General features: G+C 42.0%; 5 protein-coding genes and 1 long non-coding RNA gene across 6 annotated transcripts in view; 3 read left to right on the forward strand and 3 right to left on the reverse strand.

Moving 5' to 3' along the window:
• The first annotated feature begins 6,605 nt into the window (after positions 1–6,605).
• Positions 6,606–9,207, forward strand: LOC133010536 (leukocyte elastase inhibitor-like). The gene is made up of 6 exons (XM_061078124.1): positions 6,606–6,782; positions 7,326–7,457; positions 7,558–7,675; positions 7,762–7,904; positions 8,025–8,192; positions 8,743–9,207. The coding sequence occupies exons 1-6, from the start codon at positions 6,606–6,608 to the stop codon at positions 9,157–9,159; spliced, it is 1,155 nt and encodes a 384-aa protein (XP_060934107.1). The 3' UTR covers positions 9,160–9,207.
• Positions 9,208–22,556: 13,349 nt separating this feature from the next.
• LOC133010539 (leukocyte elastase inhibitor-like) lies at positions 22,557–25,253 on the forward strand. Its single transcript, XM_061078126.1, has 6 exons — positions 22,557–22,781; positions 23,362–23,499; positions 23,603–23,720; positions 23,807–23,949; positions 24,124–24,291; positions 24,840–25,253. Exons 1-6 carry the CDS (start codon positions 22,557–22,559, stop codon positions 25,236–25,238), a joined length of 1,191 nt encoding a protein of 396 aa, XP_060934109.1. The 3' UTR covers positions 25,239–25,253.
• Positions 25,254–34,763: 9,510 nt separating this feature from the next.
• On the reverse strand, positions 34,764–55,465 carry LOC133010541 (protein MIX23-like; the record flags this gene model as incomplete). The annotated part of the gene is made up of 3 exons (XM_061078129.1): positions 55,325–55,465; positions 55,174–55,231; positions 34,764–34,855 (listed from the first exon to the last, which is right to left on the reverse strand). Coding segments are annotated over exons 1-3 (291 nt in total), but the record flags the coding sequence as incomplete, so codon positions are not given.
• LOC133011128 (uncharacterized) lies at positions 44,804–45,561 on the reverse strand. Its single transcript, XR_009680719.1, has 3 exons — positions 45,334–45,561; positions 45,011–45,108; positions 44,804–44,891 (listed from the first exon to the last, which is right to left on the reverse strand). It is a non-coding gene; the product is annotated as an uncharacterized LOC133011128 (long non-coding RNA).
• A 6,871-nt stretch (positions 55,466–62,336) lies between the features above and the next one.
• LOC133010543 (protein MIX23-like) lies at positions 62,337–65,737 on the reverse strand. Its single transcript, XM_061078132.1, has 5 exons — positions 65,731–65,737; positions 65,047–65,159; positions 64,830–64,955; positions 62,707–62,853; positions 62,337–62,357 (listed from the first exon to the last, which is right to left on the reverse strand). Exons 1-5 carry the CDS (start codon positions 65,735–65,737, stop codon positions 62,337–62,339), a joined length of 414 nt encoding a protein of 137 aa, XP_060934115.1.
• Positions 65,738–69,143: 3,406 nt separating this feature from the next.
• Positions 69,144–71,369, forward strand: part of LOC133010544 (leukocyte elastase inhibitor-like) — a 2,602-nt gene continuing 376 nt past the window's right edge. Inside the window, exons 1-6 of the mRNA XM_061078133.1 lie at positions 69,144–69,320; positions 69,864–69,995; positions 70,096–70,213; positions 70,300–70,442; positions 70,563–70,730; positions 71,281–71,369. The exon at positions 71,281–71,369 is cut by the window's right edge and continues 376 nt beyond it. Of these exons, the coding sequence (XP_060934116.1) occupies positions 69,144–69,320; positions 69,864–69,995; positions 70,096–70,213; positions 70,300–70,442; positions 70,563–70,730; positions 71,281–71,369 (827 nt within the window). The remainder of the gene's footprint in view (positions 69,321–69,863; positions 69,996–70,095; positions 70,214–70,299; positions 70,443–70,562; positions 70,731–71,280) is intronic.

Consider the following 71,369-nt stretch of genomic DNA (forward strand, 5'->3'; position numbering starts at 1 on the left):
TTCACTTCCTGATTGGTTCTTATCAGTCCTGACTCAACTACCGGCAGTGAAGGCAAAGCGCTGTAAACACTTAATTTCAGAATATAGTTCCACCTTGTCGTCGTTCTGAAAAAACACATCTTACAGCTTTGAGGTTTTTTTTTTTTTTTTATATAAAAGACAGGACGTACTTTGGTCTGCTCCTTCCTGAGTTGTTTGATGACTGTCAGGTCCTCGCAGTCTTTTCCTCTTTCCTCACCCAGCTGTCCCATCACCTCAGATGTTTTGGCTATACAGGCCTTGATAGCTTGGTCTCTGCTCAGATGGGCCTCCATCACCTGTGTGACGCAAGAGGACAAAAGATGCCTTGTGGAGAAAACTCTAGAAGAGACACTTTGGAGGTTTATATTTCAGTCTCGGTCGTCACTCACACATTCATACAGTTGTTTGCATGTTTGTGAGGCATCAACTTTGCCTGAGAAAGAAAACTGTGGGAACGGTGGTGTTCAGTCCGTGGACGATGTGGTCATCCATGGTGCGCATCACCTTCAGCACCTCCTGAGAAACCCACAGTGGGACACAGAGACAGCCAGCAGCTTCAGGTCAACTCCAAACCATCCAAAACAAATATATATATGTTTATCATTCAAACAGTATTTGTGTGTGGCTCTGTTCTGGTGCACACGTGCAGAACTAGAGGCAGGGAGAGCACACTTTCACCTCCACCTCAACCTTCACCTCCACACCCTTCCGTGACAGAACATCTGAGGACACTGGGAGGATTTTGTCATGGTTGAAAACCGTTTTTCAAAGGAACACATGTGGGTGTGTCAGAGGTGTTGCTTCATCTTGATTTACATGGAACTGTTAAGAAATTATTTACTTATCAAATATAATGATGTAGTATCTCCAAATAATGACTTGTTACAAACTAATAATGAGTTAATCTCTTAAATAAATAATTGCTCGTTCAAAACCATTACTCAAAACAATGACTTTGTATATTAAAATAATGACAAAGTTATGAAATCATTATATTTGATGTACAATGTGTAATAAGAAGATATCATCACGTAAAAGCCATAACAACAAATACAAATAAGACGAATCAATGAAAAAGGAAACAACATTGCACAAGTGCAAAAAATAATAATTAGCAATATGTAAGAATAAAGAGATGTGATTTAAAAGTAGTTTCTGAATCTGAGAGTAAAGAAAAACAAGTGATTAGTCTTCAAATTTAACAGACATGATTCTGTTCCAATCATTAATATTTTAAAAAGGGTTAATCAAAAAATAAATAGAAACTATTTTACTGGTCATTTGTGGTATTTGGAAGAGCAGTTGCAGGTCAGATAGTTTCTTTAAATTCTCCTGAATAAATGTTTCTCAGTTTCTTAGATTTCTGTTGCTGATACAGAGGAGAACTTAATCGAAACCAAACAAAACCACCAAAGACTGAATGGAAATAAACAGAATAGAAGTCGAAGCAACTGAGGCTGAAATATTATGACTTTTAGTCTCTAGTATGGGACAAACCGTTAAAACACAAGATCTTACATTTCCCATAATGCTCAATAGTGTGTTCCATTAGACTCTCCTTTTCATCCCTTTGTTTAAAAGTCCATACCTTCAGTTTGTCAAACAGACTTTATCACTGTTTTTGTTGCAACTACTTTAAACCACTACTAATAAACAATGTCACAAGGTGGACGTCTCAGGCTACATCCACACGACAGTTATACACAATGCATCACTGCGACTACTTTACACTACACCCAAGTTTTTGTTCACCTAAATGGTGAAGTTTGGAAATGGCCCGGCCCCCATTTTAGTTTGAAAAATGTTGTAGTTTAGATGACAAAAACGCAGACATTTGAAGACAATGACCCAGTCATCAACATTCACTTCCTGATTGGTTCTTATCAGTCCTGACTCAACTACCGGCAGTGAAGGCAAAGCGCTGTAAACACTTAATTTCAGAATATAGTGCCACCTTGTCGTCGTTCTGAAAAAACACAACCTACAGCTTGGAGGGTTGTTTTTTTTTTATATAAAAGACAGGACGTACTTTGGTCTGCTCCTTCCTGAGTTGTTTGATGACTGTCAGGTCCTCTCAGTCTTTTCCTCTTTCCTCACCCAGCTGTCCCATCACCGCAGATGGTTTGGCTATAAAAGGCCTTGATAGCTTGGTCTCTGCTCAGATGGGCCTCCATCACCTGTGTGACGCAAAAGGACAAAAGATGCCTTGTGGAGAAAACTCTAGAAGAGACACTTTGGAGGTTTATATTTCAGTCTCGGTCGTCACTCACACATTCATACAGTTGTTTGCATGTTTGTGTGGCATCAACTTTGCCTGAGAAGGAAACTGTGGGCACGGTAGTGTTCAGTCCCTGGACGATGTGGTCATCCATGGTGCGCATCACCTTCAGCACCTCCTGAGAAACCCACAGTGGGACACAGAGACAGCCAGCAGCTTCAGGTCAACTCCAAACCATCCAAAACTGTTTACATGTTTATCATTCAAACTGTATTTGTGGTGTGGCTCTGTTCTGGTGCACACATGCAGAGCCGGAGGCAGGGAGAGCACACCTCCATCTCCACCTCCATCTCCACCTCCACACCCTTCTGTGACAGAACACCTGAGGACAATTGGAGGATTTTCTCATGGTTGAAAACCGCTTTTCAAAGGAAAACATGTGGGTGTGTCAGAGGTGTTGCTTATCTTGATTGCCATGGAACTGATAAGAAATGATTTAGTAATCAAATATAATGATGGAGTATCTACAAATATGACTTGTTACAAACAGATAATGAGTTAATTTCTTAAATAAATAATTGCTTGTTCAAAACTATTTCTCAAAACAATGACTTTGTATATTAAATTAATGACAAAGTTATGAAATCATTATATTTGATACACAATGTGCAATAAGAAGATATCATCACGTAAAAGCCATAAAAACAAATACAAATAAGACAAATCAATAAAAAAGGGGCAACATTGCACAAGAGCAAAAAATAATAATTAGCAATCTGTAAGAATAAAAAGATAACATCACATGTCAAAATGTGATTTAAAAGAAGTTACTGAATCTGGGGGTAAAGAAAAACATGTGATTAGTCTTTAAATTTAACAGACATAATTCTGTTCCAATCATTAATATTTTAATAAAAAAGGGTTAATCAAAAAATGAATAGAAACTATTTTACTGGTCATTTCTGGTATTTGGAAGAGCAGATGCAGGTCAGATAGTTTCATTAAATTCTCCTGAATAAATGTTTCTCAGTTTCTTAGATTTCTGTTGCTGATACAGAGGAGAACTTAATCAAAACCAAACAAAACCACCAAAGAGTGAAAGTAAATAAATAGAATAGAAGTCGAAGCAACTGAGGCTGAAATATTATGACTTTTAGTCTCTAGTATGGGACAAACCGTTAAAACACAAGATCTTACATTTCCCATAATGCTCAATAGTGTGTTCCATTAGACTCTCCTTTTCATCCCTTTGTTTAAAAGTCCAAACCTTCAGTTTGTAAAACAGACTTTATCACTGTTTTTGTTGCAACTACTTTAAACCACTACTAATGAACAATGTCACAAGGTGGACGTCTCAGGCTACATCCACACGACAGTTATACACAATGCATCACTGCGACTACTTTACACTACACCCAAGTTTTTGTTCACCTAAATGGTGAAGTTTGGAAATGGCCCGGCCCCCATTTTAGTTTGAAAAATGTTGTAGTTTAGATGACAAAAACGCAGACATTTGAAGACAATGACCCAGTCATCAACATTCACTTCCTGATTGGTTCTTATCAGTCCTGACTCAACTACCGGCAGTGAAGGCAAAGCGCTGTAAACACTTATTGTCAGAATATAGTTCCACCTTGTCGTCGTTCTGAAAAAACACAACCTACAGCTTTGAGGTGTTTTTCTTTTTATATAAAAGACATGACGTACTTTGGTCTGCTCCTTCCTGAGTTGTTTGATGACTGCCAGGTCCTCGCAGTCTTTAGCTCTTTCCTCACCCAGCTGTCCCATCACCGCAGATGTTTTGGCTATACAGGCCTTGATAGCTTGGTCTCTGCTCAGATGGGCCTCCATCACCTGTGTGACGCAAGAGGACAAAAGATGCATTGTGGAGAAAACTCTAGAAGAGACACTTTGGAGGTTTATATTTCAGTCTCGGTCGTCACTCACACATTCATACAGTTGTTTGCATGTTTGTGAGGCATCAACTTTGCCTGAGAAAGAAAACTGTGGGCACGGTGGTGTTCAGTCCCTGGACGATGTGGTCATCCATGGTGCGCATCACCTTCAGCACCTCCTGAGAAACCCACAGTGGGACACAGAGACAGCCAGCAGCTTCAGGTCAACTCCAAACCATCCAAAACTGTTTACATGTTTATCATTCAAACTGTATTTGTGGTGTGGCTCTGTTCTGGTGCACACATGCAGAGCCGGAGGCAGGGAGAGCACACCTCCATCTCCACCTCCATCTCCACCTCCACACCCTTCTGTGACAGAACACCTGAGGACAATTGGAGGATTTTCTCATGGTTGAAAACCGTTTTTCCAACGAAAACATGTGGGTGTGTCAGAGTTGTTGCTTCATCTTGATTTCCATGGAACTGATAAGAAATTATTTACTAATCAAATATAATGAGGGAGTATCTACAAATAATGACTTGTTACAAACAAATAATGAGTTAATTTCTTAAATAAATAATTGCTTGTTCAAAACTATTTCTCAAAACAATGACTTTGTATATTAAATTAATGACAAAGTTATGAAATCATTATATTTGATACACAATGTGCAATAAGAAGATATCATCACGTAAAAGCCATAACAACAAATACAAATAAGACGAATCAATAAAAAAGGGGCAACATTGCTTAAGAACAAAAAACAATAATTAGCAATCTGTAAGAGTAAAGAGATAACATCACATGTCAAAATGTGATTTAAAAGAAGTTACTGAATCTGGGGGTAAAGAAAAACATGTGATTAGTCTTTAAATTTAACAGACATGATTCTGTTCCAATCATTAATATTTTAATAAAAAAGGGTTAATAAAAAGATGAATAGAAACTATTTTACTGGTCATTTGTGGTATTTGTCAAACAGACTTTATCACTGTTTTTGTTGCAACTACTTTAAACCACTACTAATGAACAATGTCACAAGGTGGACGTCTCAGGCTACATCCACACGACAATTATACACAATGCATCACTGTGACTACTTTAAACTACACCCAAGTTTTTGCTGACCTAAATGGTGAAGTTTCGAAATGGCCCCGGCCCCCGTTTTAGTTTAAAAACTGTTGTAGTGTGGACGACAGAAACGCAGACATTTGAAGACAATGACCCAGTCATCAACATTCACTTCCTGATTGGTTCTTATCAGTCCTGACTCAACTACCGGCAGTGAAGGCAAAGCGCTGTAAACACTTATTGTCAGAATATAGTTCCACCTTGTCGTTCTGAAAAAACACATCTTACAGCTTTGAGGTGTTTTTCTTTTTATATAAAAGACAGGACGTACTTTGGTCTGCTCCTTCCTGAGTTGTTTGATGACTGTCAGGTCCTCGCAGTCTTTAGCTCTTTCCTCACCCAGCTGTCCCATCACCGCAGATGGTTTGGCTATAAAGGCCTTGATAGCTTGGTCTCTGCTCAGATGGGCCTCCATCACCTGTGTGACTCACAAGGAAAAAAGATGCCTTGTGGAGAAAACTCTAGAAGAGACACTTTGGAGGTTTATATTTCAGTCTCGGTCGTCACTCACAGATTCACACAGTTGTTTGCATGTTTGTGTGGCAAATCAAAGCATTCTGTACTTCTGTTTCGGCAAGAATCCAGCTCCATACAAGAATGTCCTTCTTCGTTGTTCACATTTGAAAGACGCACGATGAATAGTAATATTAATAATATTAATAATCTGTACTCATAGAGCACTTTTCATAACATATGTTGCAAAGTGCTTCACAAGGGCAGCATAAAAACAGGTTGTACAAAATCAACAAGGTATATAAATACAAGTTCTGTCTGAGATTCTAAATAAAAGTGATAAAGATAAATGAATACACTTCATCATCGCTTCATTAGCCATCGCACAAAGACGTTGTGCAAACCATTCCTCAGAATTGTGTCGGTTGCATTTTTTTCCACTGGTGCCAGTTGGCCTATAACGTTGTTTTGTTTCCAGCAGTCAGTGATTTATTGTCCAGTCACACCCACCCACACACACATATAAACTGGTGTACGTGTTCCTCTCCTGACGGCTCAACCTCCAGGTTCACATTCTCTGCTTCCACATCTTTTCATCTCTCAGGTATTTTGCGTAGATAATTCTATCTGATTTGACGTTTTGGGGATTTTTCTCTCGCTGCGAGAGAATGTTTGTTATGATTTGGCGACACAGACAACTAAAATTGAGTTTGGTTCAATCCCAACTCATCTGGTCGTCTCAGGGGTCTTGGCACATTTTGTTCCCCAAAAAATTGTTATAGAATCAAGTGGCAATCAGGTGCATTTCTGTGCATTTCGGATTTAAAAATATATATGTCTAAAAAGTAGTTTTTTTTCATTACAGGACAACTGTTCATCCTCAGCCATGGGCAACATCAGCGTCGTCGAATCAATCGATTGCCTTTCCTTGGATCTGCTCCGGACTCTGAGCCGTGAAAAGTACCCATCTGGGAATATGTTGGTGTCTCCTCTGAGCATCACTTCAGCTCTGGCTATGGTCTACCTGGGAGCCAGAGGAGACACAGCTGCTCAAATGGAAAAGGTACATCACACCATGTCTCTGTTACCTGTCATTCAGAGAGTCAGAGCTGTGGGACTAGTTGGTTACGATGGAGCAGACTGAACAGTGTTTCTAAACCATCTGTTCTTCTGACTCTAGATAAATCCCCTGACACAAGGTCCAGTATGTGCTGCTCTCTGACAGCAGGACATTGAACTGACAGTTGAGTTCAGTTAATTAAACCAGTTTGCTTTCGGAACAGAAGAACAAATCTTACAGTTTCTTATTTGTCTCATCTCAGTGTTAAAAATGTGCAGATTTTAATCTGCAGTGTTTCTACAGAAGAAATATCTATAAACAGATTCTGCGTGTGAATATGTAGAATTTGCAGGTGAGAGATGAGATTTTGTCGCCTTCTGATTTCTACATTTTACAGACATTTTACAAGTGGGCTGGCAGGAAAACTTCCAGAAAATGTTCTGAGCAACTGACTGGAGATTAGCTTCCTCACCTACAGACCCTGGACTCTTAGGTGCACATCTGAAAGCATTTAAATGTCTTGTGTCAATCCCAACTTCCACACAGGCCCTGTCATACACCAGGGTTATAGACGTCCACGCCGAACTCAAGAAGTTAATCGAAGACATCAACTCACCATCATACAATCTGAAAACAGCCAATCGTCTGTATGGGGACAAAACCGAAAAGTTCCTATCTGTGAGTTAAAAATTTTCGCTTATCACAGCAGAAATTTAAACTTAAATAGATCTTTTTTTTTTCTTCCTTGAAAGTATAACATGATATCTGGTCTCTCCAGGCATACCACGAAGACGTGCGTAAGTACTACAAGGCCGACCTGAAGATTGTGGATTTCATCGGGGCCACGGAGGCGAGCAGAGTGGAGATCAACACCTGGGTCGAGCAGCAGACAGGAAGTACGACTTTACACATGAATATAATGAAAAAGGGAATAAATCTTTCTACATTGTTCTGAATTGTCAGGTTTTCTGTTACATTTCAGATAAAATAAAAGATATCCTGAAGCCGGGGACAGTCTCTGCAGAGATGAAACTGGTTCTGGTCAATGCCATCTACTTGAAGGCAGACTGGATGAACCGCTTTTATAAAGTAGACACCAAAGACATGTATTTTAAAGTCAGCCAGGTAAAAAAACACTTATTTATGTCCCTTAGCACCTCAAACTAGAGTAGATAGTCACTTAATCACAGTGGAATTATTAGCTAGATCGACATTTTAATAGTTGTTTGTGTTTCTGTGTGTCAGACTGAGAGCAAACCAGTCCAGATGATGTTCCAGAAGAAGAATCTGCCCTACAACTACATCCCTGACCACGCTCTGCAGATCCTGGAGCTGCCGTATGAGAAGGAGGTGCTCAGCATGTTCATCCTGTTGCCTGAAGAGTCCACAGACGGTTCCGACCCTCTGCTGAAGGTACACAGAGTAAAATCAAAAGATTTATTCATGTTGAGAAGCTCAGATAAAACCTGCAGCTCACTCCCCGTCGAGCACCTAACAGCAGACAGACAAAGATGGAGACCAGCTGGTGAAGGAAGTTCAACATCTATGCACTAAAAAGCCAGATATTTTCCTCAGGAGTTGGTAGAGACCAAAATGGTAAAACTATTACATGTGTATAAAATTCATCTTACACTCTACCAGCTTGTGCAATGTTATTTGTCTTTAACAGAAACGGTGTTGTTTACTAAAACAGGGAAGTTTAGCTTAAACGTGGCAAAAGCAGCTCAATAAAGTGTTTTTTAAGGGGGTGGAATATACAACAATATGGAGAATATCCCTTGTACTGCACTTATCAATGGCTTCCACCAGTTGATGTTAGCGGATGTAAGCGACCACCAGCAGATGTTAGGGACATAACTTCTGTTGTGTACTTAAGCAACATCAGATGTTTCAGTCTTTTAATCAGAAAAGAGCCTCTTCTTAGTTTTTAGAGACGTGATCAAATGTGTTTGCTCTGTTCCAGCTTGAGAAGGAGCTGACTAAGAAGAGGCTGGAGGAATGGACCGACAAGAGAAACATGTCAGTCAACGCAGATGTCCACGTTCACCTGCCAAAGTTCAAGCTGGAGGAGAACTACGAGCTGAAGGAGCTTCTGTCTGACCTGGGCATGACGAAAGTGTTCCGCAAGTCAGAGGCCGACCTGTCTGGCATGAGCAATGGAAAAATCTTCCTGTCTGAGGTGGCCCATAAGGCCTTCGTGGAGGTGAACGAGGAGGGCACGGAGGCGGCTGCGGTCACAGCAAATGTCATGGTAGGTTGCCGTGGGCCGAGCGAGCGCAAGGATCTGTTGTTCACAGCAGACCACCCCTTCCTCTTCTTCATCAGGCACAATAAAACCAAGACCATCCTCTTCCTCGGCAGAATCTCGTCTCCTCAGTAGACAGAACCAGGAGAGGAAGATATTCAAATAAAAGCTTAATCCTTTAAAGGTGGGCTTTATTTTCGGGGGGATTTATGCTAATTAGCTTGTTTTTTTTCTTCTGTTTTTGCACAGAAATTATAGAGGAAGATATTAATTAATGAAGAGGGCTTAATCCTTTAAATGTGGGATTTATTTTCTGGGATTTATGCTAATTAGCTTGTTTTTTTCTTCTGTTTTTGCACAGAAATTATAGAGGAAGATATTAATTAATGAAAAGGGCTTAATCCTTTAAAGGTGGGCTTTATTTTCTGGGGTTTATGCTAATTAGCTGGGTTTTTTCTTCTGTTTTTGCACAGAAATTAAAGAGGAAGATATTAATAAATGAAAGGGCTTAATCCTTTAAATGTGGGCTTTATTTTCTGGGATTTATGCCAATTAGCTTGTTTTTTTCTGTTTTTGCACTGAATTATGGATGAAGATATTAATTAATAAAGAATATTTTTGATCCAACAATGATTTGTGTGTTGATTTTGGAAAGACAATTTCTGGAGTTTGTGTTTCACATGTGAAGAAGCAGCAGGATATCGTCCGGGTCAGATTCGTTCACAGCAATAGAAGCTGTGCAATATTGAACATGTTTAAAATGGTTCTCATAAGTAAGGTATAAATGTGCAGTTTATTTCCTGCTGTAATATAATTACGTAACATGTAAACCAAAGAAAGAATAATGATGATGAAGAAGTGAACCAGCATTTTTTGTACTCAGAATGTATTCATGCAGTTTATAGCAGACAGGCGGATCCCTCTCAGGCCGACCTATCCCAGGATTCATTGCTGCTTTTCACAGAGATAATGGCGGCAGATAAAGACCAAAACATCTGATGCTGATACTTGAAAATTAAAATGTTTGTATCATGCTTTCAACTCACCAAGGGACCTGATCTGGGCCAGATTGTTACTGAGCCCGGGACATTCTGCTCTGAGTGTCGTACACAATGCACACGGAGAAAGACCATCAGACGAGGGCCGGACCTGTTTTTCATGAAAGACACAAGCTCTGCAAACCCAGCACACGACGGCTCACATGCAAACACACATGTTGTGCAGTGTGCACAGAGGTACACACTCACTGATGCCCCGACATATTGGGAACCCCCCCGGCCCCTCCAATCCTTCACACTGACAACAACTCAGCAACCTCGACAGACGAGTGTAACTGTAGAACTTTGATCCGATGCACTTTTCCATTTGGCCCAGAACAAAGCAAGACTCTTATTTTAGTTTGTCGCAGATTGAGTTGCATTTAGTTTTGCATCAAAATTCTACTTGAATCAGCATTGGACTCGGTCGAATTTACGTTTATCTCTCACTGGTGTCAGGAACTCAATCCCGACACCAGAACTCAATCTCCCAGGGAGATCCCAGGGAGACACAGAGGTGTGAACACTGAGCGGGGACACAAGTTTCAACCACTTTTAGTCACACTGGGCCCCATGACCCACGAGGTCACCAGACCAATATTAGCCAAGTCCCCTCTCTCGTCTCACTCTTTTGACTCATTCTCTTCCACTCAACTCTCCAGGAGGAGAAGTGTGGCTTCTCCAGCTCACCTCCCTTTCTGCTCAACTTCCATGGAGGAGAGCTGCAGCTTTCCACCAGCCCAGCGAAGGAATCTTCCTCGCCGCATAATCTACCAACCTTCAAGCAGGCCTGCCTGGAGCAGACTGCGAAAACCTTCCAAAAGGAAGCGACGCGAGAGCCTGCCTAAGAACTTCAGCACAAGAGCTGCATCGCACAGCAGAACCACAAACACAGGAGCCTCAAACCAGCAAGACGCATCACTGGACTTCAAACAGCACATCAACCTTTTTCCCCTTTTCATGTATAAAACAGAACTGGGCTTAATAATCATACTAGGCTAAGCAAAGACTGTTTATTGGATTAGTTATGTTGTGCTATTCAGTCTTTCATTGAATGCAACTAGCTATTTTCCCTAACCTACATGCATACTCACATACACATATTTATATAGTAAGTACACTTTTAGTCGTTTGTGTTTTTATACTCTATTATCTTCATAATAAATGCTTTTCTGTCACAAATGTTGTTTTCGTTAATGATGCATAGGTGTGAATTTCGACAACCTCAAACTGTCAAGAACTCTATATCCTTCAACTTTGCTAACTATCTAAATCAGGGTTTTCCAAACTTTTTTTCCCGAGGGCCACATACAGAAAAATATACGAAGGATTGGGCCACTCACTAGCTGGAGGTTTATTGCCTCACTTCTAATGCACTAATATTGACAAAATGCAGGTAAATTACGTTTAATAATTGAACATGTTCGAAGAAAAAAAGCCTCCATCATAGCTCTCCATTAATAGATTTTAATTTTTTTTTTTTTTACAACTTTATTTATCATTTTTCCATATTGAAAACATTTACATCATTAGTTATGCATTTCTTACAAAAGTTGCGCACCCGCCCCCCTCCCCCCACCCCAACCAGGTGGCATCCCCACAAATAAATCCACAAAAACACTCACGTATCACACTGACAGACAGAACACCAAAAGAAGAAAGCAAATATAGACAAATACAAAAAAGAGACAGGCCAAAGGAAAAAAATAAATAAAAATAATAATAATAATAAATAAATAAATTTAAAAAAAATACTCAAACCAATCTATGTTGATCATTATGTTCATAACACCAACATCCAGGACCTTTAACATAAGAAAAAAGTCCCAACAGTCAGAATATAAGCATTGAGAAGACTAGGAAGGCAATCAGAGAAGGAAAGAGGGAAAGATAAATACATATTAAATAAGAACAAGGATTCAGGCAAAAGGCAAGCTCTTGATATGTGTCATGAACTGTGACCAGGTTCTGTCGTATTTAACCTCCGACCCGTGTACTGTATATCTAATTTTTTCCAGAGCCAATCCCAACATCACCTCTCTAATCCAATGAACATAGGCAGGAGGATTCTTCCCCTTCCAATTCAGCAGAATCAGACGTCGGGCATGCAATGATGCAAAGGCAATTGCATTTTTATGGAGACGGGACAGCTTTAGCTCCTCCCTTACTACACCAAAGATAGCTATCAAAGGGTCAGGCTGCAGTGTTTTGCCAGATATTGCTGAGAGTGATTGGAAGACTGAGGACCAGAAGCCATACAAAGATGGACATGACCAAAACATGTGTCCTAAAGAAACAGGAGAATATTGACATCTAGGACAGTTAGGTGTAACATTAGGGTATAATTTAGACAGTCTATCGTTAGAATAATGCAACCTGTGGACAACCTTAAATTGAATCAAGCCATGTCTGATACAGAAAGATGACGTGTGTATACGCTGTATGGTATTTTTCCAGGTGTCTTCTGGTATTACTTCTCCAACCTCTCCCTCCCATGCTGCCTTAATTTTGTCCCACGAATGAGGGCAGCCATCCAGAATTAAAGCATATATTTTTGATATTGCTCCTTTATTGAGTGGATTAACATTAAGAACTGAATACAGTTAGTCTTTAGAGGGTGGGGATGGGTACCCTGGGAAAAATTTAGAGGCAAAACTTCGAACCTGAAGAAATCTGAAGTAATGAGACTTTGGTAAATTATGATCTTCACATAAAAATTTAAATGATGCAAAGCCATCATCGGTAAAGAGATCTTGAAAGTAGACCAAGCCCCTTCTGTGCCAAACTGCAAATGCCTGATCCATTTGAGATGGTGCAAAAAGAAAATTAAACATTATTGGGGAGAAGCTACATATATTTGTCAAATTAAAATGTTTTCTGAACTGACGCCAGATCTTAATCGAATTTTGGACCACCAAATTTGAGTTCAAATCAGGCGCTTTGATATTTAGTGTGAGGGGGGCAGTTAGGATCGAAATCGGGGAAACTGGGAGTGTTGCACTCAGCTCCATATCCGTCCAGACTGGACCCTCCTTATCTGCGAACATGGTGATCCAATATGTCAGCTTGACAATATTAGCTGCCCAATAGTAGAATAAAAAATTAGGTAAACCCAAGCCACCGTCAGATTTAACTCTCTCCAGGCTTGCCTTCTTTATACGTGCAGGTTTTTTATTCCATATGAACACAGAAATAAAGCGATCCAGTCGAGCAAAATAGGATTTTGGGAGAAAAATGGGAATCATTTGGAATAAATAAAGAAACCTGGGCATTACAGTCATCTTCACTACATTTATCCGCCCTGCCAATGAGAGTGGAAGATTCGACCACCTATCCAAATCAGTTTTAGTACGGTCTAAAATCGACCTATAATTATACTGAAAAATAGCTTTAATTGAACCTGCTATTTCTATTCCCAGATAGGTAAATTTGTCATTTTCAATTTTAAAAGGCAAATTTTCATAAGTGATCTGTTTTGCCAGATTATTCAGTGGAAATAATAAAGATTTTGACAAATTAACTTTATACCCTGATATGCTACTGAACTTTTGCAACCAGTGGAGAAGGTAGGGCATGCTCTCAGTTGGATCTGATATTTGCAAAAGCAGATCATCAGCATAAAGCAAAGTTTTATGGTTTGTTTAACCCCTGGATATACTTTTTATCCTGTCATCTGATCTAATAGCAATCGCCAGTGGTTCAATTGCAATGTCAAACAGGAAAGGCGACAGACAACAACCCTGTCTTGTACCTCTGTGGAGTGAAAAATATTCCGAAATCAGGCCATTTGTCCTGACTGCCGCCATGGGTGTTGAATATAGGACTTTGATCCACTTACAAAAAGTGGGCCCCATTCCAAATTTTTCTAGAGCTGCGAAAAGATAGGTCCATTCAATTCTATCAAACGCCTTTTCAGCGTCAAGGCTTAGAATAACTTCAGGTTGTACTGTTGAATGGGGGGAAAATAACACATTAAATAATCTTCTCACATTAAAAAATGATTGCCGCCCAGGAATGAAGCCTGTTTGGTCCTCATTAATAATGGTAGGAATAACAGGGTCTAATCGTTGTGCAAGGGTTTTAGTTAAAATTTTATAGTCACAGCACAGAAGACTTATTGGCCTATATGAGCTACACTGTACAGGATCCTTATCTTTTTTTAGTAAAACTGAAATTGTGGCCTGGGTAAGCGTTTGCGGCAATCTTCCATTGGCCAAAGATTCGTCATAGACTGATTTAAGGATAGGTGCGAGTTTTGAAGAAAATTCCTTGTAAAACTCTGTGGGGAATCCATCCGGACCTGGCGCCCTTCCTGTTCGAGACAATCTGATGGCACTCGCTATTTCCTCAAGCGACAATGGCTGCTCTAAAGATGACTGATCATCTGGAGAAAGCCTTGGGGTATCCAGAGAATCAAGAAACGAGTAAATCTCAGATGAGCTACTATCTACCTCTGACTGATATAGAGTAGAATAATATTGCTTAAACTGGTCATTAATGACTCTGGGACTGCGAGATATCGAGTCAGCGCCTGTATTAATTCCTGGGATCATTTGTTCAGTTGACTGCTGTTTAAGTTGAAGTGCAAGGATTCTCCCCGCTTTATCTCCATGCTCATAATATGCCTGTCTGGATTTAAAAATATTTTTCTCGGCTTTCCATGTCATAAGCTTATTGAATTCAGTTTGCAACAGTAATTTCTCCTTAAAAAGATCTGGTGTGGGCGAAAGAGCATAACGCCTATCAATATCTGCAATTTTGTCAGCAAGTTCTTTAAGTTGTTTGGAACGCTCCTTATTCCTATGTGCCACATAAGAGATAACTTGGCCCCTAATGTAGGCTTTCATAGACTCCCACAAAATTCCCCTTGAAACATCCTGAGTATCATTAATTTCCAAAAAGAAGTCAATCTGATTGTTGAGAAATGTTCTAAAATGTTTACATAAAAGAAGCTGGGGATCTAACCGCCAAGTTCGTTGGGGCGCTACATTGGCTGGAAAAACTAGATCCATCTGCACTGGGCTGTGGTCTGATAGCACTATACTGTGATATTTGCTGCTGGAAATTAAGGGGAGTAGCTGGTTATCGACAATAAAATAATCAATCCTGGAATAACTATGATGAACGGCGGAAAAGAAGGAGAATTGCTTCGTAGATGGATTTTTTGTCCGCCAGGGGTCTGATAAGCCATAAGAGCGGAGAAGGGAATTAATAACCACTGCGGCTGATGAGAGAGAATTATTTGCCCTTACACTCGACCTGTCTATCTGGGTATGAAGGACGCAGTTGAAGTCTCCACCTAAAATTAACTTGTAGGAATTAAGGTCCGGATGAGTTGAAAAAAAATTAAGAAAGAATTGTGCATTGTCCCAGTTTGGTCCATAAATGTTAGCCAATATTAATGGTGTATTAAATAGCTTGCCCACTACAGCAATATATCTGCCATTAGCATCTGATATTACTTCAGAGTGTTCAAATGGTATCCCCTTTCTAATCAGGATTGCTGTTCCCCTGGCTTTGTAATTAAAACGTGAATGATATATTTGTCCAATCCACTTACACCTTAGTCTTTTTTGGGAATTAATATTTAAATGTGTCTCCTGTAGCAATATGACATCAGGTTTTAATGATTTCAGATGACTAAATATTTTGCTCCGTTTAACCATGTTATTCAGGCCTTTGACGTTCCAGCTAATGAACGAAATTGCTCCTTGTTGATTATTTGCATTATTCAGAATCATAGAGCAACAATTTGTAGTGAACCGGTCCTGCATGTTGGCTATATCTGAGTACTTTAGTGCATGTTTGAGTCAAACCATAAACCACAAATGAAACCAAAAGAAAACGGACAAAAACAAACAAATAGACATATATAAACCCCTTACCATCCTGGACTCCCGGGCTGGTCTTCCTTAAACCTGAGACTGCCCTGAAAACTCTCCTCTCTCTTCTAAGCATATAACACGTCTACACTAACTTAAACTCTTGCATGAACTCTGCAAAGGCAGAACAAAATGTAAAAGGGCTTTCCTCTCGATACTATTCTTGCTGCGTGTGTGCTGGCACCATTTGTTCACAGGCTGATAAGGTTCTTAACACTTACAGTTGGAAGATTACCCCACAAGAAAAAAAAAAAAGAGTAAAATCAACTAGAATTAGTACTACTTGTGGTGGGTGAATTAAACAAATTTTTTATATTTTCATTTATATTCCTCAGATGACTGAAAAATGTCACTTAAACTTGTCCATAGTCCAAACATAAAATGCATCCAACTGCAGTGTGGTGATGTCCATCAGTCAACAACAAAAAAAACCAACTCAGCATGTGCAGACTAGTGCAATGTTAACACGCAGCATATGATACCTGTATGGCCCCGTGAATTAACTGTCACTCTCCCTCCATCTCCCGTGGGTGCAGGTTGGTCTCGATGTAGTGCTTTGCCTTGACCGGGTCATCGAAAGATCCCCGCTCACCAGCTGAGCTCGTGATCTTCAGTGTGGCTGGAAAAAGGAGACCGTATTTCACGCCCGCACACCGGCGAAGCAATCCCCTCACCTCGGTGAAAGCGGCCCTCTTTTTTCTGACGGCGGCTGAGTAATCTGGGTAGATGTAGAAACGCTTGCCTTTGTGGGTGATGGGACCTGCACCCATGGCCTTTCGAAGAATATCCACTTTCTCCTGATAGTAGTGGAACTTGATGATTATTGGCCTCGGGGCATCCCCATCCTTTGGTCGCGGCTGCAGGCCCCGGTGCGCACGGTCAAGCGTCGGCGTGTAGTCGAGGGCCAGCGCTTCCTTCAGCAATTCGGCAACGGCACTCTCCGGTCGGATGTTTCCGAGTCCCTCTTCCACTCCAATCAGTCTGCAGTTATCTCGCCGCTGCCGGGACTCCAAATCATCGGTCTTATCTGTCAGCCGGGCGACTTGTGTAGACAGCGTATTAACTTTAGCTTCAAGTGCTATAACTCGGTTAGCCTGACCATTAGCTTCCTCCTCGAGATCACCAATGCGAGTTGAGAATGTGGCGTTTTCTTTCCGAATTTCTTCCGTCACCCTCGTAAACTCTGCGCGCACCTTCAGGATCTCTTTCTTTAAGTCACTTGCCAAGCTGTCTATTTCCTTGTGCAGTTTATCTGCAGCCGCCGTCACAGACGATTCGATCTTGGTTAGCACACTCCGCTCCGACTGCTTAATGGCAGCCATGATTGCCTCGAGACCCGGCCCTGAACTTGCTTCCATCGGATCAACATCAGGCGAGTCCGTGGCGTCCGGCCCTGGCTTCGGCTTTTGATATTTAGGCATTCTGAGCAGCTTAGAAATAAATAAAAAACGACTAATTCGAGGGACCTGGCACTTTAGAGACACTTTCGCACCGGAAAGGATGAGAAGGAGAGGAGGAATATTAAGTAAATGTTCAATCTAAGCAGAGCTCACCAAGACACGTCTTCACATGTCGCTGCTCCGCCGTCCCTCTTTAATTTTATTTTTTACAGAAAGGTTGGTAGGTAATTCTCTCAGTGAGAGCCTCAGATTGGTTCTTCGGGTGCTGATCCCCCTTCATTGTCCTGTATGAGGGGAGACACAAGAAGAGAAAAAGGGTTGTGGATATTTCAAACTTATTACACAAATAAATTATTGGGCTTGTTAACAAATTGTCATTAACTTTAATTGACTGAATTTATTAAGTAATTGGGCTTATTAACAACTGAAAACTGTGTATATTTTCAACTCACCTGTAATGGGAGGAATGTGGCGCTCAGTGGGAGCAGTGATGCTTCGCTTTGGTCTGATGGACAGCTGGCAGGTCAGCAGTAAGTTGGCGCCACCTAGTGTTTAAATTAAGAAGTGCAATACAGTTGGCCATAGTGCATTATATTTTAGACTTTGATACGGGCCAATTAAAAATGGATGGCGGGCCGCAGTTTGGACACCCCTGATCTAATGGGGATTTTGGTTATAGTTATAAATTTAATTGTTAATCAGAGTTCCAAATTTGTTGTTAGTACTTTCATGAGACTTAATCACTAAATTGGCTATCTTTTCCCTTCCTTTGAAGGGTGGTGCCCCGAGGAAACTTTAATCAATTCAAGTTACTATTAATATTGATATGTTTAATATGAATATTCAATATATTTTTTCTGATAACCAAATTTATTGAAAGCTGAAAGGCACACCATTTAATGTATCAATTGATCAACACTGTCCATGCAGACAGTCAGATCTCGTAGTTTCAGCTGCAGCTGTGCAGATAACCTCAAGCGGTACCGCCCTCTGTCTCATGCCAGAACTTTTCCTTCACTCTGTATTCTGTGTACCTGTCTCTCTGAATCTGATGCTCGTTAAAGCGACATTTGTTTGCGATCATGTGCACCCCCGCTACTGCCATAGATTGAAAAGAAGCTGAAACAAAATTCACAAATCCACCCATTTATTTGGAGAGGCACCAAGAGACGCTTACTAAGAGACAGACAGACAAACAAAGTAAAACAAAATCTCCTACGTGGAGTTAAAAAACATTTTTTAATTAGGCAAATAAATGCAATTAAAGTAAAATTATATTTTTCTTAAGCAATACGTAGGCCTGTTTGAAAAATGTAAAAAAAAAAAAATTGTAGCCACCAAAATATTTGCGTGTCATTGATTATTGATGAGGTGTTTTTGTCTGATTTGGTCCTTACATGAAATCAGGGAACTTCTAACTTATATATCAGAAGTGTTTTAATTATTAACATTTAATGAAATTTCTCATGAACTCATATTGTGACTCAGGTGTGAGGGACACAGGAAAAGGGAGGGAGGGCTTCTGTGGAAGGGGAGTCTGGTGGCAGTTATGTAACCCCAGGTCCAAAGGTTGATCATGGATAAGAAATGTTTCTTCATGGTTGCCAGCGGTGACTGTGACCTTCCTTGATGGGTGAGGACGAGACTTTATATCAGTAAATCCCACAGACACACATTTCTACGTTGGCCCTGAGAACTCAACGCACTGGAAGTGTTACCAGGGGACACCTAAAAGTGATGGACACTGCTGCCACATCAAACAAACATCCAACAAATTCAGTTCCACAATATGGACGACACATTGCCTGGAGAAAAGGAAGAATGTGAATACTAAGTGCTGTAAATTACTCACAAAACAGGGGCTTGCTTGTTAGAACTGTTTATTCAGTTTAACAGGAAAAACGACAGCTCAAACCATCGAAGAGTCGTGACGCTCTAAAGACAACATGATATTTGATATTTGAGGCCCAGTGGCTCTCAGAGGGTTAACAGTAGACATGTGCAGTAATAAAGTTGATTATTTATTAATATAAACCAAAAATGTTAGAGTTAGTTTGTGGCACCCAGAGAACAGAACATTCTGCATGTTCCTCACTGTGTTTGTCTTCTCCTAATCTGATTCCATTATAAACTTTGAAAGCATGACAGATTTAATATTTTCAACATAACTCCTGCACACAGTCAGTGCTGAATTCATTTTGAATGCAACGTACAATTAGTTTTCTTTTGCATGATTGCATATAATCGTATGCGCCATTAAACATCACTTTTATCATGATTTAATTTACTTAGGGATAAAAACTATTTTCTAACTGGTTTGCTGTAAGTGCGTCTGTATTGCTCACAGAGGCTTGGTCCTTTATATCATTACTCTGGAAATTTGAAGAGATTAGAGGCATAAAGAGAGCAAGTTGCTTTACAATTGCAGCATAAAAACAGTTTGTAAAAAAGGTCGTAAAACATCAACAATGTGCATGAATACAACTTCTGTGTAAGATTCTCACTAATAGTGATAAAGATTAATAAATAAACTTGAACGGACGACCTGCAATCAAACTCAACACTGCAGATTATTTTGAATGCACCTCTAGATCCTTGTTATTCAAAACAAAATCATTTCACTTGAGGGCAATAGAACAATGAGCTGAAGTCACATTATGTCCCAGCTCCAGAGACATGAAGACGTCTGTATCAAACTCTGCTAAAGACATCACCTCTCTCTTGTGAGCATTGTCTGGCAACAGGGAGATTATAGTGTGTAATTGTTCTCAGTAGTAAATACGTTGCAGAAAGGAACCAGGAAATAAAAGAATAAAGTAACTGGAGTGGTGTGCAAGTAAAATGAGCAGTTCACCGACATTTTTCAAGAAACAGGGCTGATGTAACAAAGAACCAAAATATTCAAAACAATTTAAAATGAATTGAAAAGAGTAAAATTCAAAGATCTGCTCGACTTCAAACTGCAAAAACAAATCAACGACTACTGAACTGTATCCAACACAAAACAATTGTCTAATTTTCGATTTCTTTCACCGGAGTTTTGAGATTCTCTTGTTTTTCTCATTTATATCAATCCATCATGTCTGAAACAAATATTTATTTTCTTTCAGTCTCAGTTGTCATGTTCCTGATTCTGTTGTTATTCTGCATCCAATCAAAGAAGATGAAGTTGTCACTGCATATTGTTCTGAATCCGATTTTTTTTTATTCCTGAACCCACGGGGGGGAATCAATTTGAAGTTCACCCTGTTCACACAAACAACATTCCAATATTATACGTGTCAAAAAACACGGGTCAACAAACAAACAGAGATAAGTGAATGACATAAATATAAAGAGTAAGGAGGTCAAATAAATAGCAATAAAAAGTCAATTATAAGATAATAAATAGATGTTTGTCAATCATGTAAAAAGCATAAAAGATGGGTTTTTTTTTAGATAAACTTCATGTTACAAAATGTCCTGTACATTAGTGGTGGAAAAAGTATAGTGTTAAAGTATAAAAACATATGAAATCAGCGATAAATAAATAAGGTCCTGATGAAGTGACGAAGTGAAGAACATCTGTTTATCAACACACGGACATTCACCTCCTTCTCCACCGCTGTGTGGATCAGTCCCGCCATTTGCTCTATTGCGCTATCAAGTGGACAATAAATGACAGGCAGAGCTCTATATACAGTCTATGAGGCAGAGTGATAATGACACCATGGCTTTGGTGTGTGACGCTTTGAATTGATTAAATTAATGAACGATGTTTGTAACGCCAAGACATAAATTATGAACTTGTTAATATGGTGTCAGTCTTAAAACATCTTCATCAATCTGACAACACAACACCACACATTACAGAAATGCACTGCAATTAAAGAAAAGGACAACAGAAGTGTTTTCAGGGCACACCTTAAAGTGATGGACACTGCTGCCACATCCAACAAACGTCCAACAAATTCAGTTCCACAATATGGACGACACATTGCCTGGAGAAAAGGAAGAATGTGAATGCTAAGTGCTGTAAATTAATCACATAACAGGGGCTTGCTTGTTAGAGCTGTTTATTCAGTTTAACAGGAAAACGGCAGCTCAAACCATTGAAGAGTCGTGTCGCTCTAAAGACAACATGATATTTGATATTTGAGGCCCAGTGGCTCTCAGAGGGTTAACAGTAGACATGTGCAGTAATAAAGTTGATTATTTATTAATATAAACCAAAAACGTTAGGGTTAGTTTGTGGCACCCAGAGAACATAACATTCTGAATGCTCTTCACTGTGTTTGTCTTCTGCTAATCTGATTCCATTATAAACTTTGAAAGCATGAGAGATTTAATATTTTCACCATAACTCCTGCACACGGTCAGTGCTGAATTCATTTTGAATGCAACATTTAATTAGTTTTCTTTTGCATGATTTGATTTAATCGTATATACGGCATTGAACCCCACTTTTAGAATGATTTAGGGATAAAAGAACATTTTCTAACTGGTTTGCTGTAACTGCGTCTGTATTGCTCACAGAGGCTTGGTCCTTTATGTCATTACTCTGGAAATTTGTAGAGATTAAAAGCATGAAGAGAGCAAGTTGCTTTACAATTGCAGCATAAAAACAGGTCGTAAAAAAGGTCGTAAAACATCAACAATGTGTTTGAATACAACTTCCGTGTAAGATTCTCAGTAAAACCGATAAAGATTAATGAATAAACTTTATCAGAGTCATCGCACAAAGACGTTGTGCAAACATTTCCTCGGAATTGGGCCCGATTAGTTTTTTTCCACTGATGCCAGTTGGCCTTTAGCTGTGTTTTGTCCTCAGCAGTCAGTGACTTATTGCCCAGTCACACCCACACATATACTGTATATATACTGTGTAGTGTTCCTCTACTGACCACTCAACCTGCAGGTTCACATTCTCTGCTTCCACATCTTCTCATTTCTCAGGTATTTTGCGTATGTAATTCCATCTGATTTGACTTGTTGGGGATTTTTCTAGCGCTGTGAGAGAATGTTTGTTATGATTTGGCTCCATATACAAAGAAAATTAAGTTGGTTCAATCCCAACTCATCTGGTGGTCTCGGGGGTCTTGACACCTTTTGTTCGGCACAAAATTGAAATACAATCAAATAGCAATCAGGTGCATTTCTGTTCAGATTCGAAAATATATATATGTATAAAAAGCATTTTTTGTTCATTACAGTACAACTGTTCATCCTCAGCTATGGGCAACCACACCAGCATCGACGTCCCCGGCGACCACAACGACATACACGTCAATCGGTCAGCCCGAAGCTCAATCGTCATCTCAGGCGATGTGCAGCTGTTCCAGACTCTGAGCCGTGCAAACCCATCAGGGAATATGTTGGTGTCTCCTCTGAGCATCAGTTCAGCTCTGGCTATGGTCTACCTGGGAGCCAGAGGAGACACAGCTGTTCAAATGGAAGAGGTACATCACACCATGTCTCTGTTACCTGTCATTCAGAGAGTCAGAGCTGTGGGACCAGTTGGTTATGATGGAGCAGACTGAACAGTGTTTCTAAACCATCTGTTCTTCTGACTCTAGATAAATCCCCTGACACAAGGTCCAGTATGTGCTGCTCTCTGACAGCAGGACATTGAACTGACAGTTCAGTTCAGTTCATTAAACCAGTTTGCTTTCAGAACAGAAGAACAAATCTTACAGTTTATTTTTTGTGTCTTATTTCCGTGTCATCTATTAATGATTTCAGTGTCAAAAATGTGCAGATTTTAATCTGAAGTGTTTCACTCGGGTTTCTACAGAAGAAATCTCTATACACAGATTCTGCGTGTGAATATGTAGAATTTGCAGGTGAGAGATGAGATTTTGGAACCGTCTGATTTCTACATTTTACAGACATTTTACAAGTGGGCTGGCAGGAAAACTTCCAGAAAAATGTTCTGAGCAACTGACTCTGAGATTAGCTTCCTCACCTACAGACCCTGGACTCTTAGGTGCACGTCTGAAAGCATTTAAATGTCATGTGTCGATCCAAACTTCCACACAGGCCCTGTCATTCCAACCTGGGGAAGACTTCCACGCCGAATTCAAGAAGTTTATCGAAGACATCAACTCACCATCGAAATTATACATTCTGCAAACAGCCAATCGTCTGTATGGGGAGAAAACTGCAAAGTTCCTCCCTGTGAGTTTTAATTTTCCACTTATTGCAGTAGAAATTGATATTTCAGTAGATTTCTTTTTTTTTTACTTCCTTGAAAGTATAAGATGAAATCTGCTCTCTGCAGCGTTTCCTGGACGACACGCGTAAGTACTACCAGGCCGACCTGAAGACTGTGGATTTCATCGGAGCCGCAGAGGCGAGCAGAGTGGAGATCAACACCTGGGTCGAGCAGCAGACAGAAAGTACGACTTTACACATGAATATAATGAAAAAGGGAATAAATCATTCTACATTATTCTGAATTGTCAGGTTTTCTGTTACATTTCAGATAAAATAAAAGATCTTGTGAAGCCGGGAATAGTCTCTGATGGTACGAAGCTGGTTCTGGTCAATGCAATCTACTTTAAGGCAAACTGGAAGAACCGCTTTGATGAAGCAAACACCAAAGAGACGCCCTTTAAAGTCAGCCAGGTAAAAAAATTGCTTATCACAATTTAGCATGTTGTTTATTGTGTGTACTTTCATTTATGGTTATTACATTTTATGTCCCCAAGCTCCTCAAACTAGAGTAGATAGTCACTTAATCACAGTGGAATTATTAGCTAGATCGACATTTTAATAGTTGTTTGTGTTTCTGTGTGTCAGACTGAGAGCAAACCAGTCCAGATGATGTTCCAGAAGAAGAATCTGCCCTACAAATACATCACTGACCACGCTCTGAAGATCCTGGAGCTGCCGTATGTGGAGGAGGAGCTCAGCATGTTGATCCTGTTGCCTAAACAGTCCACAGACGGATCTGACCCTCTGCTGAAGGTACACAGAGTAAAATCAACAGATTTATTCATGTTGAGAAGCTCAGATAAAAGCTGCTGCTCACTCCCCGTCGAGCACCTAACAGCAGACAGACAAAGATGGAGACCAGCTGGTGAAGGAAGTTGAACATCTATGCACTAAAAAGACAGATATTGGTTGGGGTTGGTAGAGACCAAAATGGTAAAACTGCTACATGTGTATATTATGCATCTAACCAACTTACCAGCCTGTGCAATGTTATTTGTCTGTAACAGACACTGTGTTTACTAAACAACTGAAGTTTAGCTAAAAGGAGGCAACAGCAACTCAATCGATGACTGTTTTTTTAGGGGGTGGAATATACAACAACATGGAGAATATCCCTTGTACTGTCCTTATTAATACCTACCACAAGTTGGTGTTATCGGATGTTAGCGACCACCAGCAGATGTTAGGGACATAACTTCTGTTGTGTACCTTAACGTCGTCAGATGTTTCAGTCTTTTAATGACAAGACACCCTCTTCTTAGGCTTTAGAGATGTGATCAAATGTATTTGCTCTGTTCCAGCTGGAGAAGGAGCTGACGCTGCAGAGGCTGAATGAATGGACCAACAAGGGAAACATGTTAGTGCACTCAGATGTCCATGTTCACCTGCCAAAGTTCAAGCTGGAGGAGGACTACAAGCTGAACGAGCCTCTGTCCAAGCTGGGCATGATGGACGTGTTAAACCCGTCAAAGGCCGACCTGTCTGGCATGAACAGTGAAGGAGGACTCTTTCTGTCTGAGGTGGTACACAAGGCCTTCGTGGAGGTGAACGAGGAGGGCACGGAGGCGGCTGCAGCCACAGCAGCCGTGGTCACTAATGGTCCCTGTAGCTTCACAGCAGACCACCCCTTCCTCTTCTTCATCAGGCACAATAAAACCAAGTCTATCCTCTTCCTCGGCAGGTTCTCATCTCCTCAGTAGACAGAACCAGGAGAAGAAGATATTCAAATAAAAGTTTAATCCTTGGGGGCTTTATTTTCTGGGATTTTTGCTAATTAGCATATTGATTTTTCTTCTGTTTTTGCTCTGAAATTAAAGAGGAAGATATTAATAAAAGAATATTTTTGATCCAACAATGATATGTGTGTTGATTTTGGAAAGACAATTTCTGGAGTTTGTGTTTCACATGTGAAGAAGCAGCAGGAGATCGCCCGGGTCAGACTTGTTCACAACGATAGAAGCTGTGCAATATTGAATACGTTTAAAATGGTAATTACGTAACATATAAACCAAAGAAATACCAAAGAAAAACTAATTATGATGAAGAAGTGAACCAGCATAGTTTGTAATCAGAAAGTATTCATGCAGTTTATAGCAGAATTAACAACTGAAAAATAGCATAAATTGCGCTAGAGCCCACTTCAGAAAAATGTGGCCCAAATGTTTCTGTGCTGTTTGTTTTTCACAACTGTGTCACTCTCCATTGTTTTGTGACCTGAAAAATACATATTAAAACAAAGAAGAAGATGAAAAAACTGCCTTAACAAGCTCTTATCAAATAGAAAAAATGGCGACAGACAATGGGGTCAGCACCAGGTCACAAAATGTAGATATTAAAACACAGTTTGTATTTCTTATACAGTTGAATAGTTTGTCATTTAATGGCCCTAGAGTGGTGACTCTATATCTACACTCACTGTTTCCTAAGTATGTTAAATAAAAGTGGAAGCACAGGTTCAGGTGATGAGCTCATTTAAAGAAGCTGTGAACAGACGACGCTGCAATTAAACTCAACACTGCAGATTATTTTGAATGCACCTCCAGATCCTTGTTATTCAAAACAAAATCATTTCACTTGAGAAAGACATCACCTCTCTCTTGTGAGCATTGTCTGGCACCAGAGAGATTATAGTGTGTAATTGTTCTCAGTAGTAAATACGTTGCAGAAAGGATCCAGGAAATAAAAGAATAAAGTAACTGGAGTGGTGTGCAAGTAAAATGAGTAGTTCACCGACATTTTTCAAGAAACAGGGCTGATGTAACAAAGAACCAAAATACTCAAAACAATTTAAAATGAATTGAAAAGAGTAAAATTCAAAGATCTGCTCGACTTCAAACTGCAAAAACAAATCAACAACGACTGAACTGTATCCAACACAAAGCTCAAGAGTTTTTAATCTCTTCTTACAGCCTCTCGAGCATGACTTGTCTAAGTTCGATTTCTTTCACCACAGTTCTGAGATCCTCTAGTTTTTCTCATTTATATCAATCCATCATGTCTGAAACAAATATTTATTTCCCTTCAGTCTCAGTTGTCATGTTCCTGATTCGGTTGTAATTCTGCATCCAATCAAAGAAGATGAAGTTGTCACTGCATATTGTTCCGAATCCGATTTTTTTAATTCCTGAACCAACGGGGGGGAATCAATTTGAAGCTTACCCTGTTCATACAAACAACATTCCAATATGATACGTGTCAAAAAGCACAGGTCAACAAACAAACAGAGATAAGTGAATAACATGAATATAAAGAGTAAGGAGGTCAAATAAATAGCAATAAAAAGACAATTATAAGAGAATAAATAGACATCTGTCAATCATGTAAAAAGCATAAAAGATGTTTTCATAATTCAAAGGTTAGAATTTCATGTCATTGCAAACTGGAATCCACTCTTAAACATGAAGTTTTTTTATAGATATAGATATATATATACTGTATATTGTATGCTGTTTTCTGCACCTGTAAAACCAGGTTTGGTGGACATGTGGGATATATCTGCCATAAGGGTTTTTAACAGACTTGCATGTTGATATTATGAATGCATTTTGAATCGAAGTGGCATCGGGTCAAATGGAGACAAACTAAAAAGTGTTAATGGAAAGACAAAGTGTCAGTGGGCAGAAAAACTGTTCCTGATTGAGCTTGATTTCTTATCATTACTTCAGTGAACTTCACTCGGTTATTGTACAACTCATAGGACAAGTTTTAACCCTAACCCATGAGCGAAATACCCTTAGTTTTAACATGTTCGGTTTCTTTCACCCATAGACGTCAGTGTAACATTGTCCTTCTACCATGAAAGACTTGATACGTGAGCTCCCCTGTGCATTTAGCACCACCGCTGCATCATCTTGGTTTAAAGGAAAGGAAAAGCTGCCGGCTCCCAACACCTCATTAAAACTGTGGACATGAAAGATTTTTTGTGTTCACAGCCTTCGATTTGCCACAGTGTCATACTTGATACTTCCACTAGATGGCATTAAAGGAAGAAATATTCAAAATCATTGGCATATTGGCTTTGATTTACTGCATTTTAAATACTTTCTGCACCAATGACTCACAGTGCTCAGAGGCATTATGTAACTTGGGATATCTGTCCGTCCCAATCTTGTGAACACGATATATCAAGACCTCTTTCAGGGAATTAAGTTTGTTACAAAGGTCAATTGGCACAAGATGGATGTGACCTTACAAATGCATTTGTTCCTTGTGACCACACCCACTTGTGATCCAATGGGCAGTGGGGTATAAATAACCACTAGATGGTAGTGCAAGCATGATTATCACTTATGAATAAATTCCAACTTTTCAGTAGCCTACCCAAGTATCTGATGTCAAATAGTTGGATAACCTGGTTGTAGAGAAATGTTTTGAACATTAAACTTTTTTTTTTAAATCTGTATTTATCCAAGAAAAAGACTGAACACATGGTTGTGTGACGTTTTGACCTATATCTCCTGGTTGCATTTAGCTTTTGTGTATTAGGATTTAATAAGTGTGTATAAGTTCACAGAAGTTTTGGAATTCACATGTTAAGTAAGGTTGTACTATTTAGTGGCATCCTCTTCCTCCTTCTTTGAAGTAACACAAGTTCTGGCAAAGCTCTCGTAGCATCGATGTGTCACCAACTGTTCTTTAGCTCTGCCAGTTTTAAATTCTCTGAGGTTTTCGTTAGATAAACCTGTCACCATGTGCTTGTGTTACTAGGGATAACATTTATCACTGTCAGTTCTGAGCCAACGCCTTGTGGGCCTGCCGCCAGGAGGAAATATTTATGGAGCATATGCCCATCCTTCATAGTGATGAAGTAGGTGAACCATCCTCTGTGTAATAAGTAAACCATCTTGTACCCCCACTCTGTTTGAAAGGAAAAGTATGACTCCAGTCCCCAATTCCACTGCCTGTGATGGGTATTTATTTCACCGCAGCCTCATACAATGCATCATTCTCTGTCTGCCTGCTGGTTTTATTTCTGGCTTCACTGAGCTCTTAGTTCTTTGTTGTCAAATTACAGGGAAACGGGAGGTGAAACTTAGCAGGCATGGAAAGTCCCTAAAATCGAACCCACTTATCAACAACCGATCAGTGGAAAGTACCATCGGGTGTAATCAATCAATCAATCAATCAAATTTGATTTGTATAGCCCATACTCACAAATCACAACTTGTCTCATAGGGCTTTAACATGGTGTGACATCCTCTGTCCTTAACCCTCAACAAGAGTAAGAGTAAAAGCTACTAAAAACCATTTTAACAGGGTAAAAAGAACGTGGAAATCTCAGAGAGACACATGTGAGGATCCGTCTCCCAGGACGGACAGAAGTGCAATAGATGTAAGTATACTATATATCAATCAGTCCTGCTGTCTTGCAATCATAGTCTATGGTCAGCAGCCAGCAAGATCATGATCCACCATCAAGATCAGCGCCAGTGTAGCGATGCTAATACTGGAGCAATGTGGTTTCTTTGCTTGGTTCTTGTCAGGACACGTACTGCGGGATTTTGGACAAAATGCAGAGTCTTTTACGAATGATTTACAGTAATCCAGTCTGGATGTAACAAAGGGGTGGACTAGTTTTTCTGCATCTTTCTGGAGAAGGACACACCGACTCCACATTAACTTTAGTGACCTCCGACATGTGAAGCTGGGAGTCGTTGCTGCCGACTAGAATTATGATTTTACTGTATTTACGTTTAGTTTTAGCCAGCAGCTTCAGTTTGGATTCAATGTCGCCGGCTCTGGCACCTGGGATACAGCTGACTATGGTCGCTGGGGTCGCTAACCTCACGTTTCTCAGAACCGAGTCGCCAATTCCCAGAGTTTGTTTCTCAACGGGTGCGTCGCTGAGTGGAGAGAATCTATTTGAAACGTGTGCTGGTGGCTCTTTAATCGTGGGCTTTTTAACAAGTCGAGGGACTGCTAGCTGAGGCTAAGCTACGTGCTAAGCTATGGGGCTCCGCGGGGGCTAGCGGGGGCTGGCAAACTACAGCTAACGGAGGTTCTATGCTGGAGAGCCGAGGTTCTAAGTCGCTGAGCCTCTCGACTCCATCGCTACCAACACACTACATTCATTACATGTACCACTACTGTTAAGGGAGGCAGAGGTGTAAGTAATGACCATTACATGAAAATAACCTACTGGGTTTATATAAGGGAACTACTGAATTTATACAAGCTGCAAGAAATGAAACAGAATCAGATTTAGGCGATGAGACAAGTCTTTCACACAGACTGTGGTTTGACTAATTATAGAAAAACCCTGTGAGAATCATAAAGGTGCTTTCTGGTGTGTTTGAATGGGCGTCATGTGTCTACAGTTTTATTTCTTCTGTAAATATCTCGGTGCTGGGCAAGTAAGTCAGTTTTTGTTTAGTAAATGAGATCCATATCTTGAAATTCTGTGTACAGGATGTTTAATTTTGGGGTCTGTTGTCCTCATCCTATGTGGTTTGGTGACCTAGATGAGTACTGACACAGGAAACATTAAAAAGGTGTGATGGCAGGAAATGTTTGCATATATGATTATTTGAATTTTTGCACGTTTTGCTGAGGTGGCTCGGACTAGCCTTGCTCTCCAATGAACCATTCTCTCATTTCGAAAGATGTGCTTGTTTTCTATATGACTCTGGGCTCAAAGTGCAATGTAGTTCTACCACAGATTTCATGGAACGATCACAACAGTCTGTGACACATCAACACTTATGTATAATTATTTGTTGGATGCGGTCTCATGCGTTTTCGTCTTGAAAGATCCGCGCTGTCAATGGCTAGCCAACCACACCCATAACGAAGTGTTATGAAGCTGAATGTAGTGCAAAGGTGGCGAAGCAGAGACAGGGATCCAACTGATCAGCTGTTAAAGATTATCACACTTACTTTGGACATTTAGTTCAAGGTTTTTTCAGTGTAGCATGTCAGATAGTGAGCAGGCAAAGCGAAAATAGGTTAACCTACCTGTGGCTGCGAGGCGATATTACATTATTGCCCCTTATTTATTGCTGGACTTCTTTTTAAATACTGTCTTTTTTGATTTTCACATCTTCTAGTAACTTTTTGGTTTTGTTTTCATTTGTTTTTAGGTAAGATGTTTGAAGTAATATATTTATAGCTCATTTCTTAAGTATATAATTTTTTTCTACAACATATATTAAAATACTAAGTCCTTGATAATAACAATCATAAAAATGCTTGTGTTACTAGGGATAACATTTAAAAAGTAAAATATGGACATTTATTCATTTCGATTTACAAAGTACAACTTTCCCACAGTGCTGGTTTTCAGGCAGTTTCTTTATTTTGCAAACAAACGCGCAATAAAGTCCCAAGTCAACAAAATGTGAGGGGGCGGGGGGGGGGGGGGGTTCATTGCATTTTGCTGCCCTTTATATTTTGATTCGCACACCAAACCCGCGGATCATTTCCTGACTCAGTCACATGGTACGGCCGGCTCGCAAGGCTTCGAACTTCATCAACACAATCATCGATACACGCTTCACATAATCTTCCTGGATGACTCGACACACGCTTTGAAGCCTCGACCTGGAAGGACACATCACTAGGTTTTCTCTCACAGTCCAAAGACATGCAGATTGGTGTAAGGTTGATAAGAGACTAAATATAGAAGACTTTCCTACGGGATTAATAAAGTCTTATCTTAAATTGACCATATGTGTGAATCCGAGTGTTGATGGTTGAATGTCTCTGTATTATCGACCCTGCGATATGCTGGCGACCTATCAGGGTTGGCTTCAGCCCCGCGGACCTCAAATGATAACCAGTATTGATAATGGATGGATGGATTTGTAGACATTCACACCACAGCGAAACAGCTCATCTGACATTTCTATCTATGAAAAGTCTAACAGCAAGAAGTGCCCGGGTCATGTGCACTACTGTTTCACATGTGATAAACTTGATCCTTGCAGTGAAGTAGATGTTTCTAAAGTAAGCTGTTACACTTAGATTTTTGAGATAATGAATATTTCACATGGTTTCATTGATTTCCCACGTTTCTGTTTCCTGCCTCCTGTCACTTCTGTTGTCACGCACACCAGTTCCAGTTGTTCCAGTTCTGGATCAGCAGGAAACAAACTGTTTTTACTGTCAAGTCACAAACATGTTTTTTTGTCTGTTCTGAGCCAACGCCTTGTGGGCCTGCCGCCAGGAGGAAATATTTATGGAGCATATGCCCATCCTTCATAGTGATGAAGTAAGTGAACCATCCTCTGTGTAATCAGTAAACCATCTTGAACCCCCACTCTGTTTGAAAGGAAAAGTATGACTCCAGTCCCCAATTCCACTGCCTGTGATGGGCATTTATTTCACCGCAGCCTCATACAATGCATCATTCTCTGTCTGCCTGCTGGTTTTATTTCTGGCTTCACTGAGCTCTTAGTTCTTTGTTTTCAAATTACAGGGAAACAGGAAGTGAAACTTAGCAGGCATGGAAAGTCCCTAAAATCGAATCCACTTATCAACAACAGATCAGCTGAAAGTACCATCGGGTGTAATCAATCAATCAATCAAATTTGATTTGTATAGCCCATACTCACAAATCACAACTTGTCTCATAGGGCTTTAACATGGTGTGACATCCTCTGTCCTTAACCCTCAACAAGAGTAAGAGTAAAAGCTACTAAAAACCATTTTAACAGGGTAAAAAGAACGTGGAAATCTCAGAGAGACACATGTGAGGATCCGTCTCCCAGGACGGACAGAAGTGCAATACATGTAAGTATACTATATATCAATCAGTCCTGCTGTCTTGCAATCATAGTATATGGTCAGCAGCCAGCAAGATCATGATCCACCATCAAGATCGGATGCACTATAGTCTATTCTAGATTTAACCGGAAGCCAGTGTAGCGATGCTAATACTGGAGAAATGTGCTCTCTTTTCTTGGTTCTTGTCAGGACTCGTGCTGTGACATTTTGGACAAAATGCAGAGTCTTTTACGAATGATTTACAGTAATCCAGTCTAGGTGTAACGAAGGGGTGGACTAGTTTTTCTGCATCTTTCTGTGAAAAGGACACACCGACTCCACATTAACTTTAGTGACCTCCGACATGTGAAGCTGGGAGTCGTTGCTGCCAACGTGAATTACGATTTTACTGTATTTACGTTTAGTTTTAGCCAGCAGCTTCAGTTTGGATTCAATGTCGCCGGCTCTGGCACCTGGAATACAGCTGACTATGGTCGCTGGGGTCGCTAACCTCACGTTTCTCAGAACCGAGTTGCCAATTCCCAGAGTTTGTTTCTCAACGGGTACGTCGCTGAGTGGAGAGAATCTATTTGAAACGTGTGCTGGTGGCTCTTTAATCGTGGGCTTTTTAACAAGTGGAGGGACTGCTAGCTGAGGCTAAGCTACGTGCTAAGCTATGGGGCTCCGCGGCGGCTAGCGGGGGCTGGCAAACTACAGCTAACGGAGGTTCTATGCTGGAGAGCCGAGGTTCTAAGTCGCTGAGCCTCTGGACTCCATCGCTTCCAACACACTACATTCATTACATGTACCACTACTGTTAAGGGAGGCGTAAGTGTAAGTAATGACCATTACATGAAAACAAACTACTGGGTTTATATAAGGGAACTACTGAATTTATACAGGCTGCAAGAAATGAAACAGAATCAGATTTAGGCGATGAGACAAGTCTTTCACACAGACTGTGGTTTGACTAATTATAGAAAAACCCTGTGAGAATGATAAATCTGCTTTCTGGTGTTGGTGTGTTTGAATGGGCGTCGTGTGTCTACAGTTTTATTTCTTCTGTAAATATCTCGGTGCTGGGCAAGTAAGTCCGTTTTTGTTTAGTAAATGAGATCCATATCTTGAAATTCTGTGTACAGGATGTTTTATTTTGGGGTCTGTTGTCGTCATCCTAAGTGGTTCGGTGACCTAGATGAGAACTGACACAGGAAACATTAAAAAGGTGTGATGGCAGGAAATGTTTGCATATGAGATTATTTAAATTTTTGCACGTTTTGCTGAGCCGGCTCTGACTAGCCTCGCTCTCCAACAAACCATTCTCTCATTTCGAAAGATGTGCTTGTTTTCTATATAACTCTGGGCTCAAAGTGCAATGTAGTTTTACCACAGATTTCATGGAACGATCACAACAGTCTGTGACACATCAACACTTATTTAAAAAAAACTGTGTCTGAGGTGAATATTAGTTTCCTCATTTGCAGGTGATTTGATGTTTTGGTTTCAATGCGTGTGTGGAAATCACATGTTTTATGAAAATCATGATCCATTCTCCCCAAGGTTGTTTCCATTGCACCTTGTTGCATTTTGTTATTGATACACAAGTCTAAAAAAAAGCTAGGTCTAAAACCTACTGTGATATTTTAACTTTTTTAGGTTTCCACGCAAAATATTGTTTGATGCACAAATTGAAAACACATAAGACCAGATGGAAGGAAACATACTTTCTGACTCATAAACATGATGCCAGCATTATATTATACAAAGTTATGAAATCATTATATTTGATATACAATGTGCAAGAAGAAAATATCATCACTTAAAAGCCATAACAACAAATACAAATAATAAGAATCAATTAAAAGATGAAAGCATTGCACCAGAACAAAAAATAATAATTAGCAATATGTAAGTATAAAAAGATGACATCACATCTCAAAATGTAATTTAAAAGAAGTAACTGAATCTGGGGATAAAGAAAAACAAGTGATTAGTCTTTAAATTTAACAGACATGATTCTGTTCCAATCATTAATATTTTAATAAAAAAGGGTTAATAAAAAAAATAGAAACCATTTTACTGGTCATTTGTGGTATTTGGAAGAGCAGTTGCAGGTCAGATAGTTTCATTCAATTCTCTTGAATAAATGTTTCTCAGTGTCTTAGATTTCTGTTGCTGATACAGAGGAGAACTTAATCAAAACCAAACAAAACCACCAAAGAGTGAATGTAAATAAACAGAATAGAAGTCGAAGCAACTGAGGCTGAAAATGCCCCGGCCCCCATTTTATTTTGAAAAATGTTGTAGTTTGGACGACAAAAACGCAGACATTTGAAGACAATGACCCAGTCATCAACATTCACTTCCTGATTGGTTCTTATCAGTCCTGACTCAACTACCGGCAGTGAAGGCAAAGCGCTGCAAACACTTAATTTCAGAATATAGTTCCGACTTGTTGTCGTTCTGAAAAAACACATCTTACAGCTTTGAGGTGTTTTTCTTTTTATACAAAAGACAGGACGTACTTTGGTCTGCTCCTTCCTGAGTTGTTTGATGACTGTCAGGTCCTCGCAGTCTTTTGCTCTTTCCTCACCCAGCTGTCCCATCACAGAGCCACACACAAATACTGTTTGAATGATAAATATATGTTTGTTTTGGATGGTTTGGAGTTGACCTGAAGCTGCTGGCTGTCTCTGTGTCCCACTGTGGGTTTCTCAGGAGGTGCTGAAGGTGATGCGCACCATGTATGACCACATCGTCCAGGGACTGAACACCACCGTTCCCACAGTTTCCTTCTCAGGCAAAGTTGATGCCACACAAATATGCAAACAACTGTATGAATGTGTGAGTGACGACCGAGACTGAAATATAAACCTTGTGGCTCACACAGGTGATGGAGGCCCATCTGAGCAGAGACCAAGCTATCAAGGCCTTTATAGGCAAACCATCTGCGGTGATGGGACAGCTGGGTGAGGAAAGAGCAAAAGACTGCGAGGACCTGACAGTCATCAAACAACTCAGGAAGGAGCAGACCAAAGTACGTCCTGTCTTTTGTATAAAAAGAAAAACACCTCAAAGCTGTAAGATGTGTTTTTTCAGAACGACAACAAGTCGGAACATGGTTATTATTTACCTCACCCTAAATCTAAATTTAACTTAACCTTAAAACAATTCAATGATTTATTGCGAGGACTTGTTTCTTGTCCTCATGAGAAAGACAAGTCTAGATAATGTGAAAGGACCACACACACAAACAAGCACACACAAACACATGAATTATACTTAACCCACAAATGAGCAGATATGAGATGAAGTTATTGTTGTGCAATAGGAGTAGACTTGACGTTGGCTAATTATTAATAATCATGAAATATGATTATAAAAATAATAAAAGATTATTTATTAAAAATAATTTAAAAAATGATAAGGCCATGACTTATCGTAGAGGGGCACCACCCTGGTAACAGGGACCAACGATATCAAGCTATAAATATCAGTCTCATAATGATAAATGTCAAATTAATAATGTCAATATTTTAATATTAACGATTACTTAATAAACAGTGAAGGCTTCTAAGTTCGAGCACAGGCCTGGTGGGAACGTCAGCATCGGAGGAAAAAGAGAATGATTTCTGGGAGGTCAGCAGTCTTGTACCCCTGAGAGGAGGCCGGCCTCCTTGGAGGGGGGGTCAGGGGTCAGTGTGGCCTTCGGCCAATTGAAAGGTCAGAAGTCAAGTCTCAGGGAGCGGCTTACAGTATTGGAGCCAGGAAGTGATTTTCTCTCACATGGAGATAAGATCTCCATGCTGGAATTTTGTTGTGAGGGGTTTCCCGAGGCAAGTCTCACGCTTTATGACTCATTGTTGTAAGTCAGATCACTGGGCCTTCCCCAACAGTATTGATTCCTCGTTTCTTCATAGGGCAGATAGTTCTGCAGAAGTCATTGGTTCAGCAGAAGTAGCCGCACTGAGTGGAGTTGCAGCAGGGACAGCTTGAGACAACTTGTGATTATTAGGGCCCGAGCACTGATCAAAGGTCAGATGAGGTTCTATGGAAATTGGGCACTAACGGGCCCGAGCACACGCGCGTTTCAAGTCTGTTGCGGTCGGGGAAGAGACAGCGTTCGATGACCAAGCGCTCGTCTCCGCGTTGCATGCGTTTGCGCACTGCGGCAAGGATAAACGCTTCACTTCCTGTAGCCAGCAGGTGGCGCTGTGATTTGAAGTCATGCTGTCTTTGTAGATGTCTTCAGGTTGCGACTCTTGTCTTACATGCCTAGTTTGGAGTTGATTGAACCAAATATGCCTGAGATACAGAAGCTCGTGTTTCGATGGCGTGTAATCAAACTTTGACGCCAGGCCATGGTCACATGGTATGACTAAATGTTAAAATTCAAATAACTTTAGATCTCCATCTTGTTGTGAAGATACTCATCTAAATTGTAAGTTGATCTGATGAAAGCCCTACGACAAGTATATCAAAGTAAATATGCGGAATATGGCCAAAATGGCCACTAAATCCAAAATGGCGGCCTTCCTGTTGACTCTAGCATATGTATCCAAGAGACTTATTTCTTTGTCATGAAAAGACACATGTCCCTGTTGATTTTTGTAGAAGTAGGCCAATCGTAGTGCCGGGGCTGGCCTTTAGGGGGCGCTAGTCAGTTATTTTGCCACGCCCATTCCTTAAAACCACCTGAATGTCTTCAACGGGGGGCTGTTGCTACACACATGTAGTTTGAGGGAGATTGAACCTTGAACACCGAAGTTATAGCAATTTCGTGTGTCATGGCGAGTTGATGAACTTTGATCCCCCCCATTAATATGGCGTTTGACGAAAAGTCACAGTAATCTCATATCTTCATTATCAATGTCTTGAGACCCATTTGACATAGTTTGACATGGTTGCGCAAAGTGGATGAGGAGGAATACTTACAAGTGTAAGACTTACCAAAAACAAGACATTTCCTGCTGCCACCAGGGGGCGCTGTGCTTCTCTGTCACGATTTCTGTGTTGATGTCATCAAGTCGCGACTTTTGTCTTATGTGTCTAGTTTGGACTCGATTGGACTAAATATGTCCGAGATACAGACGCCCGTGTTTTGATGGCGTTTAATCAAACTTTGACGCAACGCCGAGGTCACACACTCTGACGAAAAATTGATTTTTTTGATAACTTTAGTACTCCATATTGTTGTGATGACACTCGTCTAAATGACGTCTAAAAAAACGTGGCATATGGCCAAAATGGCCACTAAATCCAAAATGGCGGACTTCCTGTTGCGTTTTTCATAATGCACTGAGAGACTTTTTTGTGCGTCTGGTCATGATACACAACCATTTTTATCGTGAGGATCGGTTAATGCTAAATGAGGGGCTTATCCGTAGGTGGCGCTGGTGAGCTTTTTTGCCACGCCTATTTCCAAATACTCCAGAATACGTACATTTTCACCACTGCCTAGCTCCCTGCAAAGTTTAAAACTTTTTTGAGCATGGTAAAGCCCTCAAAAAGACAATTCATTTGTACGAAGAAATGTTAATAATAAGAATCATTTCAATTTCAAAAGGGCCTCCCACCGATTTCGGGGCTCGGGCCCTAATTACAATTTCGATAGAACCTCACCTGACCTTTGATCAGTGCTCGGGCCCTAATAATCACAAGTTGTCTCAAGCTGTCCCTGCTGCAACTCCACTCAGTGCGGCTTCTTCTGCTGAACCAATGACTTCTGCAGCCCTATCTGCCCTATGAAGAAACGAGGAATCAATAACTTCATCTCATATCTGCTCATTTGTGGGTTAAGTATAATTCATGTGTTTGTGTGTGCTTGTTTGTGTGTGTGGTCCTTTCACATTATCTAGACTTGTCTTTCTCATGAGGACAAAAAACAAGTCCTCGCAATAAATCATTGAATGGTTTTAAGGTTAAGTTAAATTTAGATTTAGGGTGAGGTAAATAATAACCATGGTTGAAGTTCGAGAATGTCTCCAGTAAATTCATGCCAGTAAAAGGTATGTCCTTTGATGTCACAATAACTGTGTGTGTGTGTGTGCGTACGTGTGTGCAGAGGTGTGACAAAACCAACACTTTTGTCTTAGTTATGTTGTGATTATTTGCAGAAGGCTACATTTGTCTATTTGTGAAATTGATTATGTATTTTCTTTCTTCTTCTTCTTCTTCTTATAATTTTTATTAATAATAATGATAAAAATAATAATAATATTAATAACCAGAGATACAGAAGCTCGTGTTTGGATGGCGTGTAATCAAACTTTGACGCCAGGCCATGGTCACATGGTATGACTAAATGTTAAAATTCAAATAACTTTAGATCTCCATTTTGTTGTGATGACACTCATCTAAATTTTAAGTTGATCTGATAAAAGCCCTACGACAAGTCCATCAAAGTAAAAATATGCAATATGGCGAAAATGGCCACTAAATCCAAAATGGCGGGCTTCCTGTTGCGTTTTTCATAACGCACTGACAGAATTTTTTGTGCCTCTGGTCATGATACACAACTGTCTTTTTTTTCGTGAGGATCGGTGAATGCTTAATGAGGGGCTTATCCGTAGGTGGCGCTGTTGAGCTATTTTGCCACGCCTATTTCCAAATACTCCAGAATACGTAAATTTTCACACATTTCTGCCTTACTGCAAAGTTTAAAACATATTTGAGCATGGGAAAGCCCTCAAAAAGCCCTTTCACTACACTCAGAATAATCCTTTCAATTTCAATAGGGCCTCCCACCGGAGATGCTCGGGCCCTAATTAAAAGGAGACAGCATTGCACCAGAGCAAAAAATAATAATTAGCAATATATAAGTATAAAAGATGACATCACATGTCAAAATGTGATTTAAAAGAAGTTACTGAATATGGGGATAAAGAAAAACAAGTGATTAGTCTTTAAATTTAACAGACATGATTCTGTTCCAATCATTAATATTTTAATAAAATAGGGTTAATAAAAAAAAATAGAAACCATTTTACTGGTCATTTGTGGTAATTGGAAGAGCAGTTGCAGGTCAGATAGTTTCATTAAATTCTCCTGAATAAATGTTTCTCAGTGTCTTAGATTTCTGTTGCTGATACAGAGGAGAACTTAATCAAAACCAAACAAAACCACCAAAGAGTGAATGTAAATAAACAGAAAAGAAGTCGAAGCAACTGAGGCTGAAATATTGTGACTTTTAGTCTCTAGTATGGGACAAGCCGTTAAAACACAAGATCTTACATCTTACTCTCCTTTTCATCACTTTGTTTAAAAGTCCATACCTTCAGTTTGTAAAATAGACTTTATCACTGTTTTTGTTGCAACTACTTTAAACCACTACTAATAAACAATGTCACAAGGTGGACGTCTCAGGCTACATCCACACGACAGTTATACACAATGCATCACTGCGACTACTTTACACTACACCCAAGTTGTTGCTCACCTAAATGGTGAACTTTGGAAATGGCCCGGCCCCTGTTTTATTTTGAAAAATGTTGTAGTGTGGACGACAGAAACGCAGACATTTGAAGACAATGACCCAGTCATCAACATTCACTTCCTGATTGGTTCTTATCAGTCCTGACTCAACTAACGGCAGTGAAGGCAAAGCGCTGTAAACACTTAATTTCAGAATAAATTTCCAACTTGTCGTTCTGAAAAAACACATCTTACAGCTTTGAGGTGTTTTTCTTTTTATATAAAAGACAGGTCATACTTTGGTCTGCTCCTTCCTGAGTTGTTTGATGACTGTCAGGTCCTCGCAGTCTTTTGCTCTTTCAGAATCAGAATCAGAATCAGAATTCTTTTATTTGCCAGGTATGTTTGCACATATAGGAATTTGCCTTGGTGTCATTGGTGCATTACTTTTGAACATAAAACAACAATATAAAAAACAACAATATATAAGAAATAGAATAAATCAAATAGAATAAAATAAAATAAAGTATATATACATATATACAGTAACAGAGTAAAAGAGTTATGGGCACGTGCTGTGCGAAGGTGCAGAGATTGGTGATAGTGCCAGTAGTATATAAGTTACAGGGTTTCCCCCAGAAAACTTGCTAAGCCTGGTGGTAGGGCTGCTAGAAGGCACCCGCGGGGGGGCAGGGGGGGGGTTGTTGAGTCGGATTTTGAGCTGGACACCATTGTTTCTTATACTCTAAACATGTTGCACTTTGTTTAATATGCACACCTAACTTTTTTATTTTGATAAGGGGTTAAATAGATACTTTGATATCTTTTTGAGTTGCACTGCTGACTTAACTTATAAGCCCTCTTTTTTATTTATTTTTATCACGTTGGAGTTGCTAGTTTAAACCTACAGTTTTGCACTTTAATATTTGAGCTTTTATTTACATTTTGTTTTGTGCTGCATTATATGGTGACATACAGTTTGTTGTTATCAAAATAAAATTAACTGAATTGAAATGGTCAATTTGATTTTTTTGGAGGAAAATTAATCGTTTAGATTAATCGACTAATCGATAAAATAGTCGTCAGATTAATCGATAGAAAAATAGTCGTTAGTGGCAGCCCTACTTAATATTAAAAAAAATTCAAGTTTGCTGTGAACATAGCAGTCAGTCCTCTTATTTCAGAAACAATGAACCATAACAGTTAGGTTACCAATAACAGGTAAGCCTACTACTTCTTTGCTTTCAGCCAGCTACTCAAACAGACAAGCAACAAAATAACAAACAAACAAAATACACAGGCAAGTGTCGGCCTACTTTGAAATAAATTAAACACAGAACTTTGTAGGGCTATTTGAGTCCTCCTCACATTTGTGGAAAATGTATGAAATAAGAAGTACCCTATTTTTAAATAAATAATACCCAATAGCTGCAACCTAATCGTGTAACGGACTAGGTTTATGTTTATGTTTGGTTTTGACTTATGTTCAGTAAAACACTGTGTTGAAGGAGCGTTCTGATGTCTGAGGGTCAGTGAAGGGGACGTATGTTCAGTAAAACACTGTGTTAAAGGAGCGTTCTGATGTCCGAGGGTCAGTGAAGGCGTCTGGGTGGGACATGTGAATGTTCGGACCAATAGGATGGTTGCTTGGGGATCGGGGCTCAATGAGGAAGTGAAGTGTTGTTGATGTGCGCGAGTGACGGATTTTTATTTATTTTTTAAATAAAAAAAACAAGCGACACTTAGCCTGGCGGGGGGGGGAGAAAAGCCTGGCGGTCCGCCAGGCCTATACAGCACTGGGGGAAACCCTGAGTTATGAATTATAAATTATGTGCAGAGGGTGGGGTGTGGTGGGGTAGAGTCAGTGCGGTGCATAGTCAGTGTGATGCAGGGGGCTTGTTTGTGAGCCCCACTGCCACGGGGAAAAAACTGTTCAGATGGCGTGAGGTCGTAGTCCTAATGGCCCGGAACCTTTTTCCGGAGGGAAGTCTCTGGAACAGGTGGTGACCGGGATGGGAAGTATCAGCAATGATCTTGCCTGCCCTCTTACTGGTCCTGGAGTGGAACAGGTCTAGGAGAGCCGGCAGGTCACAGCCGATGACCTTCTCCGCTGACCTTATGATCCGCTGCAGTCTGCCCTTGTCCTTGGCAGTGGGGGCAGCGAAGCAGACGGTGATAGATGAGGTGAGGATGGACTCAATGATGGCAGTGTAGAACTCAACCATCACTTTCGGGACAAGCTTGCCCAGCCTCATGGCTGCTTCCTGTCAGTCAGGAAGTTAGAGATCCACCTGCAGGTGGGCTCAGGCACGCTCAGCTGTGTCAGCTTGTCCCGGAGAAGAGCTGGGGCGATAGTGTTGAATGCGGAGCTGAAGTCCACAAACAGGATCCTGGCGTAGGTGCTGGGGGAGTCGAGGTGCTGGAGGATGAAGTGGAGTCCCATGTTGACTGCATCGTCTACGGACCTGTTGGCTCTGTAGGCGAACTGCAGTGGGTCGAGGAGGTGGTTGGTTATGGTCTTGAGGTGGGTCAGCACGAGGCGCTCAAAGGTCTTCATTACTACAGAGGTCAGGGCGACAGGTCTGTAGTCATTAAGGCCTGTGATCCTCTGCTTCTTGGGAACGGGGATGACGGTGGATGTTTTGAGGCAGGCGGGTACAACACATTCAGCCAGTGAGGTGTTAAAGATGTCCGTGAACACTGGAGAGAGCTGGTCTGCACAGTGCCTCAGTGTGTGGGGGGGAGACAGTGTCGGGTCCAGCTGCCTTGCGGGGGTTCAGTTTCTTCAGCAGCTTGTTTACATCTCTCTCCTGAATTGAGAGAGGTGTGATGGGGGGAGGGGGCAGTCAGGGGCCATTTTGTGGGGGGAGGGGTAGAGTCTTTTTCCAGGCTGGGGTGAAGAGTTGTGATAGCTATGGGGCTGGGAGTGTGGGTTAAGGCCGATTTATACTCGGCTTTTTACGCACGCACGCACGCACGCAAGAGATGCAACATGCTCCTCGCGTACTTGCGGGGCCCCTCCTGCGGCTTGCGTGCGTCAGCCAATTTTTCTAACTATACGACAAAGCGACGCGAGCCTCTCGCAGCCCGCAAGGCTTGTGATTGGTCTGCCTGCTACATCCCGTCCGGTGTCGCATTTCCGGTTTCATGCCCGGAAACTGCGGAAACCACGGGAGATTTAGAAGAACGAATATGGACCAAAATAGAAGAGCACTTGGCAGAAAAGATCCGAAACTATGACCACTAGTATAACCCGTCACTGACCGGCGGATTTGTCCGCCAGAAAAAGTCTCTGAGGAGCCGCCGTGGCGATGTAAATAAACGTGTACTACACACGAAGAAGAGCCGACTTCAACAAAAAACATTACTCCGGCTAGTGCGTTGCAACACGCGCAACTGTGGGGGAACTATAAACCAAAATGAGTCCGTAGAAGCTGCGTGCGTGCGTGCGTGCGTAAAAAACGACTATAAGTCGGCCTTTAGACCTGGTCCATTGTTCGTCGAATCTGCAGTAGAAGTCATTCAGTTCGTTTGCCAGTTTCAGGTCCTCCACAGAGTGGGGGGATATGGTTCTGCAGCCGGTGATCACCCGCAGCCCCTTCCAGACTGACGAGGAGTCGTTGGCTGCAAATTGTTGTTCCAGCTTCTTTGAATACTGGCGTTTGGCCTTCTTAATCTCCTTGCCAAACAAGTATTTAGCCAGTCTGAAACTATCCATGTCCCCACTCTTGAAGGCCGCCTCCTTCTCCAAACGAAGCTGTTTGAGTTTTGCTGTGAACCAGGGCTTGTTGTTGTTATAGCTCACCCTGGTGCGTGTTGGAATACATCGGTCTTCACAGAAGCTGATGTATGACGTCACAGCATCTGTGTATTCGTCCAGGCTGGTTGAAGCAGTTTTAAAAATGTCCCAGTCAGTGTTGTCCAGGCAGTCACGCAGCTCCTCCACAGCTTCTCTGTTGCTCCAGTTCTTTGATCTCAGCACAGCAGGTTTACAAAGTTTGAGTTTCTGCCTGTAAGCCGGGATCAGGTGAATGAGAGCGTGGTCGGACAGGCCCAGAGCAGCGCGGGAAACGGCATGATACGCCTTGCTGATGGTGCTGTAGCAGTGATCCAGAGTGTTCTCCCCCCTGGTCGGGCATTTTACTAACTGTTTGTATTTCGGAAGTTCCTGAGATAGGTTCCCCTTATTAAAGTCCCAGAGGACAATAACAGGGGAATAAGTGTTCTCTCTCCTCCTCTCCACCCCCAGTACCTGCTCGGCGAGTTGTCGTTGTGCCTCGCGCACGTCAGCTTGCGGGGGGATGTAAACTCCAGCCAGGATGAAAGACGTGAATTCACGGGGAGAGTAGAACGGTCTGCAGGTTATGAAAAAAGTTTCCAGGTCAGGAGAACAGGACTGTAAAATGACTTTCACGTCGCTGCACCAGCCCTGGTTTATATAAAAACAAATCCCTCCGCCTTTTGCCTTGTGTGAGAGGATCGGGTCACGGTCCGCGCGTAACAGCTGGAAGCCGGTCAGCTGTGCGGCGGAGTCCGCTGTGGCTTCTGTCAGCCACGATTCCGTGAAACACAAGACAGAAGAAAGGGAAAAGTCTCTATTTGTCCGGGTGAGGAGGCGCAGTTCGTCCATCTTATTACACAGCGAGCGGACATTGGAGAGGAGGATGCTCGGGAGAGGTGAGCGTAATCCCCGCTCCCTGAAGCGCACCAGGGCCCCAGCACGCTTCCCTCGTCGTCTCCGCCAGAGTCTCGCTGCGTGTCCGAGGACCACCGCACCTTTGATGATTAAGTCCACTAAATCCACGGAAGAAGCGAGAAAGTTGGGACATAAATCGGATGGTGTTGTGTCCCTGATGGTTAGAAGCTCGTCCATCGTAAAAGTAATCTGAGTAGGTTCGCAGTAAACAGAATTAAATACTAAAAACAAACACAAAAGTGCGCACCAACACACCGAGGCAGCCGTTCGTGGCGCCATCTTGTAAAATAATGCCACGCCTTTTTCCAAATACTCCAAAATACGTAAATTTTCACCACTACCTAGCTCCCTGCAAAGTTTAAAACATTTTTGAGCATGTTAAAGCCCTCAATGACAACATACACCTTTACATGTAACTGGAAAATTATTTAATGAATATAACCTTACCCTCTTTCTTCTCCGACTACTCCTCAATGCTGATGTAAGGTCTGGTCGGATCATACTGGCTCATAGTGTGTCTTTGTACGTCATGGACAGGCAGCTGGAAAACAACACATGTAACATGACTTTATTATTAATAAACGGAAATAGCCGCGCTGCATCACCGTTGGAAGATCCACAGCAAAAAAACACCAAAACAATTCATAAACAGTTACTTACATTCAATGGCTTAATTTTCTGCACTTTAAATCCGGACTTTCAGCGTCTCAGCCTAACGCCTCTTTGTTTGTGTGTGTGTGTGGGGGGGGGGGCTGAGGCTGTAAAAACATACAGAAAAGTCACGTTGATGAAAAAACTTAACGAGAACAAACTGTTACATCTAAGTAATTCATACATATTTACACATGCACTAGATCTGCTCCAGCACTCGATGCTGTATTCGTATTTTAGCAACTTTCTCGCTATCCCAAAGAGTGGCGGACATGCTTTCAGATGTAGGGTTAGCTTAGTAGTTAGCATGGCGTCTCTAGCTTAGCTCTCACCGTAACTCAGGGACTGTGCGCCCGTCTTCTCCGGCTCGACTCGTCCACACCGGGCCCGCGGCTCTGCTTCCCACGCACTCATCTTCTCCTCCAGGGAACAGCGTCGTGTCGACTTCAGCAAGTTATTTACCCCGAAAACAGAGTCACTCGTACGGGACAAGCTAAACACGACCCGCTTCCTGTCTGCGGGACACTCGACGCTGCTGCACTGTGTTTACGAGGCTGTGATTGGACGAGTCCATCAGCTGATGACGCGAGCGGGTGACGTGAGCAGCGGTTACTTCATATGGGATGAGTATTTGACCGAGGCCAGGTTTATTTTTTGTGGTGTTTAGTACATTTACACACATGATTCACGCTGTTCTGTGTTCGTAACCTTATAGTTGAATGCACTTATTGTAAGTCGCTTTGGATAAAAGTGTTGACTGTTTTAATGGAATACTGAGAAAGTTTAATAACAACAATTAGACAATTGAAGTTCAAATTATGAAGGAATTTAAGCTCTATATTGTGTCTCCTTTATATTTAAAATAATAATCAAACTGAGTGGATATGTATGTTGTATCCAAACAGCCGGCTGCTGTGTTTTGTCACTGTGCAGTCCATGGGGGATTAAATATTACACTGACAAAATAAATCATTAAATCAATGAATGTTTCATAGCAATTTTGAAAGTAGTGGTGAAAAGGTACCATTTAATATTCATGGAACAGCTTAGTTTGCCATTGACATGTGAATTTGATGCCAGTATTTTGGGAGGACAGATATTTTTATGGAAAGCCAGTAGAAGTTTGGAGCTTACAGGACACAGATGATCATACCCAGCATCATTTATTTGCTGGTAGAGGTGTGGTTAACACTTCCTCTGTGCATTTAACCAGCACAATTGAAAAAGTGACTGTAATCATGCCACTCTGTACAGTTGTTGAGATTTAGGATTGTTTTGGATGACAATAAAAATTTGAAATAAAGTGCATTGTTTCATTTCTTTTGACTGCATTGACCTTTGTTCGTGGTATACAATATAATTCATTATAGCACACTTACTTACTTAAGAACAATTTAAAATTTCAGGTTTAATATTTATTTTAAGCCTGGTTTACTCAGCCAGATAGTTTGTTGGTGCCTCTTACACATTGGTGTTATCTGCTCTCAGGGAAACTGATTTGCATTTGTGAAGCTCAGAGCATTGTCATTTGCATGTGAAAGCGTCCTCTAGGCGTTGGAGCAGGGGGGTCAAATCTCAACAGCTCACAGGCTTGACAACTGCAGGAACCCTGAGCGTTTCCTTTGCTGCCTGCAGATACGTGTGAAAGTCGTTAACCGAAGGATGTGCCAACACTTCTCTGCGACACAGATTGACACAAACGCTTCTTTTCATGCAGTGGGCCGCCTTCCTGTTTACTCTAGCATATGTATCCAAGAGACTTATTTCTTTGTCATGAAAAGACACATGTCCCTGTCGATTTTTGTAGAAGTAGGCCAATCGTAGTGCCGGGGCTGGCCTTTAGGGGGCGCTAGTCAGTTATTTTGCCACGCCCATTCCTTAAAACCACCTGAATGTCTTCAGGGGGGGGCTGTTGCTACACACATGTAGTTTGAGGGAGATTGAACCTTGAACACCGAAGTTATAGCAATTTCGTGTGTCATGGCGAGTTGATGAACTTTGATGCCCCCCCATTAATATGGCGTATGACAAAAAGTCACAGTAATCTTATATCTTCATTATCAATGTCTTGAGACCCATTTGACACAGTTTGACATGGTTGCGCAAAGTGGATGAGGAGGAATACTTACAAGTGTAAGACTTACCAAAAACAAGACATTTCCTGCTGCCACCAGGGGGCGCTGTGCTTCTAAGTCACGATTTCTGCGTCGATGTCTTCAGGTCGTGACTCTTGTCTTATGTGTCCAGTTTGGTCTTGATCGGACCAAATATGTCCGAGATACAGACGCCCGTGTTTTGATGGCCTTTAATACACTTTGACGCAACGCCACGGTCACACGCTCTGACAAAAAGTTGATTTTTTTTGATAACTTTAGATCTCCATATTGTTGTGATGAAACTCGTCTAAATTTTAAGTTGATCCGATGAAAGCCCTACGACAAGTACATCAAAGTAAAAACGTGGAATATTTACATGTTTATCATTCAAACTGTATTTGTGTTGTGGCTTTGTTCTTGTGCACACATGCAGAGCCAGAGGCAGGGAGAGCACACCTCCACCTCCACCTCCACCTCCACACCCTTCTGTGACAGAACATCTGAGGACAATGGGAGGATCTTCTCATGGTTGAACACCGTTTTTCCAAGGAACACATGTGGGTGTGTCAGAGGTGATGCTTATCTTGATTTCCATGGAACTGATAAAAAATGATCTACCGATAAGATATAATGATGTAGTATCTCCAAATAATGACTTGTTGCAAACTAATAATGAGTTAATCTCTTAAATAAATAATTGCTAATTCAAAACCTTAAATCAATACAATGACTTTGTATATTAAAATAATGACAAAGTTATGAAATCATTATATTTGATGTACAATGTGTAATAAGAAGATATCATCACGTAAAAGCCATAACAACAAATACAAATAAGAAGAATCAATAAAAAAGGGGCAACATTGCACAAGTGCAAAAAATAATAATTAGCAATCTGTAAGAATAAAAAGATAACATCACATGTCAAAATGTGATTTAAAAGAAGTTACTGAATCTGGGGGTAAAGAAAAACATGTGATTAGTCTTTAAATTTAACAGACATAATTCTGTTCCAATCATTAATATTTTAATAAAAAAGGGTTAATCAAAAAATGAATAGAAACTATTTTACTGGTCATTTGTGGTATTTGGAAGAGCAGATTTCCCATAATGCTCAATAGTGTGTTCCATTAGACTCTCCCTTTCATCCCTTTGTTTAAAAGTCCATACCTTCAGTTTGTCAAACAGACTTTATCACTGTTTTTGTTGCAACTACTTTAAACCACTACTAATAAACAATGTCACAAGGTGGACGTCTCAGGCTACATCCACACGACAGTTATACACAATGCATCACTGTGACTACTTTACACTACACCATAGTTTTTGCTCACCTAAATGGTGAAGTTTGGAAATGGCCCGGCCCCTGTTTTATTTTGAAAACTGTTGATGTGTGGACGACAGAAACGCAGACATTTGAAGACAATGACCCAGTCATCAACATTCACTTCCTGATTGGTTCTTATCAGTCCTGACTCAACTACCGGCAGTGAAGGCAAAGCGCTGTAAACACTTAATTTCAGAATATAGTGCCACCTTGTCGTCGTTCTGAAAAAACACAACTTACAGCTTTGAGGGTCTTTTTTTTTTATATAAAAGACAGGACGTACTTTGGTCTGCTCCTTCCTGAGTTGTTTGATGACTGTTGTAGTAGAAAATTAACTAAGCAAGGTTAAAAAAGTATTTTGTATTTGGACAGTAAGTGTTTGAAGCTTCTCAAGAGACTTTTATGACTTGTATTTACATACAACAGATGTTTGATGACTTGAGCTGTTTTCTGGTGGGAACTGTTTATGACGTCAATACAGTGAGACCTTTTGCGACTTAATTACCCATCAAAGGAAGGAGTGTATCTCTTATAATCACCTTAGGAAACACATGTGAATCAGCTGTTATGTTTAGTTTCCTGTCCTTCCCCCACCTATGGGAACCTGTCTGGATTGGCTCAGAGAGACAGCCCTATCCCCTGGTATATAAGATCTGTGTATCTGACTGTTCTGCATCTTCACTCTGAGACCCTTGCGGTTTCCCTGTGTTGATCCTTTCTGCAGAAAGCCCCTTATTAAATACACGTAGATAACTTTGTTGTTTCCAGCCTCTTGTATCTCCAGAATTCTACCACAATTTGGTGTCAGAAGTGGGATCGCACGTCTGGACGCATCTGGACTCGGTGTCTACGGTTGACTGATCATCTTGGAAAAAAGTTTCCAAACTTAACCTCCCCACGGGTGAGATGCAGGGACCTAGACCCGAGCCGGATTGTCTCAGCGCTGCGATCTATCTGGTGAGAATCTGAGATTTCAAGTGTAATATATACCAAGCAGAACATAGTGTTACAGAGAAGTTGGTCTAAGAGGGAATCGGGATCCTCCAGACAGCCCTGCCTGGAGAAAGCCCTGTAAATTTTTAACCAAGGTTTAGAAGAAACCTGGAAGGTAGACTGACGAGGTACCTTAAAAACGAGTTTGTTAAATAACACAACCACAGAGAGGACATAATACTGAGTTGTATTTGCATTGTGTGAAACAAGTCTCGAAGACGCGCGCATGTAGAGAACTTCTTTAAGGCACTATGATTTGTGTTGGTGAGGCAGAATATTTGAAGGTGTATTTTTAAAAAAAAGATATAAAAAAAAAGAAAAAAAAAAAAAGAGATGAATTGAGAAACTAACAGCAACCAAGTTATTACAAGAGAAAATTACTGTTGGTTATATAATATTGGAGGTATTACATTATTTAGATGATGTTTATATTAACAAGTTTCCTATTTGCTCCTTACGATAGCGTTTTGGAGATTGATTGAAGACTTAAGGTAACTACTTAAAATAAAATTTAAAAAAAATTCTTTACATAGGTAAATGAAAAATATAAGATTTGGATTATGGAACTGAACTGAGTAATCCTTATGTGAACTTCATGTGAAAGAACTATGGTGACAAAGCACTAAGTTTGTTTCAAGTGTGAATGAGGAATGAGAGACTGTGGGTTTCCAGAGAGAGAGAGAGTTTTTTAAGACAGCTGAAACAGCTGAGACTAAATCTAGAGGAGAACGAAATAGTAAGTTAGGCCAGAAAAGTAAATTTAAAATTTCAGGCAGATAGGAATGTATGTTGAATGTGGTTAGAAGAATTGCATCATAGGGACAGAAAACATACACTGGCAGGGACAGTTAACACCTCACAAATGTCTCAGTGTCTCAAAATGCAGGTTCCCGACCTCGACTCTTCCCCGCCGACAAGACGACAACCAGAACAACACCAAGCTCCACCAGAAGCGGATGTTCCACAGGCAGGAGCCCAGGTTCCACAACAACCTTTTCCAGCTAATGACGTTCCAGACCCATAACTCCTCTCTTCACCTCGCACCAGACAAGTGGGCTATATGGACTGGGACAGGATCCAGCCCGAATCGCGAATTCTTGAAGTGACCTGAAGTTGCCAGCCTGTTAAAACGTACAGGCATCAAGTGGGACTCAGGAAGAGCTTAATAAAAGCACATACAGTTCATGCGAATAAGAAGAAGAAAGAGAGACTGATCTGCATAAAGCCTCACTGAAGATGTTCATAGGTACATCGCGATGCAGAAGAAGAGGATTTCAAGGAAGGAGGGGGGACGCATGTGGAAACGATGATTGGGACATTTGTTTTCTCTGTGGAGAGAAGGGACATTGGGCAAAACAAAAATTGATTGATGAATTACAAGGCTGAATGAACCGAGGCGGGGATGGAGGAGAGGGAGGAACCAGCATCTTTGAGCAGAGAACGAGACCATGAGGAACACCTCACACATCAAGAGGGTGAATGCACCACACAAACACTAAAAACACTTATCATAGAAGTAAATGATTTTTTTTTGTTTTTTAGAAGAAAATTCAACACTAAGTTGCATGTTCTGGAAAGAACATAGATGTGCTGTTACTGTAGTCACCCTCTCAGTTCCTTCAAAGATGTTCAGAGGATGCTTTCCTTTTTTGATGTTCCTGGTTCACACTCACATGACTTGCAGTCAAAAACAAAAATGATGAATGGCAAGACTTGCGACCGTGGATACAAAAATGTGTCAATGCTGACATTTGGGAAAAGATATCAGATCCCGTGGTTAAGAAAAATCAATTTTTTAAAGTGTTTAGAAAATGATTTACATCTGTTATTTACACTTTCAAGGTTGTTTAAATGGTACCAGACACAAATACAGAAGCCCAATATGCACATGCATATTTAGTTTATACAAACAACATTTTAAGGGCTCAGAGGTAATCATGATGTGGGTTTAATTAACACATGGAACCTGTGGTTATTACACCATGATCTGACAATATCTACTGTTACAGAAAGCCATCGATGGTATTACACCAGTTTTCAACTCTCTATTGAGAGCAGGTGTAATTGTTCCTTGCAAGGATTTACTAGTGCACACTCTGATTTTTTCCGGTGGAAAGTATTTTTGATAAAACACAAACTGATGATTTGCGATTCATCCAAAATTTGTATGTTGTCAACGCCGCAGTACAACAATGCGCTTCGTCGGTTCCAAATTCTTAAAACAATCCTTTAGCAAGTTCTGAAGGATTATAAATGATTCTCTGTTGTTGATCGGGCAAATGCATTCTTCAGTTTTTAAATTGATAAAGACATATAATACTGGTTTACATTTGAGTTCAACAGAGAAAGTTATACATTCACATGCCTCGTCAAGGCTATTGTGAATCACTGACCATTTACAACCAGGCACTAAAAAGCTTAAGATCATTAAAGATAACACCAGGAAGTGCACATTTACGATATGTTGACAATATAAGGATTAGTGATTTGTGCTCCAACTGAAGAATATTGTGAAAATTATTCTGTAGCTCTACTAAAACATCTAAATGCAGAAGGACATAAGGCAAGCCTGAAAAACTGCAGTTTGTTAAAGTATAAGTTTGTTAAAGCAAAGGTTCGTAAAAGTATAAGTTTGTAAAAGTATAGGTTTGTAAATGTACAAGTTAAAATTTTAGGGCATGTGATCACAGCAGAGGGAAATTCCCTCTCCCCTAATAGTGTAACAGTAATTCAAAGATTCCTAAAACTGTTACAAAGAAATAAGTGATGTCATTCCTATGAATGTATTTTAACTATGCTGTCCTCGAGGAGCCCCTCAGCGCAATCGCACACGGGCTTAAAAGCATATAGCAAAGTGACATGGACTGATGACGCGGAGAAAGCTTTCATTGACTTGAAACTGACGCTACAGATGACCTCGACTTTATGACTACACGACCATGACCGACCTTTCACACAACCAGATGACAAGAAAGGGGGAGTAGATGACATCAGTGCTACTCAGATCAAGGGGGGTAAACAGAGACGTGTAGCATTTTTCTGAGCAAAACTTGATCCCAAATGCTATGTGTATGATGCTATCGATAACATGCTATTCTGTTGGAAATGCCTAACATCACTGTGAAAAGATGTAATGTTCTTAACCCAGCTACTCTTCTTCCAACAGAAGGAGATGGTGAACAACATAATTGTGTAGTAACAATAACCTAAGTTTGTTCCCCCAGACCACACTTACAGGAAACAACGTTGCAGAATCAAGATTTACACTGTTTGTGGATGGATCAGCGTCCCGCAATTCAGACACAGGAGCAAATCAAGTTGGTTTCACTGTGGTAGCAGCACATGATACATTGATTGCACGACCTCTCCCTGCTTCCCTGTCGGCACAGGCAGCAGAGCTCACTGCTCTCATTGAAGCATGCAGATTGGCTAAGGGGAAAAGGGTTAACATCTACACTGACAGTAGATATGCATTTGTAAAGTACATGATTTTGGCACGATTTGGAAACACAGAGAATTCCTTACACCATCAGGCAAACCAATTGCACATCATGCTCTAGTGTCTCAGATCCTTGATGCTGTCCTCCTCCCCAAACAGGATGCAGTATGTAAATGTGATGCTCACACCTCTAATAATGACCAAGTATCACAAGGAAATGCCAGGGAGGATGTAGCAGCAAAAGCATTTGCTCGCCGGCTCTATCTTTTTCACACATTCTCTTACAGGTCGACCCCACCACCCCCACGGCTGACCTACAAGAACTTCAACTTAGAGCAACAGCTGAAGAGCGTGGACTTTGGAAGAGAAGTGGTTGCACACACACACATGGGGTGTGGGTGGGCCCTGATGAGAAACCTTGTTTGCCAAAATATCTGTTTCCTCATTTTGCAAAGTAAATGCATGGGAAGGATCATGTTTTAAAAGGATCGAAGATGGATTTAATTGAGCTAACACCGAGTGAGGGGAAAAAATATTGGTTGGTTATAGTTTATATGTTTTCTGAAAGACAGAGCTGCCGTAGCTAAAGCGTTGATCACTGAAGTTATTCCCAGATGGGGAATCCCAAGTAAAATCAGCAGTGAAATGGGACTCCATTTGTTAGTGCGGCACTAAAATAATTAAGAAAATATTGGGGCATTGGACCTGTTAAAAGACAATTGCCCTCAACAATTCTCTTTGAAGATGAAATGCGACGTTATTATTCAAATCTCTCTTCTGCCTTATCTGCCATCCACAAACAGGTTAAAGACGCACTCCCTAAACTGGCAAGTGGACCACTTCATGGCCTGAAGCCCGGCAACTGGGTGATAGTGAAGGACCTAAGGCGGAAAAGTGGGTGACACAGACGCTGGACAGGACCGTACCAGATCCTGTTAACAACCCACACGGCAGTGAACGTCGCTAAGAGTCCCAGAACCAGAACATCCACCTTCTGCACCCACACTGAATAATTAAAACAAAGGATCGTTGAAGAGGGGGCAGTGCTGACCAGCACAGCTGTTGGTAATAGTTGCCTCGGAGAATCACATAATACACACACAGCTGAGAAGACGACGATGAAACGCCGACCTTAGTGGCATCACTTCAGTCAGCTGGGTCGGAATGGCAGTAGAGGAACTGTTCTCTCAATATTGATGACATCAATCCCCCGCTGACTGATAACTCTTGATACGAATTTCATTTTTGGAACATTCAAGCCAATCTCCCGGGCCAGTCTGATTTGTTGGGTTTCAAGCATCCTGTGCGATAGGATGATTTGTTTCCCTTTGAAGCTACAGAGAGTGTTTGCTCGTATCAACATGCCACACTTCTTTAAGCACGTATGTCTCCCCCACACTGCACCTTTATACTTACAGTTTAGTTACTGTAGCCTCCATGGGCTTTATGGGGCATGCCAGCTGTGTCCCTATGGTTTGTTCTGCCAGATGACACACCAATTGGATCTACAGTCACGATAATATAAGATGTGTTTCCCCTCCCTGACTGGTTTCCTCCCCAGAACCCTTTTGATAGTGATGAAGAATGTAATGATGTTGTGATGTCTGTTTAATCTGCTTTTATTAGTCCTCCCTCCCATTTAAGGACGCATACCGTCCACGACAAAAGCAGTTTGTTTTACACTTCAATGATGATGATGATGTATTTTGAAATCCTGGTGAATTGATGTATTCGATTTTTTCATTCTCTTAAGTTGTCAATAAATGACAAAAAGGAGGGAAATGTAGTAGAAAATTAACTAAGCAAGGTTAAAAAAGTATTTTGTATTTGGACAGTAAGTGTTTGAAGCTTCTCAAGAGACTTTTATGACTTGTATTTACATACAACAGATGTTTGATGACTTGAGCTGTTTTCTGGTGGGAACTGTTTATGACGTCAATACAGTGAGACCTTTTGCGACTTAATTACCCATCAAAGGAAGGAGTGTATCTCTTATAATCACCTTAGGAAACACATGTGAATCAGCTGTTATGTTTAGTTTCCTGTCCTTCCCCCACCTATGGGAACCTGTCTGGATTGGCTCAGAGAGACAGCCCTATCCCCTGGTATATAAGATCTGTGTATCTGACTGTTCTGCATCTTCACTCTGAGACCCTTGCGGTTTCCCTGTGTTGATCCTTTCTGCAGAAAGCCCCTTATTAAATACACGTAGATAACTTTGTTGTTTCCAGCCTCTTGTATCTCCAGAATTCTACCACACTGTCAGGTCCTCGCAGTCTTTTCCTCTTTCCTCACCCAGCTGTCCCATCACCTCAGATGGTTTGGCTATAAAAGGCCTTGATAGCTTGGTCTCTGCTCAGATGGGCCTCCATCACCTGTGTGACGCAAGAGGACAAAAGATGCCTTGTGGAGAAAACTCTAGAAGAGACACTTTGGAGGTTTATATTTCAGTCTCGGTCGTCACTCACACATTCATACAGTTGTTTGCATGTTTGTGTGGCATCAACTTTGCCTGAGAAGGAAACTGTGGGAACGGTGGTGTTCAGTCCGTGGACGATGTGGTCATCCATGGTGCGCATCACCTTCAGCACCTCCTGAGAAACCCACATTGGGACACAGAGACAGCCAGCAGCTTCAGGTCAACTCCAAACCATCCAAAACAAATATATATATGTTTATCATTCAAACAGTATTTGTGTGTGGCTCTGTTCTGGTGCACACGTGCAGAACTAGAGGCAGGGAGAGCACACTTTCACCTCCACCTCAACCTTCACCTCCACACCCTTCCGTGACAGAACATCTGAGGACACTGGGAGGATTTTGTCATGGTTGAAAACCGTTTTTCAAAGGAACACATGTGGGTGTTTCAGAGGTGTTGCTTCATCTTGATTTACATGGAACTGTTAAGAAATTATTTACTTATCAAATATAATGATGTAGTATCTCCAAATAATGACTTGTTACAAACTAATAATGAGTTAATCTCTTAAATAAATAATTGCTCGTTCAAAACCATTACTCAAAACAATGACTTTGTATATTAAAATAATGACAAAGTTATGAAATCATTATTGTCACAGTCTGCTCATCTCCTGTCTGCTGGTATTTTTCCACTCCTCTGTCTCTGCTCCACTCTACCTGTTAGCCACGCCCCCTCATCAGGCCAACTCTCCACACCTGTGACAGCCCTGGCTGCATATAAGCCTGCTCCTGTCTCTGCTTCAGTGCCAGATTGTCTTGCGTAAATGCCTGACCTCCAGCATTTCTCTCTCCGGCCTGCTACCTGTTATCTGCCCGCTACCTGCCTGCTACCTGCCTGCTACCTGCTCCGGCCTGCTACCTGTTATCTGCCTGCTACCTGCCTGCTACCTGCTCCGGCCTGCTACCTGCTATCTGCCTGCTATCTGCCTGCTACCGGCTTGCTACCTGCTTGCTACCTGCTCCGGCCTGCTACACAGCTCACCACTGATCCTGTCTGCATCTAGGTAATCCTCCTGCTGTGGACCTTGCCTCCACTCAGCAACACCAGACTCACTCCTTGCCAGATCTCGCTGAAGATCACTGGGAACAAAGACTTTTCACCCTGCCACTGTTAAGAACTGTTTAAGACTGCAGTGACAAATAAAGTTCATTACCAATTAAGATCTCGTCTGCCTGTGCTGCATTTGGGTCCTCACCATACCCGTGACAGTACAATCTGGCCAGACATGGACCCAGCGCACACGCCGATGGATCGCCTGGAGAAGGTAGAGGCGATGCTCCAGCACCACGAGGCGCTGCTGCTTTCGAACTCAGCAGATGTTCAACTGGCGGTGACTAAGCAGGAGCAGGCGGTTACCTTGCTAGCCTCGCAGGTCCAACAACTCGCCGCAGCTTTTGCTCAAGCTGTCCCTCTGCCTCCAGAACCAGTCCAGCCTCTACCAGTCCCGGCTGCCTCTGCTTCCGCCTCGGAGCCTCGTGTGGGGGTTCCTGAACGCTACGCCGGGGACGCGGAGGGCTGCCGCCCGTTCCTCACAAACTGTTCCATCCTGTTTGCCCTCCAGCCCCACACCTTCGCTTCGGAAGACGCCAGGGTGGCGTTCACCGTGAATCATCTGACGGGGCGCGCTCGGCTGTGGGGAACAGCCGAGTGGGAGCGTCGCACTCCAGCGTGCTCCACTTTCCAAGCCTTCGCCGCTGAGCTCCGCAAAGTGTTCGGAGAAGCTTCCCGAGGTCCGGACGCTTCTGGAGGGCTTCTAGGTCTGAAGCAAGGGTCTCGTTCAGTGGCCGATTACTCCATCCACTTCCGCACCCAGGCTAGCTCCAGTGAGTGGAACCAGGCTGCCCAGTGCGACGCATTCCTGATGGGGCTCGCTGACTACATTAAAGACGAACTGATTTCGTACGACCTTCCCACCACTGTCGACGGCATCATCGAGCTGGCGTCCCGCATTGACCGTCGCATTCAAGCGAGACAGCGGGAGAAACATCAGGGGCTCGCAGGACGACGCCAGCCCGCCCCTTCACCAGCGGCTTCCGACGTATCGATGCTTTCTGGCTGCCGGTATTCAGGGGAGCCTGAACCCATGCAGGTGGGTCGGGCCAGTCTAACGCCAGAAGAGAGGAGGAGACGCCGCGAGGGGAGCCTCTGCCTGTATTGTGGCCAAGCGGGACACTTTATTTCCAGGTGCCCGCTAAAAGGTCGGGCTCATCAGGAAGGAAGGAGTTCCTGGTGAGTCATACATCTAGCTCCTCCTCCAGCCCACGATCCCTGTGCCAGGTCCGCCTGCTACTGCCTGAGGGATCCCAGACCCTCGCCACCCTCATTGACTCTGGCTCTGATGCCAACATTATGGACTCTAACCTAGCTCTGCAGCTGGGTGTCGGTCAGATTCCCCTGCCAGCTCCAGTTTCCACCAACGCTCTGGATGGCCGACTTCTGGGAACTGTGACCCACCTGACAGTGCCTATACAGATGTTAATTTCCGGGAACCACCATGAAACACTCCAGTTTCACATCCTGCACTCTCCTCGTCATCCTCTCCTTCTGGGGTTCCCATGGCTCCGACGTCACAATCCACACCTTGATTGGACCACAGGGGCGATCCTGGGGTGGAGTTCATCGTGTCACCAGGTCTGCCTCAAGCAAGCCGCCACACCACGACCTTCTGCCACGACCAGTTCTTCTACCGATGTGCTGGGGGTCCCGGCTGAGTATCTGGACTTCAGGGAGGTCTTCAGTAAGGCCAAGGCAACCTCCCTGCCCCCACATCGGCCCTATGACTGCGCCATCAACCTCCAGCCCGGTGCCACGCCCCCCAGAGGACGCCTGTATTCCCTGTCCGTTCCTGAGAGGGGGGCGATGGAGACATATATCAATGACGGTCTAGCGGCAGGCATCATCCGCCCTTCCTCGTCTCCGGCTGGAGCAGGTTTCTTCTTCGTGGAGAAGAAAGACAAGACACTCCGCCCCTGCATTGATTATCGTGGATTGAATGACATTACCATCAAGAACCGGTACCCCCTGCCTCTCATCTCCTCAGCTTTCGAGCTCCTAGAGGGGGCCACCATATTTACCAAGCTTGACCTGCGCAACGCCTACCACCTGGTCCGGATCCGCGAGGGGGACGAGTGGAAGACGGCGTTCAATACCCCCACTGGTCACTACGAGTACCTGGTGATGCCCTTCGGCCTCACCAACGCTCCTGCTGTCTTCCAGGCTCTGGTCAACGACGTGCTCAGAGACATGCTCAACAGGGTCGTCTTCGTGTACCTTGATGACATTCTGATCTTCTCCCGCTCCAGAGAGGAACATGTACATCACGTCCAGAGGGTCCTCCAACGTCTGCTGGAAAACTCGCTGTTCATCAAGGCCGAGAAGTGTGAGTTTCACGTCTCGTCTGTCTCCTTCCTGGGGTACGTCGTAGGGAGAGGGACCGTGGAGATGGACTCAGCCAAGGTTTCTGCCGTCACCACTTGGCCCGCCCCTGATTCCCGCAAGCAGCTGCAACGTTTCCTGGGCTTCGCCAACTTCTACCGGAAGTTCATCAGGGGCTACAGTTCGGTGGCGGCCCCCCTCACAGCTCTTACCTCCTCCAAGGTTCCGTTTCTCTGGTCCACGGCCGCCAATGACTCTTTTCTGGCCCTGAAGACACGATTCACCTCGGCCCCCATCCTCCAAATACCGGACCCTGAACGGCAGTTCGTGGTCGAGGTGGACGCTTCCGACTCGGGAGTGGGGGCTGTCTTGTCCCAGAGAGCAGCCTCCGACCAGAGGTTGCACCCCTGCGCATTCTATTCCCGACGTTTGACCCCGGCAGAGAGGAATTATGACATTGGAAACCGAGAGCTCCTCGCCGTCAAGTTGGCTTTAGAAGAGTGGCGACACTGGCTCGAGGGGACTAAACTGCCGTTTCTGGTATGGACTGACCATAAAAACCTTGAGTACCTCCAGTCCGCCAAAAGACTGAACTCCCGCCAGGCTCGATGGGCACTCTTCCTGACCCGCTTCAACTTTTCCCTCTCCTATCGACCGGGGTCCCGCAACGTCAAGCCCGATGCCCTGTCCCGTCAGTTCTCGGAAAAGGAGGGGGACAGGACCGACCCAGACACTATCCTGCCTTCTTCCCGTCTGGTGGCCACACTCACCTGGGAGATAGAGGAGAAGGTCAGGGTCGCCGCCCAAGACCAGCCCGGACCTAGTGCTTGCCCTCCCAACTGTCTGTTCGTCCCGCCTGACCTCCGGTCTGAGGTTCTACAATGGGCCCACAGCACTCAACTTACCTGTCATCCAGGGATCCAACGGACCAAGGACGTGGTGCGGCGCCGGTTCTGGTGGACGTCACTGGATGAGGACATTCGGGGGTTCGTCAATGCCTGTCCCACCTGCAACCAGCACAAGCCGGCTCATCATGCCCCTGCCGGTCTTCTACATCCTCTGCCTGTGCCTCATCGTCCCTGGTCGCACATTTCTTTGGACTTTGTCACCGGTCTACCACCATCCAGCGGCAACACTACTATCCTGACGGTGGTAGATAGGTTCAGCAAGATGGCACATTTCGTGCCCCTGCCCAAACTCCCATCTGCCAAAGAGACGGCTAAACTACTCCTCCTCCACGTCGTCCGTCTCCATGGCATCCCAGTGGACGTGGTCTCTGATCGGGGTCCCCAGTTCGCCTCAGTATTCTGGAGGGAGTTCTGCTCGCTCCTGGGAGCCACCGTCAGCCTGTCCTCGGGGTACCACCCCCAGTCCAACGGCCAGACCGAACGCAAGAATCAGGAGATGGAAACGGCACTACGTTGCATGACGTCTCAAGACCCTACTTCTTGGTCCGAACAGCTCCTATGGGTAGAATACGCCCACAACACCTTGACCAGCTCCGCCACCGGTCTCTCCCCCTTTGAGTGCACCTATGGGTTCCAACCACCGCTTTTTCCGGCACTTGAGAAAGAAACATCCTGCCCCTCTGTCCAGGACTTCATCCGCCGTTGTCGCAGGACTTGGACCCGAGCCAGGGCGGCTCTACTCCGGGCCGCTGACCGCTACACCGCGGCCGCCAATCGCCACCGCTCCAAGGCCCCAGACTACCAGCCGGGTCAGAAAGTTTGGCTTTCCACCCGTGATCTTCCCCTCCGGGTGGAATCCAAGAAACTGGCTCCTCGCTTCATCGGCCCATTCGAGATCCAGGAGATCGTCAACCCAGTGGCAGTGAGGCTCAAACTCCCTAGATCCATGCGGGTTCATCCCACGTTTCATGTCTCCAAGGTTAAACCGGTCCAAGAGAGCGCCCTGGTTCCTGCCACACCACCTCCACCGCCTCCTCGCCTCATCGATGGAGGTCCCGCCTACACTGTCCGTCGTATCCTGCAGTCTCGCCGGCGTGGGAGGGGATTCCAGTACTTGGTGGACTGGGAGGGTTACGGCCCTGAAGAAAGGTTCTGGGTTCCTGGGAGGAACATCTTGGACCGCACCATCATCAGGGATTTCCATCGACGCAACCCCACCCAGACGTCCAGAACCAGGCCACCTCCCAGACCACATCCTCCGTCGGAGTCCCCAAACGACAGCGACGACAGTCTCCCCGGGACCAGGGTCTTGGAGATGGACGCTGGGCTCTCGGACGAGTATTAGCCCTCCTCCAGGCCCCCGCCTCCCACCCGGTTTGGTCCATTCGTCTTGGGACGTCGAGAGCCGTCCCTTGAGGGGGGGGTTCTGTCACAGTCTGCTCATCTCCTGTCTGCTGGTATTTTTCCACTCCTCTGTCTCTGCTCCACTCTACCTGTTAGCCACGCCCCCTCATCAGGCCAACTCTCCACACCTGTGACAGCCCTGGCTGCATATAAGCCTGCTCCTGTCTCTGCTTCAGTGCCAGATTGTCTTGCGTAAATGCCTGACCTCCAGCATTTCTCTCTCCGGCCTGCTACCTGTTATCTGCCCGCTACCTGCCTGCTACCTGCCTGCTACCTGCTCCGGCCTGCTACCTGTTATCTGCCTGCTACCTGCCTGCTACCTGCTCCGGCCTGCTACCTGCTATCTGCCTGCTATCTGCCTGCTACCGGCTTGCTACCTGCTTGCTACCTGCTCCGGCCTGCTACACAGCTCACCACTGATCCTGTCTGCATCTAGGTAATCCTCCTGCTGTGGACCTTGCCTCCACTCAGCAACACCAGACTCACTCCTTGCCAGATCTCGCTGAAGATCACTGGGAACAAAGACTTTTCACCCTGCCACTGTTAAGAACTGTTTAAGACTGCAGTGACAAATAAAGTTCATTACCAATTAAGATCTCGTCTGCCTGTGCTGCATTTGGGTCCTCACCATACCCGTGACAATTATATTTGATGTACAATGTGTAATAAGAAGATATCATCACGTAAAAGCCATAACAACAAATACAAATAAGACGAATCAATGAAAAAGGATACAACATTGCACAAGTGCAAAAAATAATAATTAGCAATATGTAAGAATAAAGAGATGTGATTTAAAAGTAGTTTCTGAATCTGAGAGTAAAGAAAAACAAGTGATTAGTCTTCAAATTTAACAGACATGATTCTGTTCCAATCATTAATATTTTAAAAAGGGTTAATCAAAAAATAAATAGAAACTATTTTACTGGTCATTTGTGGTATTTGGAAGAGCAGTTGCAGGTCAGATAGTTTCTTTAAATTCTCCTGAATAAATGTTTCTCAGTTTCTTAGATTTCTGTTGCTGATACAGAGGAGAACTTAATCGAAACCAAACAAAACCACCAAAGACTGAATGGAAATAAACAGAATAGAAGTCGAAGCAACTGAGGCTGAAATATTATGACTTTTAGTTTCTAGTATGGGACAAACCGTTAAAACACAAGATCTTACATTTCCCATAATGCTCAATAGTGTGTTCCATTAGACTCTCCCTTTCATCCCTTTGTTTAAAAGTCCATACCTTCAGTTTGTCAAACAGACTTTATCACTGTTTTTGTTGCAACTACTTTAAACCACTACTAATAAACAATGTCACAAGGTGGACGTCTCAGGCTACATCCACACGACAATTATACAAAATGCATCACTGCGACTACTTTACACTACACCATAGTTTTTGCTCACCTAAATGGTGAAGTTTGGAAATGGCCCGGCCCCTGTTTTATTTTGAAAACTGTTGATGTGTGGACGACAGAAACGCAGACATTTGAAGACAATGACCCAGTCATCAACATTCACTTCCTGATTGGTTCTTATCAGTCCTGACTCAACTACCGGCAGTGAAGGCAAAGCGCTGTAAACACTTAATTTCAGAATAAAGTTCCACCTTGTCGTCGTTCTGAAAAAACACATCTTACAGCTTTGAGGTTTTTTTTTTTTTTATATAAAAGACAGGACGTACTTTGGTCTGCTCCTTCCTGAGTTGTTTGATGACTGTCAGGTCCTCGCAGTCTTTTCCTCTTTCCTCACCCAGCTGTCCCATCACCTCAGATGTTTTGGCTATACAGGCCTTGATAGCTTGGTCTCTGCTCAGATGGGCCTCCATCACCTGTGTGACGCAAGAGGACAAAAGATGCCTTGTGGAGAAAACTCTAGAAGAGACACTTTGGAGGTTTATATTTCAGTCTCGGTCGTCACTCACACATTCATACAGTTGTTTGCATGTTTGTGAGGCATCAACTTTGCCTGAGAAAGAAAACTGTGGGAACGGTGGTGTTCAGTCCGTGGACGATGTGGTCATCCATGGTGCGCATCACCTTCAGCACCTCCTGAGAAACCCACAGTGGGACACAGAGACAGCCAGCAGCTTCAGGTCAACTCCAAACCATCCAAAACAAATATATATATGTTTATCATTCAAACAGTATTTGTGTAAAAACACACACTCTGTTCTGGTGCACACGTGCAGAACTAGAGGCAGGGAGAGCACACTTTCACCTCCACCTCAACCTCCACACCCTTCCGTGACAGAACATCTGAGGACACTGGGAGGATTTTGTCATGGTTGAAAACCGTTTTTCAAAGGAACACATGTGGGTGTGTCAGAGGTGTTGCTTCATCTTGATTTACATGGAACTGTTAAGAAATTATTTACTTATCAAATATAATGATGTAGTATCTCCAAATAATGACTTGTTACAAACTAATAATGAGTTAATCTCTTAAATAAATAATTGCTCGTTCAAAACCATTACTCAAAACAATGACTTTGTATATTAAAATAATGACAAAGTTATGAAATCATTATATTTGATGTACAATGTGTAATAAGAAGATATCATCACGTAAAAGCCATAACAACAAATACAAATAAGACGAATCAATGAAAAAGGAAACAACATTGCACAAGTGCAAAAAATAATAATTAGCAATATGTAAGAATAAAGAGATGTGATTTAAAAGTAGTTTCTGAATCTGAGAGTAAAGAAAAACAAGTGATTAGTCTTCAAATTTAACAGACATGATTCTGTTCCAATCATTAATATTTTAAAAAGGGTTAATCAAAAAATAAATAGAAACTATTTTACTGGTCATTTGTGGTATTTGGAAGAGCAGTTGCAGGTCAGATAGTTTCTTTAAATTCTCCTGAATAAATGTTTCTCAGTTTCTTAGATTTCTGTTGCTGATACAGAGGAGAACTTAATCGAAACCAAACAAAACCACCAAAGACTGAATGGAAATAAACAGAATAGAAGTCGAAGCAACTGAGGCTGAAATATTATGACTTTTAGTCTCTAGTATGGGACAAACCGTTAAAACACAAGATCTTACATTTCCCATAATGCTCAATAGTGTGTTCCATTAGACTCTCCTTTTCATCCCTTTGTTTAAAAGTCCATACCTTCAGTTTGTCAAACAGACTTTATCACTGTTTTTGTTGCAACTACTTTAAACCACTACTAATAAACAATGTCACAAGGTGGACGTCTCAGGCTACATCCACACGACAGTTATACACAATGCATCACTGCGACTACTTTACACTACACCCAAGTTTTTGTTCACCTAAATGGTGAAGTTTGGAAATGGCCCGGCCCCCATTTTAGTTTGAAAAATGTTGTAGTTTAGATGACAAAAACGCAGACATTTGAAGACAATGACCCAGTCATCAACATTCACTTCCTGATTGGTTCTTATCAGTCCTGACTCAACTACCGGCAGTGAAGGCAAAGCGCTGTAAACACTTAATTTCAGAATATAGTGCCACCTTGTCGTCGTTCTGAAAAAACACAACCTACAGCTTGGAGGGTTGTTTTTTTTTTTATATAAAAGACAGGACGTACTTTGGTCTGCTCCTTCCTGAGTTGTTTGATGACTGTCAGGTCCTCTCAGTCTTTTCCTCTTTCCTCACCCAGCTGTCCCATCACCGCAGATGGTTTGGCTATAAAAGGCCTTGATAGCTTGGTCTCTGCTCAGATGGGCCTCCATCACCTGTGTGACGCAAAAGGACAAAAGATGCCTTGTGGAGAAAACTCTAGAAGAGACACTTTGGAGGTTTATATTTCAGTCTCGGTCGTCACTCACACATTCATACAGTTGTTTGCATGTTTGTGTGGCATCAACTTTGCCTGAGAAGGAAACTGTGGGCACGGTAGTGTTCAGTCCCTGGACGATGTGGTCATCCATGGTGCGCATCACCTTCAGCACCTCCTGAGAAACCCACAGTGGGACACAGAGACAGCCAGCAGCTTCAGGTCAACTCCAAACCATCCAAAACTGTTTACATGTTTATCATTCAAACTGTATTTGTGGTGTGGCTCTGTTCTGGTGCACACATGCAGAGCCGGAGGCAGGGAGAGCACACCTCCATCTCCACCTCCATCTCCACCTCCACACCCTTCTGTGACAGAACACCTGAGGACAATTGGAGGATTTTCTCATGGTTGAAAACCGCTTTTCAAAGGAAAACATGTGGGTGTGTCAGAGGTGTTGCTTATCTTGATTGCCATGGAACTGATAAGAAATTATTTAGTAATCAAATATAATGATGGAGTATCTACAAATATGACTTGTTACAAACAGATAATGAGTTAATTTCTTAAATAAATAATTGCTTGTTCAAAACTATTTCTCAAAACAATGACTTTGTATATTAAATTAATGACAAAGTTATGAAATCATTATATTTGATACACAATGTGCAATAAGAAGATATCATCACGTAAAAGCCATAAAAACAAATACAAATAAGACAAATCAATAAAAAAGGGGCAACATTGCACAAGAGCAAAAAATAATAATTAGCAATCTGTAAGAATAAAAAGATAACATCACATGTCAAAATGTGATTTAAAAGAAGTTACTGAATCTGGGGGTAAAGAAAAACATGTGATTAGTCTTTAAATTTAACAGACATAATTCTGTTCCAATCATTAATATTTTAATAAAAAAGGGTTAATCAAAAAATGAATAGAAACTATTTTACTGGTCATTTCTGGTATTTGGAAGAGCAGATGCAGGTCAGATAGTTTCATTAAATTCTCCTGAATAAATGTTTCTCAGTTTCTTAGATTTCTGTTGCTGATACAGAGGAGAACTTAATCAAAACCAAACAAAACCACCAAAGAGTGAAAGTAAATAAATAGAATAGAAGTCGAAGCAACTGAGGCTGAAATATTATGACTTTTAGTCTCTAGTATGGGACAAACCGTTAAAACACAAGATCTTACATTTCCCATAATGCTCAATAGTGTGTTCCATTAGACTCTCCTTTTCATCCCTTTGTTTAAAAGTCCAAACCTTCAGTTTGTAAAACAGACTTTATCACTGTTTTTGTTGCAACTACTTTAAACCACTACTAATGAACAATGTCACAAGGTGGACGTCTCAGGCTACATCCACACGACAGTTATACACAATGCATCACTGCGACTACTTTACACTACACCCAAGTTTTTGTTCACCTAAATGGTGAAGTTTGGAAATGGCCCGGCCCCCATTTTAGTTTGAAAAATGTTGTAGTTTAGATGACAAAAACGCAGACATTTGAAGACAATGACCCAGTCATCAACATTCACTTCCTGATTGGTTCTTATCAGTCCTGACTCAACTACCGGCAGTGAAGGCAAAGCGCTGTAAACACTTATTGTCAGAATATAGTGCCACCTTGTCGTTCTGAAAAAACACATCTTACAGCTTTGAGGTGTTTTTCTTTTTATATAAAAGACATGACGTACTTTGGTCTGCTCCTTCCTGAGTTGTTTGATGACTGCCAGGTCCTCGCAGTCTTTAGCTCTTTCCTCACCCAGCTGTCCCATCACCGCAGATGTTTTGGCTATACAGGCCTTGATAGCTTGGTCTCTGCTCAGATGGGCCTCCATCACCTGTGTGACGCAAGAGGACAAAAGATGCATTGTGGAGAAAACTCTAGAAGAGACACTTTGGAGGTTTATATTTCAGTCTCGGTCGTCACTCACACATTCATACAGTTGTTTGCATGTTTGTGAGGCATCAACTTTGCCTGAGAAAGAAAACTGTGGGCACGGTGGTGTTCAGTCCCTGGACGATGTGGTCATCCATGGTGCGCATCACCTTCAGCACCTCCTGAGAAACCCACAGTGGGACACAGAGACAGCCAGCAGCTTCAGGTCAACTCCAAACCATCCAAAACTGTTTACATGTTTATCATTCAAACTGTATTTGTGGTGTGGCTCTGTTCTGGTGCACACATGCAGAGCCGGAGGCAGGGAGAGCACACCTCCATCTCCACCTCCATCTCCACCTCCACACCCTTCTGTGACAGAACACCTGAGGACAATTGGAGGATTTTCTCATGGTTGAAAACCGTTTTTCCAACGAAAACATGTGGGTGTGTCAGAGTTGTTGCTTCATCTTGATTTCCATGGAACTGATAAGAAATTATTTACTAATCAAATATAATGAGGGAGTATCTACAAATAATGACTTGTTACAAACAAATAATGAGTTAATTTCTTAAATAAATAATTGCTTGTTCAAAACTATTTCTCAAAACAATGACTTTGTATATTAAATTAATGACAAAGTTATGAAATCATTATATTTGATACACAATGTGCAATAAGAAGATATCATCACGTAAAAGCCATAACAACAAATACAAATAAGACGAATCAATAAAAAAGGGGCAACATTGCTTAAGAACAAAAAACAATAATTAGCAATCTGTAAGAGTAAAGAGATAACATCACATGTCAAAATGTGATTTAAAAGAAGTTACTGAATCTGGGGGTAAAGAAAAACATGTGATTAGTCTTTAAATTTAACAGACATGATTCTGTTCCAATCATTAATATTTTAATAAAAAAGGGTTAATAAAAAGATGAATAGAAACTATTTTACTGGTCATTTGTGGTATTTGTCAAACAGACTTTATCACTGTTTTTGTTGCAACTACTTTAAACCACTACTAATGAACAATGTCACAAGGTGGACGTCTCAGGCTACATCCACACGACAATTATACACAATGCATCACTGTGACTACTTTAAACTACACCCAAGTTTTTGCTGACCTAAATGGTGAAGTTTCGAAATGGCCCCGGCCCCCGTTTTAGTTTAAAAACTGTTGTAGTGTGGACGACAGAAACGCAGACATTTGAAGACAATGACCCAGTCATCAACATTCACTTCCTGATTGGTTCTTATCAGTCCTGACTCAACTACCGGCAGTGAAGGCAAAGCGCTGTAAACACTTATTGTCAGAATATAGTTCCACCTTGTCGTCGTTCTGAAAAAACACATCTTACAGCTTTGAGGTGTTTTTCTTTTTATATAAAAGACAGGACGTACTTTGGTCTGCTCCTTCCTGAGTTGTTTGATGACTGTCAGGTCCTCGCAGTCTTTAGCTCTTTCCTCACCCAGCTGTCCCATCACCGCAGATGGTTTGGCTATAAAGGCCTTGATAGCTTGGTCTCTGCTCAGATGGGCCTCCATCACCTGTGTGACTCACAAGGAAAAAAGATGCCTTGTGGAGAAAACTCTAGAAGAGACACTTTGGAGGTTTATATTTCAGTCTCGGTCGTCACTCACAGATTCACACAGTTGTTTGCATGTTTGTGTGGCAAATCAAAGCATTCTGTACTTCTGTTTCGGCAAGAATCCAGCTCCATACAAGAATGTCCTTCTTCGTTGTTCACATTTGAAAGACGCACGATGAATAGTAATATTAATAATATTAATAATCTGTACTCATAGAGCACTTTTCATAACATATGTTGCAAAGTGCTTCACAAGGGCAGCATAAAAACAGGTTGTACAAAATCAACAAGGTATATAAATACAAGTTCTGTCTGAGATTCTAAATAAAAGTGATAAAGATAAATGAATACACTTCATCATCGCTTCATTAGCCATCGCACAAAGACGTTGTGCAAACCATTCCTCAGAATTGTGTCGGTTGCATTTTTTTCCACTGGTGCCAGTTGGCCTATAACGTTGTTTTGTTTCCAGCAGTCAGTGATTTATTGTCCAGTCACACCCACCCACACACACATATAAACTGGTGTACGTGTTCCTCTCCTGACGGCTCAACCTCCAGGTTCACATTCTCTGCTTCCACATCTTTTCATCTCTCAGGTATTTTGCGTAGATAATTCTATCTGATTTGACGTTTTGGGGATTTTTCTCTCGCTGCGAGAGAATGTTTGTTATGATTTGGCGACACAGACAACTAAAATTGAGTTTGGTTCAATCCCAACTCATCTGGTCGTCTCAGGGGTCTTGGCACATTTTGTTCCCCAAAAAATTGTTATAGAATCAAGTGGCAATCAGGTGCATTTCTGTGCATTTCGGATTTAAAAATATATATGTCTAAAAAGTAGTTTTTTTTCATTACAGGACAACTGTTCATCCTCAGCCATGGGCAACATCAGCGTCGTCGAATCAATCGATTGCCTTTCCTTGGATCTGCTCCGGACTCTGAGCCGTGAAAAGTACCCATCTGGGAATATGTTGGTGTCTCCTCTGAGCATCACTTCAGCTCTGGCTATGGTCTACCTGGGAGCCAGAGGAGACACAGCTGCTCAAATGGAAAAGGTACATCACACCATGTCTCTGTTACCTGTCATTCAGAGAGTCAGAGCTGTGGGACTAGTTGGTTACGATGGAGCAGACTGAACAGTGTTTCTAAACCATCTGTTCTTCTGACTCTAGATAAATCCCCTGACACAAGGTCCAGTATGTGCTGCTCTCTGACAGCAGGACATTGAACTGACAGTTGAGTTCAGTTAATTAAACCAGTTTGCTTTCGGAACAGAAGAACAAATCTTACAGTTTCTTATTTGTCTCATCTCAGTGTTAAAAATGTGCAGATTTTAATCTGCAGTGTTTCTACAGAAGAAATATCTATAAACAGATTCTGCGTGTGAATATGTAGAATTTGCAGGTGAGAGATGAGATTTTGTCGCCTTCTGATTTCTACATTTTACAGACATTTTACAAGTGGGCTGGCAGGAAAACTTCCAGAAAATGTTCTGAGCAACTGACTGGAGATTAGCTTCCTCACCTACAGACCCTGGACTCTTAGGTGCACATCTGAAAGCATTTAAATGTCTTGTGTCAATCCCAACTTCCACACAGGCCCTGTCATACACCAGGGTTATAGACGTCCACGCCGAACTCAAGAAGTTAATCGAAGACATCAACTCACCATCATACAATCTGAAAACAGCCAATCGTCTGTATGGGGACAAAACCGAAAAGTTCCTATCTGTGAGTTAAAAATTTTCGCTTATCACAGCAGAAATTTAAACTTAAATAGATCTTTTTTTTTTCTTCCTTGAAAGTATAACATGATATCTGGTCTCTCCAGGCATACCACGAAGACGTGCGTAAGTACTACAAGGCCGACCTGAAGATTGTGGATTTCATCGGGGCCACGGAGGCGAGCAGAGTGGAGATCAACACCTGGGTCGAGCAGCAGACAGGAAGTACGACTTTACACATGAATATAATGAAAAAGGGAATAAATCTTTCTACATTGTTCTGAATTGTCAGGTTTTCTGTTACATTTCAGATAAAATAAAAGATATCCTGAAGCCGGGGACAGTCTCTGCAGAGATGAAACTGGTTCTGGTCAATGCCATCTACTTGAAGGCAGACTGGATGAACCGCTTTTATAAAGTAGACACCAAAGACATGTATTTTAAAGTCAGCCAGGTAAAAAAACACTTATTTATGTCCCTTAGCACCTCAAACTAGAGTAGATAGTCACTTAATCACAGTGGAATTATTAGCTAGATCGACATTTTAATAGTTGTTTGTGTTTCTGTGTGTCAGACTGAGAGCAAACCAGTCCAGATGATGTTCCAGAAGAAGAATCTGCCCTACAACTACATCCCTGACCACGCTCTGCAGATCCTGGAGCTGCCGTATGAGAAGGAGGTGCTCAGCATGTTCATCCTGTTGCCTGAAGAGTCCACAGACGGTTCCGACCCTCTGCTGAAGGTACACAGAGTAAAATCAAAAGATTTATTCATGTTGAGAAGCTCAGATAAAACCTGCAGCTCACTCCCCGTCGAGCACCTAACAGCAGACAGACAAAGATGGAGACCAGCTGGTGAAGGAAGTTCAACATCTATGCACTAAAAAGCCAGATATTTTCCTCAGGAGTTGGTAGAGACCAAAATGGTAAAACTATTACATGTGTATAAAATTCATCTTACACTCTACCAGCTTGTGCAATGTTATTTGTCTTTAACAGAAACGGTGTTGTTTACTAAAACAGGGAAGTTTAGCTTAAACGTGGCAAAAGCAGCTCAATAAAGTGTTTTTTAAGGGGGTGGAATATACAACAATATGGAGAATATCCCTTGTACTGCACTTATCAATGGCTTCCACCAGTTGATGTTAGCGGATGTAAGCGACCACCAGCAGATGTTAGGGACATAACTTCTGTTGTGTACTTAAGCAACATCAGATGTTTCAGTCTTTTAATCAGAAAAGAGCCTCTTCTTAGTTTTTAGAGACGTGATCAAATGTGTTTGCTCTGTTCCAGCTTGAGAAGGAGCTGACTAAGAAGAGGCTGGAGGAATGGACCGACAAGAGAAACATGTCAGTCAACGCAGATGTCCACGTTCACCTGCC

Source organism: Limanda limanda, chromosome 9 (assembly GCF_963576545.1).
Source record: "Limanda limanda chromosome 9, fLimLim1.1, whole genome shotgun sequence".
Classification (NCBI taxonomy): domain Eukaryota; kingdom Metazoa; phylum Chordata; class Actinopteri; order Pleuronectiformes; family Pleuronectidae; genus Limanda; species Limanda limanda.

What these genes read in the sequence shown, in the direction of transcription:
- LOC133010536 (XM_061078124.1), top strand. Translation starts at nt 6,606, where the DNA reads ATGGGCAACATCAGCGTCGTCGAATCAATCGATTGCCTTTCCTTGGAT. An exon ending in GGTCGAGCAGCAGACAGGAA is followed by an intron (nt 7,676 to 7,761) that starts GTACGACTTTAC and finishes GTTACATTTCAG; the next exon opens with ATAAAATAAAAGATATCCTG. An exon ending in TGTATTTTAAAGTCAGCCAG is followed by an intron (nt 7,905 to 8,024) that starts GTAAAAAAACAC and finishes TCTGTGTGTCAG; the next exon opens with ACTGAGAGCAAACCAGTCCA.
- LOC133010539 (XM_061078126.1), top strand. Translation starts at nt 22,557, where the DNA reads ATGGGCAACCACACCAGCATCGACGTCCCCGGCGACCACAACGACATA. An exon ending in CAGCTGTTCAAATGGAAGAG is followed by an intron (nt 22,782 to 23,361) that starts GTACATCACACC and finishes ACTTCCACACAG; the next exon opens with GCCCTGTCATTCCAACCTGG. An exon ending in GATCTGACCCTCTGCTGAAG is followed by an intron (nt 24,292 to 24,839) that starts GTACACAGAGTA and finishes GCTCTGTTCCAG; the next exon opens with CTGGAGAAGGAGCTGACGCT.
- LOC133010543 (XM_061078132.1), bottom strand. An exon ending in GCAAACAACTGTATGAATGT is followed by an intron (nt 62,854 to 64,829) that starts GTGAGTGACGAC and finishes TGCGTCACACAG; the next exon opens with GTGATGGAGGCCCATCTGAG. An exon ending in TCAGGAAGGAGCAGACCAAA is followed by an intron (nt 62,358 to 62,706) that starts GTACGTCCTGTC and finishes GTGTGGATGTAG; the next exon opens with CCTGAGACGTCCACCTTGTG.